The sequence below is a fragment of the Ovis aries genome, chromosome 8, assembly GCF_016772045.2.
Source record: "Ovis aries strain OAR_USU_Benz2616 breed Rambouillet chromosome 8, ARS-UI_Ramb_v3.0, whole genome shotgun sequence".
NCBI classification, from domain to species: domain Eukaryota; kingdom Metazoa; phylum Chordata; class Mammalia; order Artiodactyla; family Bovidae; genus Ovis; species Ovis aries.
In genome coordinates, this window is record NC_056061.1 from 11,513,500 (window position 1) to 11,585,588 (window position 72,089).

General features: G+C 39.0%; 1 protein-coding gene across 1 annotated transcript; it reads left to right on the top strand.

Annotated features, from left to right (window-relative positions):
• Positions 1-1,786: 1,786 nt before the first annotated feature.
• On the top strand, positions 1,787-58,198 carry LOC114116232 (lysosomal-associated transmembrane protein 4B-like). Its single transcript, XM_060419365.1, has 2 exons — positions 1,787-2,302; positions 58,025-58,198. The coding sequence occupies exons 1-2, from the start codon at positions 1,787-1,789 to the stop codon at positions 58,196-58,198; spliced, it is 690 nt and encodes a 229-aa protein (XP_060275348.1).
• The last annotated feature ends 13,891 nt before the right edge of the window (positions 58,199-72,089 follow it).

The following is a 72,089-nucleotide window of genomic DNA, read 5'->3' on the forward strand; positions in this document are numbered from 1 at the left end:
TCAAGCCAGCTTTTTCACTGTCCTCTTTCACCCACACCAAGATGCTCTTTAGTTCCTCTTCACTTTATGCTATTGAGAGTGGTATCATTTGCATATTTGAGGTTGTTGATATTTCTCCTGGCAATCTTAATTTCAGCCTGTGATTCATCCAACTGGCATATTTCTCATGATGAATTCTGCATATAAGTTAGATAAGCAGAGTGACAATATACAGGCTTGATGTACTCTTTTCACAATTTGGAACTGGTCTGCTATTCCATGTCCAGTTCTAACTGTTGCTTCTTGACCCGCATACAGGTTTCTCAGGAGATAGATAAAGTGTCTGGTATTCCCATCTTTTTAAGAATTTTCCACAGTTTGTTGTTATCCACACAGTCAAAGGTTTTGGCTTAGTCAATGAAGCAGAAGTAGATGTTTTTCTGGAATTCCCTTGCTTTCTCTATGATCTAGCAAATGTTGGCAATTTGATTTCTGATTCCTCTGCCTTTTCTAAATCCAAGTTTTACATCTGGAAGTTCTTGGTTAACATACTGCTGAAACCTATCTTGAATGATTTCGAGCATAATCTTACTAGCATGTGAAATGAACACAATATGTCCTTAATTGTTGCTTAAATATTTTCATAAAGTTAGTTTTATGAAATTGCATTGATATAAAAAGTCATGGTTTATGTGGAAGTTTACCTGTCATGGGCCATGATTATTTTTCCTTACTAAGTGTGACCAGCACTTTGTGTCTTAAGGCAGAGTTAGATTTTATGTCATGGCAAAAGGCAGAAGTTATATGTTGATAATATTACTTTGACAATTTACTTAAACCAAGCTGTCTTAGATTAGATTGATATTATCAAGGTTGAGTAATAGTTGAACTGGTTGTAAGTTGGACCCATTTGAAGTTCCCGCTTTTTACTTTATTCACACATTATCATCTCACCTCAGATAGTCAACTAATTCTTCTTTGTAAATGGACTGCTATATGTATAAAATCAAAGTCATGTATAGAGGTTAAAAATTAAAAATGAACAAATTTATATCAAATAATGCAATAAAAATGATGCTCCAAATCTAAATATTGGTATCAGATGCTGCTGCTGCTGCTGCTAAGTAGCTTCAGTCGTGTCCTACTCTGTGTGACCCCATAGATGGCAGCCCACCAGGCTCCCCCATCCCTGGGATTCATCAGGTAAGAACACTGGAGTGGGTTGCCATTTCCTTCTCCAATGCATGAAAGTGAAAAGTGAAAGTGAAGTCACTCAGTCCTGTCCAGCTCTTAGCAACCCCATGGACTGCAGCCTACCAGGCTCCTCCATCCATGGGATTTTTTAGGCATGAGTACTGGAGTGGGTTGCCATTTCCTTCTCCAGAGGTATCAGATGAGAAAGAGTTTAAAGAAAAAGAAAAGCATTAAAATGAATAAAGTGGTTATTTTTTAGTAGGTGAAAGATGCCAAAATACAATGAAATTCTAACAAAATGAAACTTTTACAAAGCTAGTAGAATATCAAAATCCATGAAAGAAAATACATTGTAAATCAAAGAAAAATTTAAAAAACCCCACAACTGTTGAAGAAGACGTCAATACAATATAATACGACTCAATACAATACAATAGTCTCTAATTATTTGAAAACAAATAGGCTAAGTTAGTCAGACAAAGGAAGACAAATATATGATATCAGTTATATGTGAAACTAAAAAAAGAGAACAGATAAATTTATCTACAAAAAGGAAATACAATTACAGATGTAGAAAACACACAGAGGGGGAAGGATAAATTGGGACACTGGGATGGACACATACAGACTACTATGCACCATCCTGCTCGGTGTCTGGTACCTGATCCTTAATGCTGCGGTACTGCTGATTCTGTTGAGCACCCTGGCTGATCCAGATTATCACCGCTTTTCAAGTTCTGACCTCGGGGGTGACTTTGAGTTCATGGATGATGCCAACATGTGCATTGCCATCGTGATTTCTGTTCTCATGATCCTTATCTGTGCCATGGTTACGTACAGAGCATACAAGCAATACACAGCCTGGATCATCCCATTCTTCTGCTATCAGATCTTTGATTTTTCCCTGGACACCTTGGTTGTGGTCACCATACCTGTTTATCCAAACTCCATCCAGGAATACATACAACAGCGGCCTCCTGATTTTCCTTACAAAGATGATATCATGTCAGTGAATCCTACCTGTTCGGTCCTCGTTATTCTTCTGTTTACCAGCATTATCTTGGCTTTTAAGGGTTACTTGATTAGCTGTGTTTGGAACTGCTACCGAAATATCAATAACCTCAGATATGCAGATGACGCCACCCTTATGGCAGAAAGTGAAGAGGAACTAAAAAGCCTCTTGATGAAAGTGAAAGAAGAGAGTGAAAAAGTTGGCTTAAAGCTCAACATTCAGAAAACAAAGATCATGGCATTTGGTCCCATCACTTCATGGGAAATAGATAGGGAAACAGAAAGTGTCAGACTTTATTTTTTTCGGCTCCCAAATCACTGCAGATGGTGATTGCAGCCATGAAGTTAAAAGACGCTTACTCCTTGGAAGAAAAGTTATGACCAACCTAGATGGCATATTGAAAAGCAGAGACATTACTTTGCCAACAAAGGTCTGTCTAGTCAAGGCTATGGTTTTTCCAGTGTTCATGTATGGATGTGAGAGTTGGACTGTGAAGAAAGCTGAGCACTGAAGAATTGATACTTTTGAACTGTGGTGTTGGAGAAGACTCTTGAGAGTCCCTTGGACTGCAAGAAGATCCAACCAGTCCATTCCGAAGATCAGCCCTGGGATTTCTTTGGAGGGAAAGATGCTGAAGCTGAAACTCCAGTACTTTGGCCACCTCATGTGAAGAGTTGACTCATTGGAAAAGTCTCTCATGCTGGGAGGGGTTGGGGGCAGGAGGAGAAGGGGACGACAGAGGATGAGATGGCTGGATGGCATCACTGACTCGATGGATGTGAGTCTGAGTGAACTCCGGGAGTTGGTATGGACAGGGAGGCCTGGCATGGTGCTGTTCTTGGAGTCAAAGTGTCGGACATGACTGAATGACTGAACTGACCTGAACTGAACCGAACCGATATATCGATGGCAGGAACTCCTCTGATGGTCCTGGTTTATGTTACCAGCAACAACACTACATCTTGATTCCAGCTTGTGCTTCATTCCCCTGGGCATTTCATTTGACATGCTCTGCATATCAGAGAAGGCAATGGCACCCCACTCCAGTACTCTTGCCTGGAAAATCCCATGGACAGAGGAGCCTGGTAGGCTGCAGTTCATGGAGTCGCTGAGTTGGATATGACTAAGCAACTTCACTTTCATTTTTTACTTTCATGCATTGGAGAAGGAAATGGCAACCCACTCCAGTGTTCTTGCCTGGAGAATCCCAGGGACAGGGAGCCTGGTGGGCTGCTGTCTATGGGGTTACACAGAGTTGGACACGACTGAAGCGACTTAGCAGCAGCATATGTAGAATTATTTATTTTAAAAATTAGTATTTAATTTTATTTACCTTTTTTTTTTCTTTTGATGGTGTAGCATGCAGGATCTTAGTTCTTGGAGCATGGATCAAATCCGTGCCTCCTGCAATGGAAGCCTAATGTCCTAAGCACTCGACAGCCAGGGAATTCCCAAGTCTAGCTATTTAAAGCAAAAGACATTTGACTCAGATAATTCAGTTCACACAAAATGGCTGGAAAGAGAAGGGAACTGGGCTATGATTCCCAGAATCACACTGCCCAATGGGCCTGCAGGGCTGCTGCTACCTTTGCCATGATCAGAGAAGTGGGTAATCACGCAAACTCCGCCTGAACTGTCAAGGTCAAGAGCACAACCCTGGAGCTGTGATCCAGCATCTGGAGACTGCTGCTCGTGCCTCCATTGCAAGTGCTTGTAAGCTTAGTGACCTGGCACTGAGGCAATACCATCTTTGTCCTTACTTGCTAGCTGCAAGAGACAAACTAAGAAGTCCCCTGCTTCACCCACACCTTCCCAATCTTGAGGTTTGGATCAAGGATCTTACATTTTCAGTGTGATCTATTTCACATCTACATTTGAAATTGCCAGTTAACCTTGGAAATACAGATTTTAGCTTTCCAGACTTTGTAGTTCTAAAAAACTCTTTAAAAAATAGAGAGAATGGCTACTTTGTGCCAGATTGATCATGTCTACCATGTCTGTGAGACTAAAACAAAACTTTAAAAATATTGAGGGTGTATTTGAATCAAAATATATATTTTTAATGCTAATAAATGGAATTATGCAAATCAGTCTCAGACCATGAATTAATAAAAATGGTAATCTATAAAACAGATGTAAGCCAAATAATTGATGCCTTTAAATTGTGGTGTTGGAGAAGACTCTTGGGAGTTCCTTGGACTGCAAGGAGATCAAACCAGTCAACTCTAAAGGAAAGCAACCCTGAATACTTATTGGAAGGACTGATGTTGAAGCTGAAGCTCCAATCTTTTGGCCACCTGATGCAAAGAGCTGGCTCCTTGGACAAGACCCTGATGTTGAGAAAGAATGAAGGTAGGAGAAGGGGGCAGCAGAGGATAAGATGGTTAGATAGCATCACTAACTCAATGGATATGAATGTGAGCAAATTCAGGGAGATAGTGAAGGACAGGAAAGCCTGGCATGCTGCTGTTCATGGGATTGCAGAGTTGAACATGACTTAGGGACTGAACAACAACAAAGCAAATAAAAACAGCCTCAAAGATTGGAATTAGAAATTGTCCTATGAAATTTTGGGATCAAGTATGAAATTGAATCTATAGGACCCTTATAAAATAATGATGATGAAAGGTCACATCGTAGCATTTTTTCAGAATGAGATGAAAGATATAGAGTCAAATATATAGCATTAAATGCTTCCATTCTCAAAAGATCTGAATTCCTGGTCTTCTCTTTGACATCAGCTACTCAAAATAACTTTGCCTTCAAATTAAAATAAGAAATGAGATAGTCTTTATATACCAAGTTTTCAATTTTTGAAACTGTAATTTTCAGAGTCATCAGGGGGAGAGTGACAATGATATATTGCATACTCAGAAAAATTATAAATTCATACAAAAACTTTGAAGGGTAATTTGGCAATGTGTATCAAAAGCCTTAAAATGAGTAAGCTTTGATTCAGTGTTACCATTTTGGAAACATTATCCCAGGAAGGTGGTCAGAAATATACACAAAGAGCTAAGAATAGGTTAGCTAGTAAAGCACTATTTAGCAAAATTGTTCAATATTAGTGAAAGGTTAGATAAATTATGGTATGGTGTTAGTTCAGTGCTCTGTAACTTGAAAATATTGTTTTGGAAAATATATTTAATAACTTGGAAAATATTCATTATATATTATATAGATGTTCATTTATTATATATGTAGAGAATAGTTTACAAAATAACATGGAAAACATGATTATACACACACACACACATATATATATACACACATATATATAATCTAAAATAATGCTGGAAAGCTAATGGAAGTGTATTAACAGGTTTGTAACTGTGGTTGATATATCAGTCAAGATAGGTTACATTATAGTTTGGAAACAAGAAAAACTGAAACCCCAGTGGCTTAATATACAACGGTTTATTTATTTGCTCTCTCTTAAGGTCTGCTGAGGGTACAGGCAGCTTTCCAGGGCAGCTGTCTTCCATGTGGGAGCATAGAACCATCCTCCCGGTTGGGAGCACAAACTAACTTGATCATGTGGCACTTCCGTAACAATTCTTCCCACAATTGTTGTGGCAGTGGAAGAGAGAGTCTGCTCAGAGTTACAGGTACTTTTCTCCCTTGAATTTATATTTCACCCTTAAGCAAGTATAAATGATGAAAAGCCTAAGTACCTCAAACTAGAATTCAAAACTTTACTCACCCCGAATGGCTGAGTATCTCAAGTTATTCTAGTGCCTGAAAATTAGCTCCCAATGCTTTTCCTTCCTTGACAATAATGTGCTGACTTATCTGAATGCATCATTTATTCTACCAGAGTCTCAATCACACTAGCTGAAATGAGGAAGAAATAGTTACATCAAAGCCTTGATGAAAATTCTAGAATATTTCATCAATAAATAACAGTGAACTGAGATGTGCTTATATTTGTCTCTTAGACTTCTTTGAACACAGTCTGTTTTCTCCTTTAGATAATGCTCATAAATGTTAAATGCAGTGGACTCGGGTGATTTTATAGATGGAAATCATGTTGTTTATTCCAAGCAACCTGCCTTTATTTTCCCCAGTGCCATTATTTTGTTTTTTGTTGTTCTCTTAAGTTTTGCCAGGGATTTTTATGGGCTCTAGCTTTTAAGCAGTTTGTAGTGCTCGCCATCAGTAGTGGGGCACAGTAATATTTTAGTCATGTTTCTCATCTTGTGTATAACCTTGTTTTAGCCCTTCTGAGTTCTGGTGTGAAATAAAATTGATTTCTTTTCTTAAAGAAGGAAATTTACTTTTATATAAGTGAACTTCAAGGATGGAATCATGCCCTTTTGTTAGAACTGTATTAACAGCCACTGGGTACCATAGTTAGAAGACCACTGTAGTTGGTATATAAACATAATAAATCATAGAAAATAGGCTGACATTGAGCAAAACCTCAAATTACTGGATCTGCAAAAGATTTAGATTTCTTCCATTAGGGTTATTCTATCTCCAAGGTGAGAATGATGTGGTGCAGCAAGGATTTTAAAAATGTGTTATACAACTCTAATTAAACTACTCATGTATTGATGAGTGACTTATTTGGAAGAGGCGAGATGGGATAAATGATGGGAAAAGAAAGACGAATTCTTTAAAAGGAAAATTATCTATAGTATTAAATATATAAATTATATATGATTCCTTGATTTCTTCTGCATGTGGTTATAATCAAATCCAACTTTTCCTATTTCACATACAAAGTGAAGCTAAGAATTGGGCTAGGAGGGAATTTCAATTGGCTTTGACAGATTGGAGTAATTTTCAGCATGGCTTTGAGATAGTGGGTTTACTTGGCTAATACATATTTTTCAGTATTGTCAGTTGAGACAGAAACCCCAAACATTAGGAAAGTGTTTGAATACGGGGTATTTTGTGCCAGGAAGGCACATTGACTTTGGTGTACAATGTTAAGATCATGAATTTTGCTAAATACAATTGCAAACATATGTTCAATTGTAAAGCAGGGAATGAAAAGCAAATTAAAAAATAAACAATACAAATGTGTTTCACTAAGAAGCAGTGAATAACACCAAGGGTGTTTTTAAAAATTTTAACATTGTGCAACTACTATAACTACTTTTTGCATTGCTAATATATTAATGAGCCATATTATTCATGCTATTTCTTTCTACTTTTAAAATAATTGACTTAAGGATATTAAATTATGAAAGATTGTGTTTTCCAGATTCAGTCTTTTTTATTACTGAAGGCGTTTTAAATAAAAGAAAGAACTTTGAGGATGATCGAAATTTTAATTTAATCATTAAAATAGTCTGTTCTGAAAATTTAACTTGGTTGGATCAGAATAGTATGGATTTTGAATGAACACTGGTTCAAACTAGTTCAGACTTGGCAAAACCAGTTCAAACCGGCTCAGTTCAGTCACTCAGTCATGTCCCACTCTTTGCGACCCCATGAACCGCAGCACGCCAGGCCTCCCTGTCCATCACCAACTCCCGGAGTTCACCCAAATTCATGTCCATCGTGTCAGTGATGCCATCCAGCCATCTCATCCTCTGTCGTCCCCTTCTCTTCCTGCCCTCAATCTTTCCCAACATCAGGGTCTTTTCAAATGAGTCAGCTCTTCACATCCGGTGGCCAAAGTATCGGAGTTTCAGTTTCAACATTAGTCCTTCCAGTGAACACCCACAAAACGGCTCAGATCATTTCAGACCAGTTCAGACTGATTCAAATTGGTTTAGACTGATTCAAACTGGCTCAAACTAGCTCAGACCAGTTCAAACAGGTTCAGACCAGTTTAAACTGGCTCAGACCAATTTAGACTGGTTCAAACTGGTTTGGACTAGCTCGGACCAATTCAAACTGGTTTGGCCTAGTTCAAACAGATTCAGGCCAGTTCAAACCGTTTTTGAAGGGTTGGTTCAATCTGTTTCAGACTGGTTCCAACTGGCTCAGGTCGGTTTAAACTGGATCAGATTGGTTTTTTATCAGAATAGACCGGTTTAGATTGGAATAGATCATGCTGGTTTAGACAAGTTTAGAGTGGAGTAGATCGGAATAGACTGAAATAGACTGGTATAGACTGGAATAAACCAGAATAGACCAGGAATGATAGACTTATATAGACCAGTATTTTCAGATCGTTTTCTGCCATTACTGCAAAAGTATATCCTCAAAGTTATTCCTGTGACAACTGGTGGTTAAACTCCAAATCTGAGGATGTATCATTCTCCTTTTTCTCAAACTTATAAACAAAAGGAAGGATTCAGTTTATTTATTCTTTTATTCACTTAATGTATGTCTTTCTCTAAGATGTATATACTTGTCTATTTTTCTCTTACATTTGTCTTGGTAATGGAGCCTGTCTTAAATCCCAAGTTTCTGTAGGATAGGGACCATGCCTATTTAATTTGCTTTTAACACATCTAAACCAATGCAATAAAAATATATGAACTTAACATATGAATCTTGATGCTGATGATGATTATAATAATTTGTTGTTTCTCTTTTGCTAATCCATTCTTGCTGACAGCAAAGTTTTGTGTATTTTTGCATACATTTTCATATTTCACAAAAATGTAAAGACATAATGCATAAAATTTGACTTCAATATTCCTTTAATTTTATCCCAATTCTCTATTTCTTTTTTATTTATCTGCTGGAATTACAGATGAGGTCAAATCTTTAAATTAATTGCAAATTTCTCTTTGGATTTACAACACAAGTCTGTTGATTATATCATATCTGTCACTATTAATATAAGGTGAACATTAAATAAATGGGAAAGGAATAGTTAAAAGAAAAATGCTACAGAACAATGTATGGTATTTCTCTCCCTACAGTCTAATGTAATCAATCATGACCCAGACTGTAAAAATCTGCTGGGTTCCCAGAGAATTATGAGCATTCTTTCCTTCTCTGAGATTTTCTATGTTCTATACATTTAAGAAACTCCATACTGTCTCTTTTCTTTTTTTTTTTAACTTCAGAGAGGATCTACTGTACATGCAAAAGTAACTTACAGAGAGTCACATTTCAATATGAATATGTAACTTAATAATAATATCACTAACATTAAGTCACTAACATTGTCTTCTCATTGGATATCATATTATCAGAGTTATTAATTGATATCTGTAGGCTCTCTTACATTGCTTCACATGCTATACCTAAAAAGACTTGGATTTTCAAAAGCAGATTTCATGTTACATACATCATCTATATACTCATATCTCCACCTTGTATAGTTCAGCAAACAATGGATTCTAATAATAAAAATATTTAAGTACATCTTAAATATAGTTGCTATTTTTAGTTAGTATGGTATTCTTATGCATTAGCATATGGAGTTAAACCATGAGTCTCAAACAAAAGTTAAATTATAAATTCCTAAAGAGAAAACCCTTTAGGTAATGGATCTTTATTTATTTGCATGTTTTATACATCAATATGGCTCTCAGTGAATTCACTCTCTTATCTTCTCCTATCTCCATGCCATTTTGTTTATTCTCCCACTATTGAAATTTGGTAGCAGCTCACTTTGGGTAGATCTGAGGTCTAATACTCTAGGTTGTGTGAAACAAAGGAGAGAAATTTGTTGAAAGACTATAAGTCGCTGAAATGTTTTTGACAACATCCAAAATTTCAATCCTAAAAGAGCGCTACCTTCACTCAGATCTCACTTAATCATTATTTACACAATATTACAAAATTATATGTGCAACATATATAGGAAGTATACGTGCTCTAAAAACAAAATTCAGTCCTGTCAGCTTTGTATCAAAAGAAGAGACAAAATGAATCTATAGAAAACAGACAAAACTTGAACAGCAGTGTGTATTTTGTTTAATTTGTATATATAAAATAACCTGCACCTATCAGTAGTTCCCAAGGTAACACTGGTACATCATAGTTAAAATAATCGGAATTTGCAATAATTGCTTTGAGTCTTCTAGAATAAGTTAAATAATTTTAATTTCTGTTTCTTTAATGACATTTTGGAGAACCAACCAAACAAACAAACAACAACAAACAAACCAAAACTTTTTCAGGCAAATATTATCTTCTTTGAGGTCAAAAAATTCATGAAATTTGACACAAAAAACTTTCAAACAAATACAAGTGATACCATAACAACTGAAGAAATCTGTGTCCCATAATAAGAAAAGGTTTACTGAAAGATGGTCTATCAACTCAATAGAATATTATTGAGTCATTTAAACTCTAATAATGAGAACTATATCAAAATATGGAATGTTACTAGTGTTAAGTGAAGAAGTGATCATAGAATTAAACAGACATCAGATTGATCACTGCTATTTAAAAGAAGCTTAGACTCAAATTGAAGAAAGTAGGGAAAATCACTAGACCATTCAGGTATGACCTAAATCAAATCCCTTATGATTATACAGTGGAAGTGAGAAATAGATTTAAGGGCCTAGATCTGATAGATAGAGTGCCTGATGAACTATGGAATGAGGTTCGTGACATTGTACAGGAGACAGGGATCAAGACCATCCCCATGGAAAAGAAATGCAAAAAAGCAAAATGGCTGTCTGAGGAGGCCTTACAAATAGCTGTGAAAACAAGAGAGGTGAAAAGCAAAGGAGAAAAGGAAAGATATAAGCATCTGAATGCAGAGTTCCAAAGAATAGCAAGAAGAGATAAGAAAGCCTTGTTCAGGGATCAATGCAAAGAAATAGAGGAAAACAATAGAATGGGCGAGACTAGAGATCTCTGCAAGAAAATTTGAGATACCAAGGGAACATTTCATGCAAAGATGGGCTCAATAAAGGACAGAAATGGTATGGACCTAACAGAAGCAGAAGATATTAAGAAGAGGAGGCAAGACTACATGGAAGAACTGTACAAAAAAGATCTTCACCACCCAGATAGTCATGATGATGTGATCACTAATCTAGAGCCAGACATCTTGGAAATTAAAGTCAAGTGGGCCTTAGAAAGCATCACTACAAACAAAGCTAGTGGAAGTGATGGAATTCCAGTTGAGCTATTTCAAATCCTGAAAGATCATGCTGTGAAAGTGCTGCACTCAATATGCCAGCAAATTTGGAAAACTCAGCAGGGGCCACAGGACTGGAAAAAGTCAGTTTTCATTCCAATCCCAAAGAAAGGCAATGCCAAAGAATGCTCAAACTACCGCACAATTGCACTCATCTCACATGCTAGTAAAGTAATGCTCAAAATTCTCCAAGCCAGACTTCAGCAATACTTGAACCGTGAACTCCCTGTTGTTCAAGCTGGTTTTAGAAAAGGCAGAGGAACCAGAGATCAAATTGACAACATCTGCTGGCTCATGGAAAAAGCAAGAGAGTTCCAGAAAGACATCTATTTCTGCTTTATTGACTATGTCAAAGCCTTTGACTGTGTGAATCACAAGAAACTGTGGAAAAGTCTGAAAGAGATGGGCATACAGACCACCTGACCTGCCTCTTGAGAAACCAAATGCAGGTCAGGAAGCAACAGTTAGAACTGGACATGGAACAACAGACTGGTTCCAAATAGGAAAAGGAGTACGTCAAGGCTGTATATTGTCACCCTGCTTATTTAACTTCTATGCAGAGTACATCATGAGAAACGCTGGGCTGGAATAAGCACAAGCTGGAATGAAGATTGCCGGGAGAAATCTCAATAACCTCAGATATGCAGACAACACCACCCTGATGTCAGAAAGTGAAGAAGAGCTCAAAAGCCTCTTGATGAAAGTGAAAGAGGAGAGTGAAAAAGTTGGCTTAAAGCTCAACATTCAGAAAACGAAGATCATGGCATCTGGTCCCACCACTTCATGGGAAATAGATGGGAAACAGTGGAAACAGTGTCAGACTTTATTTTTGGGGCTCCAAAATCACTGCAGATGGTGACTGCAGCCATGAAATTGAAAGACCCTTACTCCTTGGAAGAAAAGTTATGACCAACCTAGATAGTATATTCAAAAGCAGAGACATTACTTTGCTGACTAAGGTCTGTCTAGTCAAGGCTATGGTTTTTCCTGTGGTCATGTATGGATGTGAAAGTTGGACTGTGAAGAAGGCTGAGCGCTGAAGAATTGATGCTTTTGAACTGTGGTGTTGGAGAAGAGTCTTGAGAGTCCCTTGGACTGCAAGAAGATCCAACCAGTCCATTCTGAAGGAGATCAACCCTGGGATTTCTTTGGAAGGAATGATGCTAAAGCTGAAGCTCCAGTACTTTGGCCACCTCATGCGAAGAGTTGACTCATTGGAAAAGACTCTGATGCTGGGAGGGATTGGGGGCAGGAGGAGAAGGGACAACCGAGGATGAGATGGCTGGATGGCATCACAAACTCGATGGACGTGAGTCTGAGTGAACTCTGGGAGATGGTGATGGACAGGGAGGCCTGGCATGCTGCGATTCATCGGGTCGTAAAGAGTCAGACACGACTGAGCGACTGAACTGAACTATTTGTCAATAAATATTGGAATGAAATAAAAGAAATGGAAACCCAGAACATAGAGGCCATGAAGCCATGTTCACAAACTTGGAAACAGGTTTCCTGAGTTTGGGTTCCAGATTTGTTGCTTTTTAGTTTCCCTCCTTTGAGCAAATTATGAAACTAAACCCAAGTGTCTTAGTTTATTCATCTGATAAACAAGGATAGATTATCTTCTCTATGTGCTGTTATAAGGATTAAACTTATTATATGTGAAAAACATTAAGAATAATGCCTGGAACATAATATTACTATATATGTCAATAAAACTTTTAAAAATAATTATATCATATTGCTGAAATTAAAAGGGCTTCCCAGGTGGTGCAATGGTAAAGAATCTGCCTGCAATGCAGAAGAAGTGAGTTTAATCCCTGGGCCAGGAAGATTCTTTGGAGAAGGAAATGGTGACTCTCTCCAGTATTCTTGCCTGGAAAATCCCATGGACAAAGGAGCCTGGTGGGCTAGATGAGATTAAAGGGGAATTTTGTGTTAGGTAAATTTTGAATTAGGTAAAGTGAGTTAGGTAATTTCGAATTAGGTAAAGTGAATTAAAATAAAAGATTGGATCATGTGAATTAATATTACTTAAAAAGTCAAGAAATTGCATAAGTGGTTTAGAGAAAATAATGATTAAAGTGAAATATTTTTGGATTTTGAAAGAAATTCACTTAGCTACCTGGAAAGTTCAATTAATAGTTAATTTCCTGAAACACCTAGATTAGTCCAGACATTACTATCTCTAGTTATTTGTCTTTTGTTTTACAAATTGCCACCATATTGTTCTCTACATTTATCCTTGGTTATGTCATGTGTGTTTGGCTTTTGCAGTTATACATTTAGTTTGTATTCACTAATACTATTTAATTTTCTCTTCACATAAATAATGACAAGTAACTAAATCCTACTGGGCTTTGGCATTTTCTTTCCACAGAAAGGTTTTTAAAAGTGAAAACTCAACTTCCCTTCCAAGTGTCCACACTCTAATTTGTGACTCATTTTGCTGTGATTTTCATGTAGTTTCTTCAGGCCCCTGATCTTTTCCTTTTGAGCCTCTTAGAAGGGACTTTCTGGGATCCAGAAATGCTTATGTTTAGTTCAATTCAGTCACTCAGTTGTGTCTGACTCTTTGCGACCCCATGAATCACAGCACACCAGGCCTCCCTGTCCATCACCAACTCCCGGAGTTCACTCAGACTCACGTCCATCGTGTCTGTGATGCCATCCAGGCATCTCATCCTCTGTTGTCCCCTTCTCCTCCTGCCCCCAATCTCTCCCAGCATCAGAGTCTTTTCCAATGAGTCAACTCTTCACATGAGGTGGCCAAAGTACTGGAGTTTCAGCTTTAGCATCAGTCTTTCCAATGAACACCCAGGACTGATCTCCTTTAGGATGGATTGGTTGGAGCTCATTGCAGTCCAAGGGACTCTCAAGAGTCTTCTCCAACACCATAGTTCAAAAGCATCAATTCTTCAGTGCTCAGCTTTCTTCACAGTCCAACTCTCACATCCATACATGAGCACTGGAAAAACCATAGCCTTGACTAGATGGACCTTAGTCGTCAAAGTAATGTCTCTGCTTTTGAATATGCTATCTAGGTTGGTCATAACTTTCCTTCCAAGGAGTAAGCGTCTTTTAATTTCATGGCTTCAATCAGCATCTGCAGTGATTTTGGAGCCCCAAAATGGCAAACCACTTCAGTACTCTTGCTTTGAGAACCCCATGAACAGTATGAAAAGGCAAAATGATAGGATATTGAAATAGGAACTCCCCAGGTCAGTAAGTGCCCAATACGCTACTGGAGATCAGTGGAGAAATAACTCCAGAAAGAATGAAGGGATGGAGCCAAAACAAAAACAATACCATACATCAACATGATGTATGTTGATGTATGGCAAAACCAATACAATATTGTAAAATAATTAGCCTCCAATTAAAATAAATAAATTTATATTAAAAAGAAAACAAACAATACCCAGTTGTGGATGTGACTGGTGATAGAAGCAAGATCCGATGCTATAAAGAGCAATATTGCATAGGAACCTGGAATGTTAGGTCCATGAATCAAGGCAAATTGGAAGTGATCAAACAGGAGATGGCAAGAGTGAACGTCGCCATTCTAGGAATCAGTGAACTACAATGGACTGCAATGTGTGAATTTAACTCAGATGACCATTATATCTACTCCTGTGGGCAGGAATCCCTTATAAGAAATGGAGTAGCCATCATGGTCAACAAAAGAGTCTGAAATGCAGTACTTGGATGCAATCTCAAAAATGACAGAATGATCTCCATTCATTTCCAAGGCAAAACATTCAATATTGTGGTAATCCAAGCCTATGCCCCAACCAGTAATGCTGAAGAAGCTGAAGTTGAACGGTTCTATGAAGACCTACAAGACCTTTTAGAACTAACACCCCTCAAAAGATGTCCTTTTCATTATAGGGGACTGGAATGCAAAAGTAGGAAATCAAGAAACACCTGGAGTAACAGGCAAATTTTGCCTAAGAGTACAGAATGAAGCAGGGCAAAGGCTAATAGAGTTCTTCCAAAAGAACACACTGGTCATAGCAAATGCCCTCTTCCAACAATGCAAGAGAAGAGTCTACACATGGACATCACCAGATGGTCAACACCAAAATCAGATTGATTACATTCTTTGCAGCCAAAAATGGAAAAGCTCTGTACAGTCAGCAAAAACAAGACCAGGAGCTGACAGTGGCTCAGATCATGAACTCTTTATTGCCAAATTCAGACTGAAATGGAAGAAAGTAGGGAAAACCACTAGACTATTCAGGTATGACCTAAATCAAATCCCTTATGACTTAGCAACTGATCGGCAATTGACATGTAGCTCTATGTAGTTCAGCCTAACCCACAAACTAAGTTAAATTCCATGTGGATATTTGAGCCAACGGGAACAGCTGATACTGAGTCACTCCTTTAGCTAGTGTTCTTATGTTTATGTTTTCACACTAGAAGTGTGCCAAACCTGAAGCCAAACTGAAGCTCCAGGACAAGTAAAGGGGTCTCTTTCACAGAAAGACTATGGGTAGTGACTCAGTCGCTGTCTGCACAGGGCCCTCGTTGTGGCATCCTGCCAAGAACCATCTTTCTGATTATCATAGTCCTGTGGGATTTAACAATGCAAGTTTACCTGGCTGTAAGAGCTAGGCAATCAAGGGGGTTGGGTTATAGCTGCAAAAATTGGGGTGAAAACCAGCTCCTTTTTAGTAGACACTGGTGGTCTGGGCATGGCAGAGGGAGAATATGAAGATAGCACCTATCCTCTGTGATCCCTGGAAAGGAAGGCTGTCAGCTCCTAATTAAGGACTGCTTAACTAGAAACCTGACCTTCAGACTGCAACCCTGATGATGAACTAATAGGTCTCTTTCACAGAAAGGCTGAGATCCTAGGCCTGTTGCCTCATGTGCCCTGGGGGTGGTATTTGTTTAAGAATTCTTTCTTCATGGTTTACAGTCTCATGAGAACCACAAGTGTAGATTCTACTGGTCACCAGAGCCACAAAAATCAGGGTGCCAGATAGAGACATGAAGTCCTTTGTGGGACCCCAATTATTATGGTCCCATGGGACCAAAAACACAAGCTTCCCTGGCCCTTAGAGTCAGGCATCCAGGAAATGTCCCCTGGGTAGCAGCTGCAGAGATCAAGGCACCAGACACATAAAAAGATTTCCCTTCTCAAAGATACTGGTACTCTAAAGCATGACAAAAGGAGAGAGAAAAGATAGTACCTTGCAGACTCTGTCCCTGGAGAGTGTTCCAGGAGGCTTCTAGAATATGTTAAATTAGATGCTTGCCCATCAGGGAAATTCTTATCATAAACAAATTATCCTTCTGTACTCTAAGTATGGGAGAAATTTGCTGCGTCTGAGCTGGATTCAGAAGTGGGTAAGTCTGAGCTTGGGTCCTTTAAGAGTTGTCTTTCATTTTGCTGAAATTTTATGGATCTCAGAACACAAGCCTTGTTAATTTTTATAGTTGGATGTTTTGGGATCTTTTCTCTTTGGTACAAATTCTAAAAGTTGAAGTGCCTGTTGTGGGGTTTAAGCTATTTGCTCCTTAGGGAGAAGCTCTGGCTTTTGAGTTTTCTCCTGGGTGTAGGCATGGGTTTTATGGTGAGACTGTGTTCCAGCCTCTTCTACGTACTTCAGTGTGGTTTTGTTCTTGTTTTCCCAATATGAAGTCATCGCTCAGCCAGGCTTTAGGTTTCCTTTAAGAAGAAACTGTTCCATATGTAGCTGTAGACTCAGTGTATCCATGGGAGAAGGTAATTTCAGGATATTCCCATGTCACTATCTTGAACTGGAAGCAAAGAGGAGTCACAGAGCTGAAGAATACAATAGCTAAGAGAGAAACGCACTAGAGGGGTTCACAGTAGAAAGAAATAGAGCGTAGGAAAGGATTGAGTCAACTTGAAGAAAAGGCAGTGCAATTCTTTCAATCAGAGCAGCCGAAAGAGAAAAGAATGGAAAAAGGTGAAGATAGCTTAAGGGCTTGTGGACATCAAGCTAAGTAACATTCACATGATTGGGGTCCCAAAAGAATAAGAGAGAAAGGGGCAGAAATCTTGTTTGAAGAAATAATGGCTTAAACCTTTATCAACCTGGATAAGGAAATAGACATCCAGATCTGTTAAACCCAGACAATTCCAAATAAGATGACTCCAAAGAGACCATCAAGACACATTATACTTAAAATATCAAAGTTAAAGACAAGAACAGAATATTAAAAGCAGCAAGAGAAAAGCAACTTTTTATGTACAAACGAACCCCCATAAGACTATTAATAAATTTTTTCAGCAGAAGCATTGCAGGCCAAAAGAGAGTGGCACAAACGAAAAGGAAAAACTTCCAACCAAGAATGCACTACCCAGTAAAGTTAGCATTCAGAATTGAAGGAGAGATAAAGAGGTTTCCAGGCAAGCAAAAACTAAAGGAGATCATTACCACTAAAGCAGCCTTATGAGAAACGATAAAGGGGCTTCCTTAGGTTGAAAAGAAAGGGCACTAATTAGTAACAAGAAAACAAAGAAAGAGTAAATCTCACTGAGAAGGTAAATTTAAAGGTAAATTTGGTGGTTAATCACTCATAAAGCTAGTAAAAAGTTAAAAGACAAAAGTAGTAATAACAACTATGGTTACATTAATTATTTAAGGAATATATAAGATAAAAAGATGTAAAATGTGCCATTAAAATGTAAAATATTAGGGGAGGGCAGTAAAAATGTTGAACTTTAAATTTAAATGGTATTAAACTTACATTGTTATCAACTTAAACTATTATAGACACAAGTTGTTATATGTAACTCTTATCATAACCACAAAGCAAAATCTTATAGTAAATACACACAAAAAATAGAGAAAGGAGTATAAGTGTATCACTAAAGAAAGTCTTTAAATCACAAAGGAAAAGAGCAAGAGAAGAAAGGAACAGAAAAGAACTACAAAAACAACCATAACAACTGAACAAAATAGCAGTAAGTATTAACCTAGCTATCATTGCTTTAAATAAAAATTAACTAAATTCACTGATTCAAAGACATTACAGTGGTAGAATGGACCCATCAGTATGTTATCTACAAAGAACTTTTCATGTAAAGACAGACACAGACTGAAAGTAAAGGGATAGAAAAAGATATTCCATGAAAATGGAAACCAAAAGAAAATTGAAGTAACTCTACATATATCAGAAAAAATAGACTTTAAAACAAAAACTGTAATAAGAAACACAGATAGGCATTACATAACAATGAAGAGGTCAATAATAAGAGTATAAAACATTCGTAAATCTTTATGCATCCAACACAGGAGTACCTCAGTATATAAAGGAATATAAAAAGACCTAAAAGGATGTGCTCTCTTCTCACTTTTAATCAACATAGTTTTGGAAGTCCTAGCCAGAGCAATTAGGCAGGAGAAAGAAATTAACAACATTCAAGTTGGAAAGGAAGAAATAGAACTGTTTCTATTTGCAGATAACATGATACTCATGTGGAAAAATCTTGAAGATTTCATTAAGAAACTTAGAAATAATAAACAAATTCAGTAAAGTTGAAGGATGCAGAATCAATATACAAAAATCTGTTGCATTTCTATATACTAATAATAAACTACCAGAAAGAGAAAAGAAGTGATCATGCTTACAACTGCATCAAGAAAAGAAAATATCTAGGAAAAAAAATTTAACTGAGGAAATAAAAGTCCTATACATGGAAACCATGACATTAATGAACAAAACTGAAGATGACACAAATAAATGGAAAGATAGCACATGCTCATGGATTGGAAGAACAAGATGTTAAGATGTCCATACTACTCAAAGCAATCTATAGATTCAGTGCAATCCCTATCAAAATTCCAATGGCATTTCCCCCCAAAATAGGACAAATAACCCCCAAGTTTGTGTGGGGCTACAAAAGATCCTGAACAGCCAAGATAATCTTGAGAAAGAAGAACAAAACTGGAGGTTATCATGTTCCCTGATTACAAACTACATTACAAAGCTATAGTAATCAAAAGAGTATGCTATTGGCATAAAAGCAGACACAGATCAACGAAACAGAATAGAGAGCCCAGAAATAAACACATGCATATATGTTCAATTAATTTATAGCAAACCAGTCTAGCATATACAATGGGAAAAGACAGTGTTTTCAATAAATGTATTGGGGAAACAATACCTAGATGCAAAAAAGAAACGAAAAAAAAAAAAAAAACCACACACACACAAAGAAAATCTACTGCTATCTTATACCACATACAAAAATAACTCAAAATGGATGTAAGACTTGAAACCATAGAACTCCTAGAAGAAAACATAATTGGTGAGCTTCTTGACATAGATCTTGGTGGTGATTTTTTTGAAGCTGACACCAAAAGTAAAAGAAATAAAAGCAAAAATAAATAAATTTAGCATCATTATACCAAAAAGCTTCTGTATGACAAAGGAAAGTATTAACAAAATGAAAAAGGAACTTTTGTATGAGAGAAAATGTTTGTAAATCATCTGATAAGGAGCTAATAAACAAAATATATAAAGAACTCCTGCAACTCAATGGAAAACAAGCCAATTAAAGGATGGGCTGAAGATCTGAAGAGACATTTTTTCATAGAAGACATACAGATAGCCAACGGGTACATGAAAAGATATTCAGTATCATTAATCATTAGAGAAATGCAAATCAAAATCACAATAAAGCTTCACCTCACATGTTTTAGAATGGCTACGAGGAAGGAAAGAGATAACAACTGTTAGCTAGGATGTTGTGAAAAGGAAAACCCTGTGCACTATTGGTGGGAATATAAATTGGTTCAGCCCCTATGGAAAATGGTATGGAGGCTCTTCAAAAAACTAGAAATAGAACTACCATAATATTTAGCAATTCCACTCTGGATATTTATCTAAAGAAATGACTACGCCAATTCAAAAAGATATAGGCACACCCATATTCATTGTAGCATTATTTATAATAGCCAAGATATAGAAATAGTTTAAGTGTGATTCACAAATGAATGGATAAAGAAATTGTGATACACATACACACACACATACACGCATATTACTATATATGTCATTCAGCCATAAAAAATGAAATCTTGCCATTTGTGACAACATGTATAGAGCTTGGGGACATTATACTAAGTGAAGTAAGTCAGAGAATGATAAATACTGTATAATCTATCTTATATGTGAAATCTAAAAAAAAAAGCAAACCAAAAAAACAAGTTCAGATATATAGAGAACAAATTGGTGATTGCCAGAGATGAGGGGTTGTAAGAGAAATAAGTGAAGGGGGTCAAAAGGTAGAAGAAAAAAAGGCAAATACTGTAGACATCTAGTAAGTGTTAATTCAGCTGCATTGTCTGTATATGTTTTATGATAAGTGCTAGAAAGATTGTCTCATCTACTCTGTACTACATTGAGTGTAGCAAGATATATATAGATAATTTATAAACTTGATTGTCATGTTGTCTTGAGAAAGGGAAAAAATTAAAACATTTTTATCTCTGACATGAATCATATAATTTCTATCTTTGATTAAGACTTTTTTTTCCAAAAATTTCTTCAATAAGTTTGTGTTTTTCAGTTGCTCCTTTCTCTGTTATTGAAATTTCCTGCATCAAGAAAGCATAGCACTGTCATTTTCAGTATCTTCAACATTAAGCACCATGGCAATGGACAATGTACTAATTTAGAAATAGAGATTTTTAGGAATGTAGTAATTCAGCTTTATGGAAAACAGGCAAATGACTCAATAAAACCATCTGGTTACTAAAAACAAAAACGAAAAACCTGTATGCCACACTTATGGGTCCCTGCTGTGTGAGTGGCCTAGCATGGTATGGGGCCTGCTTAAACTCACCACTAACAGCTGGTTACCATTCAGTTGCTAGTTTTGGTGCCCGGTTATTTTCAGTTTGGCTTGGCACTGGCAGTGGCTAACATCTGCGAAGTGATGGCTCAATTTGTGGGCCCAGGTTTTTAGGGCTTAAATGCCCTGAATTCACTGTAAGGCATAATCCAGGCCTGTGTGGGCGCTTCTTCAAAGTTGACCTGAAGGCTTTCAAGAAGTCGGAAAGCATCATGATTCCTTGGCTTTGACACAGCCTGGACCTTCCTTATGGGATAGTTGCTGTCTGTGGAGGTGTCTTAGGACTTGGCTGCCCCTTTCTCTAAGTAGCAACAGGACGTTATTGTTAATAGCTTGGGGACAATGAGATAACTGCTTTCAAGAGTTTCTAGATTTTTTGCCACACGAAGCTGTCTTTGGTGAGAATTATGTTGACACACACACGTGTGCATCCTGGGCTGTGGATCACACAGACATCTGCTGTGCGTGTACCTTATGGATCTACTAGGAATCAGCTAGACATTGGAGGTTGGCTTTGGGGATTTGTTATATCTGCTGCCAGGTCACAAGGTTGTGTTGGTCAGTTCAGGAGTTAAAAGGCCCAAATGGTAGTGAAAGTAAAGAAAATCTACTCAGGTTGAGGAACTAACTAACCAATCTCAAGAAATTATAGCTTCTTTTTTGTTCATATTTATTTTTTCCCTATTTACAGTTCCTAGAAGTCAGAAAATGCTTGGATCCCAACTATCCCCTTTTTCAAAAAATCTTTTAAGACAAAGAAGTTATTTATTTCTGCAACCTAATGGCCTTTAATATCATTTTTATGTATGTTTGAGTATATTTTAGAGCTGGAAGAGTAAATGAAATGCAGTATTTACATTTTGCTAATTTTCTTCTCTTGTCAGAAAGCTGCTATTTTGCAGAAAGAGAAATATGTTAAAAATGTAAGTATTTTAACTATAAAAATCAATTGTCATAAATTGTATATATAGCAAATCACATGGGAAGTCTTTATTTCCTAATTTAAAAAATCTGCCTCAAAGAAATATTTCAGCACACAGAGGCACATGGGCCACTTGGCAGATGGCCTAATTGAAACCAAGGGCCCAGGAGAAGAGCTGAACTCTGCATCTGCCATCCAGAACTGGCTGCGCTACACTTTGAACCAGTGCTGATGGCTTTGTACACAAAGATCAAAATGAGTTTGTTTTATTCAGCTGGGTTGTGGAGGTGCACATATTTTGGCTTCTGGATGCAATAAAGCATTGAGCTCTCAGATAAACAAACTATAAATCTAATCAAGCCTGGGCACAATGATAAGTGGATTACTTGAGAGAGGGAGAGACAGACACAGAGAGACAGAGAAAGACTCACGAGATAAAATGGCCCGATTCCACTTTATGCAGTGGAGTACTGAATGTGAATCTTGGCACACTGCCAGTGTTAGCAACTATTTCTTCTTCTTCCTTTTCCTCTTCCTTCTTCTCCTCCTCCTCTCATCTGCGTTCTTGTCATGCTGCAGTGCGACTGAAGATATATTCTCCCTTAAAGAATTGTCCAGGGAGCGACATTAGACTCCTGGAATGGAAGCAGGTGAATTAATATGAAATGTTTCTTCTTAAAGCTGTGTTTGAGGACTTTGAAATATTTCCCTCTCTTTTCTCAAAGCAGTTCAGGCAAATAATGTACAGGCAGTGTATTCCTGTGCTATTTGTACCCATCGGTAGTGTTATCATGTAACCTTTATTTGTCCCCAGTTACGTGCCTGGAAGTAACACAAAAGAACAATGAATGCTCCATCTTAAACATGTTTAGATGTAAGCACTCCAAAGCACAGCTGAATGTTTGAGCCATGATGAAAAAGGTGTCATTGATTTATTCATATGCTTTGGATGCGCTGACCCACCACACAACTTCAAATATTGTTGGAATCAATCCATCTCCTTACTTTACTAAGTAGCTGCCAGATAAATCTCCAGATATAATAAAATATGTGTCCATTAGGAATGACTGAATTCCACAACTAGATTCCACCTGAAATCTGAATGATGAAGTTTTTATTTAATGTGAATACATAAGTTGACAGGTTTAAAAACTGCCCAAGAAATAAATAACTGTGATTTAAAAATTTCCTCCAGTAATACAGGAATCCTGGCTGTGCAGTAAATAATGAACTTCTAAAAAAAGACATCTATAATTTAAATCACTAATCAGATATTTAAGGCATGGTTAGCTGCTCTAAATTTTTTTTTATTGAGATATAATTCACTTACCACAAAAATTTATACTTTTAAAGTGTATAACTTAAGTACTTTTTAATATATTCATAAAACATGCAGCCATCATTTCTATCTAATCCCAGAACATTTCATCACCTCAAAAACAAATTCTGTACCCATTAGCAGCTTTTTGTGGGATTTATTGATAGAAATTTCAGAGAACTGGTACCTTCTTTCTAACTTCCAATTTGAATAAAGTTTCATTTGTACTTCTGAAAAATTAACTTTTATTTTTATTTTTTCATCTCCAATTTCCATGCTATTAAGATTCTTTTCTGTAGATAACCAAAATATTTTAAGTATGTAGTAAAATATAGCAGAGTTTAGAGAGTTCAGCTCTGAACTGTACAGCTTATTGTGTCAACTACTAAAGTTCCTTAAGACTCAGAATTTTAGTCTTGTTGTGTATGAGCCTATCAGTCTAAAGAATTGATCTGGGTGCTTCTTTGTCCAGAGTGTTATAGAGGAGTCTTGTTTCTTGTTTAAAACATATATAGAAAGGTCAATAATAGTTATTATAATATTAATAATAATTAGGAAGGATAGGAAGAATAAAACAAACATGAAGAAAAACATAACTAATATAATTTATTGATCACCCTCCTATGCTAAGAGTTTGTTCAGTATATTTTTCATTTAACAATGCATTTATTCTCAGTATAACTTATGAATGTAAGTAACATAATATAATATTAAATGCAACTTGGTTCTAAGCAGCAGAAATCAATCCTGTTTACCTGCAGAAAACAGGGTATTTATTGGGAGTATCTAGAGGTTCCAGACTTAGGATTATTGACTAGAAGACTGGACTGCAGAAACAGTGGTAGTCATGCTGCTACAATCTGATGACATGTTATTGCTGTTACTGCTGCTGTAACGAATATGACCACCTGCTTTTCCGATACCACTGTGTTAATTGCTTAAGACTCAACAACTGTGAAAAGAGCATCTGATGTACTGAACTTACATTAGGTGCCCACAGTGTGGAGAGGCAAGGGAGGAACAAGTCTGTTTGGCTTAGGTGATGGTTAATTTTATGTGTCAACTTGGCCGGGACACAGTGCTCAGATATTTGGACAAATATTCTGTATGTTTTTATGAAGGCCTTTTTTTTTTTTTTTCTTTTTCTTTTTGGGTAAGATGAACATTTACATCAGTGAACTTTTGAGTATCACAGATTACCCTCCATAGTCTTATGCAATTAACTGAAGACCTTTCTAGAACAAAGACTGATCTCCTCCCAGTAGAAATGAATTCTGCCAGCAGACAGCTTTTGGACTGGAACTGAACTTTTTCCTGTGTCTCCAGGCTACCAGCTTACTCCTTTAGATTTTGGATGCATCAAACCACAGGATAATGAGAGCCAATTCCTGAAAATAAATCTCCCTCTCTCTCACTCTCTCACACACATGTCCTGTTGGTTCTACTTCTCTGGAGTAGAACTAGCACAGCTTATTTTGAAGGAGGTGGATAAAATCTCCATAGATTTCTACAAAAAGTAATTATTCAAATAAATTTGGGTTACCAATAAGAAGGGAAGTGCTCAATAATGAACAGCCAAAAAGCAAGAAATGTTCATTATACATAATATATGAAGATGGTGTCTAAGTTCTCAGGGACAGGAACTCAGAGATATGGAGTTAATCTGGAAAGGAATCATGAGAGAGTGTTTTCTAAAGGAAGCAAGAGACATGAATGGGAGGAGCAGAAGAAGGAAAGTATTCTAAGTCAGGAGGATAAAAATGAGCACATGATCTCCCACTGAGGTGGTAATACAGTGGTTTATGGAGGCTTTGAATAGCCTGCAAGCCTCTGAAAAGCCAGCTGCCTTGTCAAAACTGCATCTACCCAGAAACCACCATGCTCTAAGAAGTCAAATCCACATGGAGAGGCTCTGAGAGGAGGAGAGAGAAACATAACACACACAAGGAGCACATTGGTGCAAAATGTCAGCGAAGAAACCTTTGAGGACTGTATATTCTCCAGCTACCCTAGCTATCAAACTGATATCATGAATATAAAAATGGAACATCAAGTTGAGTCCTTCTTAGGCACCTTATCCTCAAATCACAAGTTAAACAAAATGGCTGTTGGATGCCATTGCGTAGTTTTGGCATAGGTAGACAATGCCGTGGTACAGTCCTGTCACAGAGGCCATCCACTTGGCGTGATACTCTAAAAGTTTGGAGATGTAGAACCAAATCAGGTGAACAAATGCGGTTCCTGAGGGTGAAGTTTAGAGAAGACAAAAGGCAAGGACTGAGGTTGAGCGATACCAGTATTAATCGTCAATGGAAAAATACTCCAGTGTTAGTGAAGGAAACAGAATGATTGGAGAGAGCAGAATTAAATTACCAGACACTGCTACTATAGACAGTGAGGAACAGTATATGTGGCCAGAGAACGTGGGCTCGATGAAGACAACTCATTTTATTAAGGGCATCATTGATCTTCTATACAGCAGTTTTACTAGAGTGAATAATGAAACTGAAATGGATATGGAATGAGATTTGGTTTTGGCAAATGATTAATAGTATTATGCTACTCAAGATTATTAACAGCTACAAGAAAGCCCTTTAGAAAGGGAAATAAATAAAAGCCTAATATGTGTTTATTAGTATAAATATATTTCATAAATGATAACATTTGTAAATAAGGGATACATTTATGTCTATAAATTTATTTTACAAATTTGAATTTCTAGAACTCACACAGAAAATACACAAGAAGAATAAGGCTACCTTAAAGATAAAAAAGCCAGGCTTCAGCAATACGTGAACTGTGAACTTCCAGATGTTCAAGCTGGTTTTACACAAGGCAGAGGAACCAGAGATCAAGTTGCCAACATCTGCTGGATCATGGAAAAGCAAGAGAGTTCCAGATAAACATCAATTTCTGCTTTATTGACTATACCAAAGCCTTTGACTGTGTGGATCACAATAAACTGTGGAAAATTCTGAAAGAGATGGGCATACAGACCACCTGACCTGCCTCTTGATAAACCTATGTGCAGGTCAGGAAGCAACAGTTAGAACTGGACATGGAACAACAGATTGGTTCCAAATAGGAAAAGGAGTACATCAAGGCTGTATATTGTCACCCTGTTTATTTAACTTATATGCAGAGTACATCATGAGAAATGCTGGGCTGGAGGAAGCACAAGCTGGAATCAAGACTGCTGGGAAAAATCTCAATAACCTCAGATATGCAGATGCCACCACCCTTATGGCAGAAAGTGAAGAAGAACTAAAGAGCCTCTTGAAAGTGAAAGAGGAGAGTGGAAAAGTTGGCTTAAAGCTCAACATTCAGAAAACGAAGATCATGGCATCTGGTCCCACCACTTCATGGGAAATAGATGGGAAACAGTGGAAACAATGTCAGACTTTATTTTTCTGGGCTCCAAAATCACTGCAGATGGTGATTGCAGCCATGAAATTAAAAGACACTTACTCCTTGGAAGGAAAGTTATGACAAACCTAGATAGCATATTGAAAAGCAGAGACATTACTTTGGCAACAAAGATCTGTCTAGTCAAGGCTATGGTTTTTCCAGTTGTCATGTATGGATGTGAGAGCTGGACTGTGAAGAAGGCTGAGCACTGAAGAACTGATGCTTTTGACTGTGGTGTTGGAGAAGACTCTTGAGAGTCCCTTGGACTGCAAGGAGATCCAACCAGTCCATTCTGAAGGAGATCAGCCCTGGGATTTCTTTGGAAGGAATGATGCTAAAGCTGAAACTCCAGTACTTTGGCCACCTCATGCGAAGAGTTGACTCTTTGGAAAAGACTCTGATGCTGGGAGGGATTGGGGGCAGGAGGAAAAGGGGACAACAGAGGATGAGATGGCTGGATGGGATCACCGACTCGATGGACATGAGTTTGAGTGAACTCCAGGAGATGGTGATGAACGGGGAGGCCAGGCATGCTGCGATTCATGGGGTTGCAGAGTCAGACATGACTGAGTGACTGAACTGAACTGAACTGAAAGATAAAAAAAATTTGAAATTTGAACTTGTGGTCCAAATTAATGGCCACTGTTTTGTTTCAAGTTGACAACCTATTTATTTGAACACCATTTTGATTTTGCACAATATGGAGATTCTCCATGGTACTCCCTTCACTTGTGCAATACTACAGAAGTGGACAAGCAGAGGCCTGGCACTTAAAACACCAGTAGAAAATTAAAACTTCCTCATGAATTTCACATTTGTAAGAAGGTTAAATATGTATAGAGATGGCAACGCAGGCTTTATTTCCAAAATTTGCATAAAAGCAATTTAACCTAGAAGTCAAGATGAGTGCCACAGATTCTCATTCTCTATTAAAATATGATATATACTGTTTTATGCATTTTCTACTCTTCAGATTAGTAAAATTATTTAGAAATTATATTCTATCAAACATTTGTGTGACTCTTGAAGCTTCTCCATAGACTTCTATGGAAAACTACTGGTTTAGATTAAACCAAGGGGATTCTTCAATGCAGTCTGCTTTTAACAGAACTGCTTTGGACAGAAAATAATTTCATTTGAATATAAAAATTATATTCTCCATGCTCTAGTCTGTGTTTATTTTATCTTTAATTACTTGTGGTTTTACCAAATTTCAAATAAATGTGTTTTTTATTTTTTTTCATAAAACTTCTCATGGATGTTGTATAATTTCTTTTTGTATTATCTGCTCTCTAGAACATTCCCCCCTCTTTTGGAAAAAAGGCTTTCATGGCCAGCTGTATGGCTCACTAAATTCTGCTCAATACCATGCAAGGACAATGGGATAGTCTTTCAGTTTGCTTGTATTATTAGCTATTATGTCAGTATTAAAGATATCAAAAGGCATTTTAGCCTCATAGATGAAGCAGACAGTCACTGAATAAGCACTGTGACACCTGTTAGCCTCAATCAAGACTTTAGGTATCATTAGCAAAGAAGCATGTTGGGGCTGGAGGGGAGGCTTGGTCATCTCTACTTCAAGGTTAGAATTGCCCTAACTCCACTAATAGCTGTGTAATATGGACACCTCTGTTTTGGATACAAGAGGAAGGAAACTGTTCTGATGCTACAGTTTGTGAAATGTAACACCATTGTCTAATTCTGATATTAAGTGCAGTTGTTCACACCTAACCACTTATTTATCATCTTGCATTGTTATCTTAAGATATTTATTCTCCAATGGGACTCTGAATAGCTTTGTGTAGGAGGTCTTGTCTTTCCTATTTAGCTGTAAGCCATTCAAAGACAATGGGCAATATCTCATAATTTTAGTTGCCAGTGTGTACAGGGTAGTTTCAGGCACAGACTAGGAATGCAACAGAAGTTGCTGCTGCCGCTAAATCGCTTCAGTCATGTCTAACACTGTGCGACCCCATAGATGGCAGCCCACCAAGCTCCCCTGTCCCTGGGATTCTCCAGGCAAGAACACTGGAGTGGGTTGCCATTTCCTTCTCCAATGCATGAAAGTGAAAAGTGAAAGGGAAGTCATTCAGTTGTGTCTGACTCTTAGTGACCCCATGGACTGCAGCCTACCAGGCTCCTCTGTCCATGGGATTTTCCAGGCAAGAGTACTGGAGTAGGTTGCCATTGCCTTCTCCGCCCCCAAAAGATATCCTCACATTATAGGATACTGGAATGCAAAAGTAGGAAGTCAGGAAACACCGGGAGTAACAGGCAAATTTGGTCTCGGAGTATGGAATGAAGGAGGGCAAAGGCTAATAGAGTTTTGCCAAGAGAATGCATTGGTCATGTCAAAGACCCTCTTCCAACAACACAAGAGAAGACTCACCAGATGGTCAACACTGAAATCAGATTAATTATATTCAGTGCAGCCAAAGATGGAGAAGCTCCATAAAGTCAGCAAAAACAAAACAGGGAGCTGACTGTGGCTCAGATCATGAACTCCTTATTGCCAAATTCAGACTTAAATTGAAGAAAGTAGGAAAAACCACTAGATCATTCAGGTATGACCTAAATCAAATCCCTTATGATTATACAGTGGAAGTGAGAAATAGGTTTAAGGGTCTAGATCTGATAGACAGAGTGCTTGATGAACTATGGACGGAAGTTCGTGACATTGTAAGGAGACAGGGATCAAGACCATCCCCATGCAAAAGAAATGCAAAAAAGCACAAAATGGCTGTCTGAGGAGGCCTTACAAATAGCTGTGAAAAGAAGAGAAGTGAAAAGCAAAGGAGAAAAGGAAAGATATTCCCATTTGAATGCAGAGTTACAAAGAATAGCAAGGAGAGATAAGAAAGCCTTCCTCAGCAATCAATGCAAAGAAATAGAGGAAAACAATAGAACGGGAAAGACTAGAGATCTCTTCAAGAAAATTAGAGATACCAAGGGAACATTTCATGCAAAGATGGGTAGAATAAAGGGCAGAAATCGTATGGACCTAACAGAAGCAGAAAATATTAAGAAGAGGTGGCAAGAATACACAGAAGAACTGTACAAAAAAGATCTTCATGACCAAGATAATCACGATGGTGTGATCACTCACCTAGAGGCAGACATCCCGGAATGTGAAGTCAAGTGGGCCTTAGAAAGCATCACTACAAGCAAAGCTAGTGGAGGTGATGGAATTCCAGTGGAGCTCTTTCAAATCCTGAAAGATGATGCTGTGAAAGTGCTGCACTCAATATGCCAGCAAATTTGGAAAACTCAGCAGTGGCCACAGGACTGGAAAAGGTCAGTTTTCATTCCAATCCCAAAGAAAGGCAATGCCAAAGAATGCTCAGAATACCACATAATTGCACTCATCTCACACGCTAGTAAAGTAATGCTCAAAATTCTCTAAGCCAGGCTTCAGCAATATGTGAACCATGAACTTCCAGCTGTTCAAGCTGGATTTAGAAAAGGCAGAGGAATCAGAGATCAAATTGCCAACATCCGATGAATCATGGAAAAAGCAAATGAGTTCCAGAAAAACATCTATTTCTGCTTTATTGACTATACCAAAGCCTTTGACTGTGTGGATCACAATAAACTGGAAAATTCTGAAAGAGATGGGCATACAGACCACCTGACCTGCCTCTTGAGAAACCAAATGCAGGTCAGGAAGCAACAGTTAGAACTGGACATGGAAGAACAGACTGGTTCCAAATAGGAAAAGGAGTACGTCAAGGCTGTATATTGTTACCCTGCTTATTTAACTTCTATGCAGACTCCATCATGAGAAACGCTGGGCTGGAATAAGCACAAGCTGGAATCAAGATTGCCGGGAGGAATATCAATAACCTCCAATATGCAGACAACGCCACCCTTATGGCAGAAAGTGAAGAAGAACTCAAAAGCCTCTTGACGAAAGTGAAAGAGGAGAGTGAAAAAGTTGGCTTAAAGCTTAACATTCAGAAAACGAAGATCATGGCATCTGGTCCCATCATTTCATGGGAAATAGATAGGGAAACAGTGGAAACAGTGTCAGACTTTATTTCTTGGGGCTCCAGGAAAGAGGAAGTATCACTCAATCACTAGAGAAGGTACTTTGTTACACTTACAACTTATGTACTTTTTTCTCCAATTTTTGGTTGTTTGATCAAATTAATTTGTTGGATTTGCCTTTTAAGCTCACTAAGATTTGTTTTCTATAAAATATTATTTTTTCCAGCTTTACTGAAGTATAATTGATGAAAATTTTATATATTTGAAGTATACAATGTAATGTGTTAATTGAAGTAGAGTTCAAACAATGTGAACTTTGTGTGTGTGCCTGTCTTTTAAAAAAATTTATTTATTTTCTATTGAAGGATTATTGCTTTACAGAATTTTGTTGTTTTCTGTCAAACCTCAACATGAATCAACTATAGGTATACATATATCCCCCCCCCTTTTGAACCTTCTGCCCATCTCCCTCCCCATCCCACCCTTCTAGGTTAATAACAGAGCCCCTGTTTGAATTTCCTGAGCCACACAGCAAATTCCCATTGGCTCTCTATTTTACATATGGTAAAGTAAAGTTTCCATGTTACTCTTTCCATACATCTCACCCTCTCCTCCCCTTTCCCCATGTCCATAAGTCTATTCTCTATGTCTGTTTCTCCATTGTTGCCCAGTAAATAAAGTTCTCATTACTGTTATTCTAATTCTGTATGTATATGTTAGATTATGGTATTTGTCTTTCTCTTTATGACTCACTTCACTCTGTATATTAGGTTCTAGGTTCATCCACCTCATCAGAACTGACCCAAATGTCTTCTTTTTTCATGGCTGAGTAATATTCCATTGTGCCCATGTACCACAACTTCTTTATTCACTCATCTGTCGATGGAAATCTAGGTTCCTTCCATGTTCTAGCTATTGTAAATAGTGCTTCAATGAAAAAATGGATACATGTGTCTCTTTCAATTTTGGTTTCCTCAAGGCAGATGCCTAGGAGTGGGATTGCTGGGTCATACCAAATTCAGACTTAATTGGAGAAAGTAGGGAAAACTGCTAGACCATTCAGGTATGACCTAAATCAAATCCCTTATGATTATATACTGGAAGTGAGAAATAGATTTAAGGGCCTAGATCTGATAGAGTGCCTGATGAACTATGGATGGAGGTTCGTGACATTGTACAGGAGACAGGTATCAAAACCATCCCCATGGAAAAGAAATGCAAAAAAGCAAAATGGCTGTCTGAGGAGGGCTTACAAATAGCTGTGAAAAGCAGAGAGGCAAAAAGCAAAGGAGAAAAGGAAAGATATAAGCACCTGAATGCAGAGTTCCAAAGAAGACCAAGAAGAGATAAGAAACCCTTCTTCAGCGATCAGTGCAAAGAAATAGAGGACAAGAACAGAATGGAAAAGACTAGAGATCTCTTCAAGAAAATTAGAGATACCAAGGGAACAGTTCATGCAAAGATGGGTAGAATAAAGGACAGAAATGGTATGGACCTAAGAAAAGTAGAAGATATTAAGAAGAGGTGGCAAGAATACACAGAACTGTACAAAAAAGATCTTCACGACCCAGGTAATCACGATGGTGTGATCACTCACCCAGAGCCAGACATCCTGGAATGTGAAGTTGAGTGGGCCTTAGAAAGCATCACTACAAGCAAAGCTAGTGGAGGTGATGGAATTCCAGTTGAGCTCTTTCAAATCCTGAAAGATGATGCTGTGAAAGTGCTGCACTCAACATGCCAGCAAATTTGGAAAACTCAGCAGTGGCCACAGGACTGGAAAAGGTCAGTTTTCATTCCAATCCCAAAGAAAGTCAATGCCAAAGAATGCTCAAACTACTGCACAACTGCACTCATCTCACATGCTAGTAAAGTGATGCTCAAAATTCTCCAAGCCAGGCTTCAGCAATACGTGAACCATGAACTCCCTGATGTTCAAGCTGGTTTTAGAAAAGGCAGAGGAACCAGAGATCAAATTGGCAACATCCTCTGGATCATGGAAAAAGCAAATGAGTTCCAGAAAAACATCTATTTCTGCTTTATTGACTATACCAAAGTCTTTGACTGTGTGGATCACAATAAACTGGAAAATTCTGAAAGAGATGGGAATACCAGACCACTTGACCTGCCTCTTGAGAAATCTGTATGCAGGTCAAGAAGCAACAGTTAGAACTGGACATGGAATAACAGACTGGTTCCAAATAGGAAAAGGAGTACGTTGAGGCTGTATATTGTCACCCTGCTTACTTAACTTATATGCAGACTCCATCATGAGAAACACTGGGCTGGAAGAAACACAAGCTGGAATCAAGATTGCTGGGAGAAATATCAATAACCTCAGATATGAAGATGACACCACTCTTATGACAGAAAGTGAAGAACTCAAAAGCCTCTTGATGAAAGTGAAAGAGGAGAGTGAAAAAGTTGGCTTAAAGCTCAACATTCAGAAAACGAAGATCATGGCATCTGGTCCTATCACTTCATGGGAAATAGATGGGGAAACAGTGGAAACAATGTCAGACTTTATTTTTTGGGCTCCAAAATCACTGCAGATGGTGACTGCAGCCATGAAATCAAAAGATGCTTACTCCTTGGAAGAAAAGTTATGACCAACCTAGATAGCATATTCAAAAGGAGAGACATTACTTTGCTGACTAAGGCCCGTCTAGTTAAGGCTATGGTTTTTCCAGTCATCATGTATGGATGTGAGAGTTGGACTGTGAAGAAGGTTGAACGCTGAAGACTTGATGCTTTTGAACTGTGGTGTTGAAGACTCTTGAGAGTCCCTTGGACTGCAAGGAGATCCAACCAGTCTATTCTGAAGGAGATCAACCCTGGGATTTCCTTGGAAGGAATGATGCTAAAGCTGAAACTCCAGTACTTTGGCCACCTCATGCAAAGAGTTGACTCATTGGAGAAGACTCTGATGCTGGGGGGGATTGGGGGTAGGAGGAGAAGGGGACGACAGAGGATGATATGACTGGATGGCATCACTGACTCGATGGACGTGAGTCTGAGTGAACTCTGGGAGTTGGTGATGGACAGGGAGGCCTGGCATGCTGCGATTCATGGGGTCGCAAAGAGTCGGACACAACTGAGTGACTGAACTGAACTGATGGTGCTTTTATTCCTAGTTTTTAAAGGAATCTCCATACCGTCTTCCATAGTGGCTGTATTAATTTACATTCCCACCAACAGTGCAAGAGCCGTCCCTTTTCTCCACACCCTGAGCAGCATTTATTGTTTGTAGACTTTTTGATGATGGCCAGTCTGACTGGTGTGAGGTGCTATCTCATTGTAGTTTTGATCTGCTTTTCTCTAATAATGAGTAATGCTGAGCATCTTTACATGTGTTTGTTAACCATCTCTATGCCTTCTTTGGAGAAATGTCTGTTTAGGTCTTTTTCCCACTTTTTGATTGGGTTGTTTTTTTTGTGTGTTATTAAGTTGTATGAGCTGCTTGTATATTTTGGAAATTAATCCTTTGTCAGCTGTTTCATTTGCTATTATTATCTCCCATTCTGAATGGTTCTCTTTTCACCTTGCTTATAGTTTCCTTTGCTGTACAAAAGCTTTTACATTTAATCAGGTCCCACTTGTTTACTTTTGTTCTTATTTCCATTACTCTAGGAGGTGGGTCATAGAAGATCTTGCTTTGATTTATGTCATCGAGTGTTTTATGTCTTCCTCTAAGAGTTTTATAGTTTCTTGTCTTACATTTACATCTTTAATCCATTTTGAGTTTATCTTTGTGTATGGTGTTCAATTCAGTTCAGTTGAGTTTAGTCGCTCAGTCATGTCCAACTCTTTGCGACACCAGGCCTCCCTGTCTATCACCAACTCCCAGAGTTCACCCAAACTCATGTCCATCGAGTTGGTGATGCCATGCAGCCATCTCATCCTCTGTTGTTCCCTTCTCCTCCTGCCCCCAATCCTTCCCAGAATCAGATTCTTTTCCAGTGAGTCAACTCTCACATGAGGTGGCCAAAGTAATAGAGTTTCAGCTTTAGCATCATTCCTTCCAATGAACACCCAGGACTTATCTCCTTTCGATGGACTGGTTGGATCTCCTTGCAGTCCAAGGGACTCTCAAGAGTCTTCTCCAACATCACAGTTCAAAAGCATCAATTCTTCGGCACTCAGCTTTCTTCACAGTCCAACTCTCACATCCATACATGACCACTGGAAAAACCATAGCCTTGACTAGACGGACCTTTGTTGGCAAAGCAATGTCTCTGCTTTTGAATATGCTATCTAGGTTGGTCATAACTTTCCTTCCAACGAGTAAGCGTTTTTTAATTTCATGGCTGCAATCACCATCTGCAGTGATTTGGGGGCCCCCCCCCCCCCCCCCGCCAAAATAAAGTCTGACATGTTTCCACTGTTTACCTATCTATTTCCCATGAAGTGATGGGACCAGTTGCCATGATCTTCGTTTTCTGAATGTTGAGCTTTAAGCCAACTTTTTCACCCTCCTCTTTCACTTTCATCAGGAGGGTTTTGAGTTCCTCTTCACTTTCTGCCATAAGGATGGTGTCATCTGCATATCTGAGGTTATTGATATTTCTCCCGGCAATCTTGATTCCAGCTTGTGTTTCTTCCAGCCCAGCGTTTCTCATGATGGAGTCTGCATAGAAGTTAATAAGCATGGTGACAATATACAGCCTCAACGTACTCCTTTTCCTATTTGGAACCAGTCTGTTGTTCCATGTGTATGTTGTTAGGAAGTAATGTAATTTCATTCTTTTACAAGTAGCTGTCCTGTTTTCCTAGTATCATTTATTGAAGAGGCAGTCTTTTCCAATTGTATATTCTTGCCTACTTTTAAAAAAATAAGGTACCCATAGATGCATAGGTTTATTTCTGGGCTTTCTATCTTGCTCCATTGCTCTATATTTCTGTTTTTGTGCCAGTACCATAATGTCTTGATGACTGTAGCTTTCTTTGTAGTATAATCTGAAGTCAAGAAGGTCGAATCCTCCAGCTCCATTCTTCTTTCTCAAGACTGCTTTGGCTATTCGAGGTCTTTTGTGTTCCCATAAGAACTGTGAATTGTTTTTGTTCCAGTTCTGTGAAAAATGCCGTTGGTAATTTGATAGCGATCACATTGAATCTGTAGATTGTGTTTGGTAGTATAGTCATTTTTACAATATTGATTCTTCCTACTCGGGAACATGGAATATCTCGCCATATGTTTATGTCATCTTTGATTTCTTTCTTCAGTGTCTTGCAATTTTCTGTGTTTCTGCAATTTTCTGTGTAATTTTCAGTTCTTTTGTCCTCTTAGGTAAGTTTATTCCTAGATATTTAATTATTTTTGTTGCAGTGGTGAATGGATTTGATTCCTTAATTTCTCTTTCTGATTTTTCATTGCTCTTTAGTGTTCTTTAGCATCTTGTAATTTTCTTTAGTGTGTTGTAATTTTCTTTAGTGTCTTTTTGTTGCAATGGTGAATGGGTTTGATTCCTGAATTTCTCTTTCTGATTTTTCATTGTTAGTATATAGAAATGCAAATGATTTCTATTTCCTAATTTCTGTGATTTTGTATCCTGCAACTTTGCTAAATTCATTGATTAGCTCTAGTAATTTTCTGATACTATCTTTAGGGTTTTCTTTGTACAGTATCACATCATCTGCAAACAGAGAGAGCTTTACTTCTTTTCTGACCTGGATTCGTTTTATTCTTTTTCTTCTCTGATTGCTGTAGCCATGACTTCCAGAACTATGTTGAATAATAATGACTAAAGTAGATACACTTTTCTTGTTCCAGATCTTATGGGAAATGCTTTCAGTTTTCACCATTGAGAATAATGTTTGCTGTAGGCTTCTCATACATGGCCTTTACTATGTTGAGATAGGTTCCTTCTATGCCCATTTTTTTGAAGAATTTTAATCATGAATGGGTACGGAATTTTGTCAAAGGCTTTTCTGCATCTATTGAGATGGTCATTTGGTTTTTATCTTTCAATTTGTTAATATTGTGTATCACATTGATTGATTTCTGTATATTGAAGAATCCTTGTGTCCCTGGAATAAACCCATCTTGATCATGGTGTATGAGCTTTTTGATGTGTTGCTGAATTCTGTTTGCTAAAATTTTGTTGAGGAGTTTTGCATCTATGTTCATCAGTGATATTGGCCTATAGTTTTCTTTTTTCATGTTTTCTTTGTTTGGTTTTGGTGTCAGGGTGATGGTGGCCTTGTAGGATGAGTTTGGAAGTGTTCTTTCCTCTGTAATTTTTGGAAAGAATTTTAGAAGAATGGGCATTAGCTTTTCTCTAAACGTTTGATAGAATTCTCCTGTGAAGCCTTCTGGTCCTGGGATTTTGTGTTTTGGGAGATTTTTTTTTTTTAAATCACAACTTTTGTTCAGTGCTTGTAATTGGGTTGTTCATAATTTATATTTCTTCCTGGTTCAGTCTTGGAAGATTGAACTTTTCCAAGAATCTGTCCATTTCTTCCAGGTTATCTATTTTATTGCCATATAGTTGTTCATAATAGTCTCTTATAATCTTTTGTATTCCTGCATTGTCTGTTGAAACCTCTTCTTTTTCATTTCTAATTTTGTTGATTTGATTCTTCTTTTTTTCTTGATGAGTCTGGCTAAAGTTTGGTCAATTTTATTTATCTTCTCAGAGAACTAGCTTTTCTTTTTATTAATCTTTACTATTGATTCTTTCATTTCTTTCTCATTTATTTCTCCTTGGATCTTTATGATTTCTTTCCTTCTACTAATGTTGGGTATTTTTTCTTCTTCTTTTCACAGTTGTTTTAGGTGTAAAGTTAGGTTGTGTATTCGATGTTTTTCTTGTTTCTTGAGGTAGGATTGTGTTGCTATAAACTTCCCTCTCAGGACTGCTTTTGCTGCATCCCATAAGCTTTGAGTTGTGTTTTCATTATCATTTGTTTCTAGAATTTTTTAAATTTCCCTTTCAATTTCTTCAGTAATCTGTTGGTTATTTAGAAATATGCTGTTTAATCTCCATGTGTTTTTGTTTCTTACACTTTTTTTTCTTGTAATTGATATCTAGTCTCATAGTGTTGTGGTCACAGAAGATGCTTGATATGATTTCAATTTTCTTAAATTTACTGAGGTTTGATTTGTGACCCAAGATATGGCCTATCCTGGAGAATATTCCATGCAGTTGAGAATAAGGTGTATTTTTCTGCATTTGGATGGAATGTCCTGAAGATATCAATGAGATCCATCTCATCTAATGTATCACTTAAGACTTGTGTTTCCTTATTAGTTTTCTGTTTTGATGATCTGTCCATTGGTGTGAGTGAGGTGTTAAAGTCTCCTACTATTATTGTGTTACCGTCAATTTCTCCTTAGTGTTTGTCTTATGTATTAAGGTGCTCGTATGTTGGGTGCATAGATATTTATAATTGCTATGTCTTTCTCTTGGATTGATCCCTTGATCATTATGTAGTGTCCTTCCTTATCTCTTGTAATCTTCTTTATTTTAAGGTCTATTTTTTCTGATATGGGGATTGTCACTCCAGCTTTCTTTTGCTTCTCATTTGCGTGGAATATATTTTTCCATCCTGTCACTTTCAGTCTATGTGTGTCTTGAGGTCTGAAGTGGGTTTCTAATAGACAGCATATATATGGGTCTTGTTTTTATATGCATTCAGCCAGTTTGTGTGTTTTGGTTGGAACATTTAATCCATTTAAATTAATTATTGATATATATGTTCCTGTTGCCCTTTTCTTAATTGTTAGGGGTTGATTTTGTAGATCTTTTTTCTTCTGTTGTATTTTTTGACTATATAAGTCCCTTTAACATTTGTGGTAAACCTGGTTTGGTGGTACTGAATTCTCTTAACTTTTGGTTATCTGAAAGGCATTTTATTTCTCCATCAGTTTTGAATGAGATCCTTGCTGGCTACACTAATCTTGCTTGTAGATTTTTCCCTTTCAGTACTTTAAATATATCCTGCCATTCCCTCCTGGCCTGTAGAGTTTCTGCTGAAAGATCAGCTGTTCAGCGTATGGCATTCCCCTTGTATATTACTTGTTGCTTCTCCCTTGCTGCTTTTAATATTCTTTCTTTGTATTTAATCTGTGTTAATTTGATTAGCATGTGTCTTGGCGTGTTCCTCCTTGGGTTTATCCTGCATGGGACTCTTGGTGCCTCTTGGACTTGACTGACAATTTACTTTTCCATGTTGGGGAAATTTTCAACTATAATCTCTTCAAAAATTTTCTCATACCCTTTCTTTTTCTCTTCTTCTTCCAAGACCCCTATAATTTGAATGTTGGTGCTTTTGATATGGCCCCAGAAGTCTCTGAGACTATCCTCAGCTCTTTTCATTCTTTTTATTTTATTCTGCTCTTCAGAAGTCATTTCCAACATTTTATCTTCCAGCTCACTGATTTGTTCTTCTGTTTCAGATATTCTGCTATTGATTCCTTCTAGAATATTTTTAATTTCAGTAATTGTTTGTCTCTGTGTGTTTATTCTTTAATCTTATAAGTCTTTGTTAATTGATTCTTGCATTTTCTCCATTTTGTTTTCAGGGTTTTTGATCATCTTTGCTATCATCATTCTGAATTCTTTTTCAGGTAGTTTGCCTATTTCCTCTTCTTTTATTTGGATTTCTGTGTTTCTAGTTTGTTCCTTCATGTGTGCAGTATTTCTCTGCCTTTTCATTATTATTTTTTTAAGTTATTGCGTTTGAGGGCTCCTTTTCTCAGGCTTCAAGGGAAGTTGAATCTTTCCTTGAGGAAGGTTGAATTCTTTCTTCCTTTTGATTTCTGCTCTCATAAGTTTCATCCAGTGGTTTGTGTGAGCTTGTATAGGGTGAGATATGTGCTGAGTTTTTGTTTGTTTGTCTTTCCTCTGACGGGCAAGGCTGAGTGAGGTGGTGATCCTGTCTGCAGTTGATTGGGTTTATGTTTTTGTTTTGTTTGCTGTTTAGATGAAGCATCCTGCACAGGGTGCTACTGGTGGTTGGGTGATGCCAGGTCTTGTATTCAAGTGCTTTCCTTTGTGTGAGTTCTCACTATTTGATACTCTCTAGGGTTTGTTCTCTGGTACTCTACCATCTTGGAGTCTGTGCTCCCACTCCAAAAGCTCAGGGTTTGATTTCTGGTCAGGAATGAAATTTCCACAAGTGGTTTGTTGTGGCATTAAGAGAGATTAAAAAAAAATCCAAAAATAAGAAACCAAAGAAGAACCTCAGACAAATGGCAGTTACAAAGGCAAGCAAACAGTAATTAAAATTAATTGAATATATACCCATGAGCAAAGTGAAAACAGTCTAACACAAGTAAAGTACAGTAGATTGATCTGGCGAACAAAGGAAATCAAAATTATATTTACCAGTTAACAAAACTAACTTAAGCATAAACTGGAAAACAAAATTAAGCAAGGCCAAATGGGGAATAAAGCAAGGAAAACAAAGCTAACAAATATGTTGAGAGAAAAGGAAGGAAAAAAAAAAAGAAAGAATAGATATGAAAAGTTAAATAGAGGTAGATAAGAAGATTTATATACATTAAAGATTAACCGCAAGGGGAAAAGAACAGTAGGTTTAAAAATTAAAAATTAAAATTATAAAAAAGAGAAAAGAAAAAAAAGGAAGAAGAAAAGAAAGAAAAAAGGGGGGTGGGGAGAGGAAAACTCCCTTAGGAGTTTTTCACAGAACTGCAAAAACCCAATGTAGAGGCAGAGGTTTATGACAACAATAGAAAATGTGCCTGAGGAAAAGAAAAAGCTCAAAGCTTTCCTGGATTTCTCAGTGCCAATAAAATCGACATCTACAACAGAGGGGGGAGAAAAGGAAAAAAAAGAAAAAATCCAAAAGAATCTACAGAACAAGTAAAAAAAATAAGAATAATAAATGTTTTCCTTGAGTCACTGCTGTCAGTCCTTTCCCTCGCTGGGGGTCACAGTCCACCTCACCTCCCTAGGATGCCCTCTAACACTGTGCTGATCTCTGGACCTCCTCTGAGGGCAGCTCAGATTCTAATCTGGTCCTACTCCTCTGTATTCTTGCCTCCAATGTGCACAGTTGTCAGAACTAGTGTGTTTTCTTTTGTGGGAGCTCTCAATGGCCTTTTATATACAAAACTAAAGCACAAACTGGAAAACAAAACTAAAGCAAGGTGTCAGTTGGGGAATAAAGCAATGAAAATGAAACTAACAAATATGTTAAGAGGAAAGGAAAGAAAGAAAAGAAAGAAAGAATAGATATGCAAAGTTAAATAGAGGTAGGGACTTTCCCCATGGCCTCTACGTTTCCACAGCAGAGGGCCCAGGTTCATTCCCTGGCTAGGAAATGAAAGTCCCACATAATGCTGGATGCAGCCAAAAAAAAAAAAAAAAAAATAGAGGTAGATAAAGAAGACTTATACACATTGAAGATTAACCGCAAGGGGAAAAGAACAGTAGGAAAAGCAAACAAAGGGATAGAGACACAGAGTCTGCCTGGTTGAGCGTGTGGATTTCATCTGCAGCTTGTACATCTGGTGGGAAGGTTTTGGGTCTTCTTCCTTAGCCACACTGCCCCTGGGTTTCAATTGTGGTTTTATTTCCACCTCTACATGTTGGTCGCCCCCTGGGGTTTAGCTCCTGAGGCTGCCCTTGAGGGCCAGGTGTGGAGGTGGTTCAGCTGCTTGGGTTGCAGGGGTTCTGGCTGCACCAGGTCCTCAGGGGCGTTGGCAGCTAGGGCAGCAGGAAATATAGTGCTCTGGAAGGGTATGGCAACCAGTATTGGCCAATATGCTCCAGAATTCTTGGCTGGAGGACCCCCTCCCTGACAAAGAAGCCTGGCAGACCACAGTCTACAGGGTCACAAAGAGTCAGACACGACTGAAGTGACCCTGCATGCATAGATGGAAGACTTTTTTTGCTTGTGGAAGTTCCCCAGTGAGAGTTGAGCGTGAAGGTGGCACAGGTGCTTGGCTTGTGGGGACCCTGGCGGCACCAAGTGCGCAGGGACATGGACTGCTTCTGCTGCAGGAATTATGGCCTATCAGAGTCTTTTCTCAAGCCTCTTGTAGCTGGCGACCAGAAGGCCTTTTTGGCCAGTCTTTCTCCGTAACTCTGCCCTTTCAGGCACTTACAGGTGCCCTTGCTTGGGGTCTTTCTCTGTTGTTCCGTTGGCAGGCACATAGAGGGAGACCCCCCTGGCTGGGGTCCTACTCTGTAGATTGGCACATCAGGCACTTAAAGGGACACACCGGGTAGGGTCCTACTCTGTAGTTCAGTTCCTCAGGAGTTTAATGGACCAGCCTCCATCGTTCAGCTGCCAGTGCTGGTGTGTGGGGAGAGAGAGAAGCTATAGTGATGGCTCCAGCCCCAACGTGTGACTCAGCAGTATCGCCTCACTTCCATGGCCGCTTGGCTTTCTTCCACTGGCATTTCCCACCACAGTCTCCTCCCTCACATCCCCTCAATCCATCTCTCTGCAGTCAGCAGCAGCCTTCACCCTTGGATTGCTCCACAATCCCTAAACTCCAGCTCCCAGCTGCTGTGCCTTCTAGGAGACCAGCGTTCCTGCCCAGGGTGTGTATGGCTGCGGCAAGGACTGTCTGATTCTCACTCCATGTAGGCTGCAACAGATCAGCTCTTTCACTCTCAGCCTTTAATGTTTCTCCTCTGACTCAGAAAATTGCCCTGCTCTGGGGATTGGACCACTGCTTCAGTTCCCCCACCTGCTGAGGGCAGGTCCAGTCCTACAAACACTCTTGTTTTCCCCCCTAGTTCCTTCATCCTCCCGAGTTTTGCATTGTTCTATATATTCTTTTCCACTGGTCAGGTACTCCTGTCTGCTCTCAGCTGGTGTTCTGCGTGCACTTCTGTGTCTGAAGGTGTATCCCTGATGTATCCGTGGAGAAAGATGTACTCCACATCCACCTACTCCTCTGCCATCTTGTTCTTCCGACGTGATGCAATTTTTCAAGGAAGATGTTCTTCTGTAGCATGAATTCTTCAATAAAAACTCTATTTGTGGTAATTCATTATGATTGAGGTATGCGTCTGAGGTGGGCAGAGTCGAAGTGAGGGCAGAGGCTGCTCCATGGGAGGTCACCATATTTGGGCAAAGAGCTAGAGACCACAGTGTACAAGGTCACTTCTCTCAGTCTCCTTAATAAGACTCTCATCCTAATGGGAAATGTGCTGCTTTTAAGATACTGGCAAATCTTAGAATCATTTTGAAAACTTAACTTCTCTGTGTGTGTGTTAGTTGCTCAGTCATGCCCGACTCTTTGCGACCCCATGGACTGCAATCCACCAGGTTCCTCTGTCCATGAGATTTTCCAGGCAAGGATACTGGAGTGGGTTGCCATTTCCTTCTCCAGGGGATCTTCCCAACCCAGGGATCGAACCCGGGTCTCCTGCACTGCAGGCAGATTCCTTACTGACTGAGCTACAAGGGAAGCCTTCTCTAAGCCTCATTTAAAAAATTCCATGAATGGGGATAGTAAAACTATCTGTCTCATAAGATCTTTGGGTGTATTAATGCAAGTAACCTCCTTAGCACAGTACCTTACATGAAGCACTAAGTATCTGTTAATTTTTCTATTATTATCAATTTGTTAAAGATTAAAGTTGCCTCAACAGAAAAGTGAAATCAGCAGGCCTGGATGATTTTCTTGCAGTTTAATAAAACAACTAGGTCAAATCAGTCCAAAGACACCAGTTATTATAAAACCACATAAAAGATCAGAATGTTCCTAAAAAGGAAGAAAATTTAGGCTAATACAATAACGCTTCCCAGGTGGCACTAGTGGTAAGAACCCACCTGCCCATGCAGGAGATGAAAGAGAGGTGGATTCCACCCTGGCTTGGGAAGATCCCCTAGAAGAGGAAATGGCAACTCCCTCCAGTATTCTTTTCTGGAGAATATCATGGACAGAGGAACCTGGCAGGCTATAGTCCATAGGGTTGCAAAGAGTCAGACACGAATGAAGTGACTTAGCACTAATGTAATATAATATAAATTCACACATATATATGAATGATATTGAAAATTGTAGGGACTAAAAGACAAAGATTTATACTAAAGTCAATTTCACAGACTCCTTGAAAAGAAAGAGATTTTATATTTATAAAGAGTAAATCCTCTCACATTACTCTCATTCAGGTTACTGAAACCCTGAAAACTGATAGATTCACAGTAGAGTTAAAAACAGACATCTACATCATGATTCTAGAAAAATCTAAAAAAAATTTTCAGCTTAATAAATTCCAGAATCTTTATGCTTTTACTCTATCTAGGCCAGGTATACCTAACATCTTTAACATTTTTATTGCATTCAATATTCACAAAACCTCTATATTAGTATATATTATTAGCTCCACTCTGTGGATAAGAAAACTAACCAAGTGAAAATAATATACTTTTGTTAATGTAGATTTTAAATCTTTTCTTCTTTGATAAGTCCATTTTGAATCTGTATAGTAAAGCTTTCTTGATTTCCATCAAAATAAAATAAAATTTAAAAGTACTACTGAAACTCTTTGCCTCTCTTTAACTATATATTACTTCTTACCATTTTCATTAAAAAGAGAGTTCAGTTCAGTTCAGTTGCTCAGTCATGTCCAACTCTTTGCGACCCCATGATTCGCAGGACGCCAGGCCTCCTTGTCCATCACCAACTCCTGAAGTTTACCCAAACTCATGTCCATCGAGTTGGTGATGCCATCCAACCATCTCATCCTCTGTCGTCTCCTTCTCCTCCTGCCCCCAATCCCTCCCAGCATCAGGGTCTTTTCCAATGAGTCGGCTCTTTGCATCAGGTGGCCAAAGTATTGGAGTCTCAGCTTCAACATCAGTCCTTCCAATGAACACCCAGGACTGACCTCCTTTAGGATGAGCTGGTTGGATCTTCTTGCAGTCCAAGGGACTCTCAAGAGTCTTTCCCAACACCACAGTTCAAAAGCATCAATTCTTCAGTGCTCAGCTTTCTTCACAGTCCAACTCTCACATCCATACATGACTACTGGAAAAACCATAGCCTTGACTAGATGGACCTTTGTTGGCAAAGTAATGTCTGCTTTTTAATATGCTGTCAAGGCTGGTCATAACTTTCCTTCCAGGGAGTAAGCGTCTTTTAATGTCATGGCTGCAATTACATCTGCAGTGATTTTGGAGCCCAAGAAAATAAAGTCTGACATTGTTTCCACTGTTTCCCCATCTATTTCCCATGAAGTGATGGGACTAGATGCCATCATCTTCGTTTTCTGAATGTTGAGCTTTAAACCAACTTTTTCACTCTCCTCTTTCACTTTCATCAAGAGGCTTTTGAGTTCCTCTTCACTTTCTGCCATAAGGGTGGTGTTGTCTGCATATCTGAGGTTATTGATATTTCTCCCAGCAATCTTGATTCCAGCTTGTGCTTATTCCAGCCCAGCGTTTTTCATGATGTACTCTGCAAAGAAGTTAAGTAAGCAAGGTGACAATATACAGCCTTGATGTACTCCTTTGCCTATTGGGAACCAGTCTGTTGTTCCATGTCCAGTTCTAACTGTTGCTTCCTGACCTGCATATAGGTTTCTCAAGAGGCAGACCAGGTGGTCTGGTATTCCCATCTCTTTCAGAATTTTCCACAGTTTCTTGTGATCCACACAGTCAAAGGCTTTGGCATAGTCAATAAAACAGAAGTAGATGTTTTTCTGGAACTCTCTTGCTTTTTCCATGAACCAGCAGATGTTGGAAATTTGATCTCTGGTTCCTCTGCCTTTTCTAAAACCAGCTTGAACATCAGGAAATTCACGGTTCACGTATTGCTGAAGCCTGGCTTGGAGAATTTTGAGCATTACTTTACTAGCGTGTGAGATGAGGGCAATTGTGTGGTAGTTTGAGCATTCTTTGGCACTGTCTTTCTTTGGGATTGGAATGAAAACTGACCTTTTCCAGTCCTGTGGCCACTGCTGAGTTTTCCAAATTTGCTGGCATACTGAGTGCAGCATTTTCAGCGTGATCTTTCAGCATGATCTTTCAGGATTTGAAATAGCTCAACTGGAATTCCATCACCTCCACTGGCTTTGTTTGTAGTGATGTTTTTCTAAGGCCCATTTGACTTCACATTCCAGGATGTCTGGCTCTGGGTGAGTGATCACACCTTCATGATTATCTGGGTTGTGAAATCTTTTTTGTACAATAAGAGTGGATTTTGTCTAGGCAAAACAATCAGAGGAGATACTAGATTTTATGTGCATTTTCAAAGTAGATAATCAAAGATGTGTTATTTCATTTTTGAACAGCTCATATATTAAGAATAGAAGGTTATCCATGGTTAGAAATAGGAGAATGTTTTCTGAGACATATATTTGAAGAGAACATTTTGTGCACTGTGAGCCTATCTCGTCCTTTCCCTCGCCCAGAGGAATGAAGGTGCAACTTCACTGTAATTAATTAATTAATTTTGAGGGGAGTATAGTTGCCTTATAATGTTGTGTTTGATTTAGGTCATACCTGAATGGTCTAGTGGTTTTCCCTACTTTCTTCAATTTAAGTCTGAATTTGGCAATAAGAAGTTCATGATCTGAGCCACTGTCAGCTCCTGGTCTTGTTTTTGCTGACTGTATAGAGTTTCTCCATCTTTGGCTGCAAAGAATATAATCAGTCTGATTTCAGTGTTGACCATCTGGTGATGTCCATGTGTAGAGTCTTCTCTTGTGTTGTTGGAAGAGGGTGTTTGCTATGACCAGTGTGTTCTCTTGTAAGAACTCTATTAGCCTTTGCCCTGCTTCATTCCGTACTCCAAGGACAAATTTGCCTGTTACTCCAGGTGTTTCTTGACTTCTTTCTTTTGCATTGCAGTCCCCTGTAATCAAAAGGACATCTTTTTTGGGTGTTAGTTCTAGAAGGTCTTGGAGATCTTCATAGAACTGTTCAACTTCAGCTTCTTCAGTGTTACTGGTTGGGGCATAGACTTGGATTACCGTGATATTGAATGGTTTGCCTTGGAAACAGAGATCATTCTGTCATTTTTGAGATTGCATCCAAGTATTGCATTTCAGACTCTTTTGTTGCCTATGATGGCTACTCCATTTCTTCTAAGGGATTCCTGCCCACAGTAGTAGATATAATGGACATCAGAGTTAAATTCACCCATTCCCATCCTTGCAAATAGCTGTGAAAAGAAGGGAAGCAAAAAACAAAGGGGAAAAGGAAAGATATACCCATTTGAATGCAGAGTTCCAAAGAATAGCAAGGAGAGATAAGAAAGACTTCCTTAGTGATCAATGCAAAGAAGTAGAGGAAAACAATACAATGGGAATGACTAGAGACCTCTTCAAGAGAATTAGAGATACCAAGGGAACATTTCATGCAAAGATGGGCTCAATAAGGACAGAAACGGTAGGGACCTAAGAGAAGCAGAAGATATTAAGAAGAGGTGGCAAGAATACAGAGAAGAACTGTACAAAAAGGATCTTCACGACCCAGATAGTCACGATGGTGTGATCACTCACCTAGAGCCAGACATCCTGATGTGAAGTCAAGTGGGCCTTAGGAAGCATCAATATAAACAAACCAGTGGAGGTGATGGAATTCCAGTGGCGCTCTTTCAAATCCTGAAAGATGATGCTGTGAAAGTGCTGCACTCAATATGCCAGCAAATTTGGAAGACTCAGCAGTGGTCACAGGACTGGAAAAGGTCAGTTTTCATTCCAATCCCAAAAAAGGCAATGCCAAAGAATGCTCAGACTTCCACACAATTGCACTCATCTCACATGCTAGTAAAGTAATGCTCAAAATTCTCCAAGCCAGGCTTCAGCAATACGTGAATTGTGAACTTCCAGATGTTCAAGTTGGTTTTAGAAAAGGCAGAGGAACCAGAGATGAAATTGCAAACATCTGTTGGATCATTGAAAAGCAAGAGAGTTCCAGAAAAGACATCTATTTCTGCTTTATTGACTATGCCAAAGCCTTTGTGTGGATCACCACAGTTCAGTTCAGTTCAGTCACTCAGTCGTGTCCGACTCTTTGTGACCCCATGAATCACAGCCTCCCTATCTATCACCATCTCCTGGAGTTCACTCAGACTCACGTCCATCGAGTCCGTGATGCCATCCAGCCATCTCATCCTCAGTCGTCCCTTCTCCTCCTGCCCCAATCCCTCCCAGCATCAGAGTCTTTTCCAATGAGTCAACACTTCGCATGAGGTGGCCAAAGTACTGGAGCTTCAGCTTTAGCATCATTCCTTCCAAAGAAATCCCAGGGTTGATCTCCTTTATAATGGACTGGTTGGATCTCCTTGCAGTCCAGGGGACTCCCAAGAGTCTTCTCCAACACCTCAGTTCAAAAGCATCAATTCTTCAGCGCTCAGCCTTCTTCACAGTCCAACTCTCACATCCATACATGACCACAGGAAAAACCGTAGCCTTGACTAGATAGTCTGCAAAGTAATGTTTTTGCTTTTGAATATGCTATCTAGGTTGGTCATAACTTTTCTTCCAAGGAGTAAGCGTCTTTTAATTTCATGGCTGCAATCACCATCTGCAGTGATTTGGGAGCCCCCCAAAATAAAGTCTGACACTGTTTCCACTGTTTTCCCACCTATTTCCCATGAAGTGATGGGACCAGATGCCATGATCTTCGTTTTCTGAATGTTGAGCTGTAAGCCAACTTTTTCACTCTCCTCTTTCACTTTCATCAAGAGGCTTTTTAGCTCCTCTTCACTTTCTGCCATAAGGATGGTGTCATCTGCATATCTGAGGTGATTGATATTTCTCCTGGCAATCTTGATTCCAGCTTGTGTTTCTTCCAGTCCAGCATTTCTCATGATGTACTCTGCATAGAAGTTAAATAAGCATGGTGACAATATACAGACTTGACGTCCCCCTTTTCCTATTTGGAACCAGTCTGTTATTCCATGTCCATTTCTAACTGTTGCTTCCTGACATGCATACAGATCCACAGACTGTGGAAAATTCTTAAAGAGACAGGAATAGCAGACTACCTGACCTGCCTCCTGAGTAATCTGTGTGCAGGTTAGGAAGCAATAGTTAGAACTGGACATGGAAGAACAGACTAGTTCCAAATAGGAAAAGGAGTACATTGAGGCTGTATATTGTCACCCTGCTTATTTAACTTATATGCAGAGTACATCAAGAGAAACGCTGGGCTGGAAGAAACAAGCTAGAATCAAGATTGCTAGGAGAAATGTCAATAACCTCCAATATGAAGATGACACCACCCTTATGGCAGAAAGTGAAGAAGAACTAAAGAGCCTCTTGATGAAAGTGAAAGAGGAGAGTGAAAAAGTTGGCTTAAAGCTCAACATTCAGAAAACTAAGATCATGGCATCTGATCCCATCACTTCATGGCAAATAGATGGGGAAACAGTGGAAACAACAACTGACTTTATTTTTCTGGCCTCCCAAATCACTGCAGATGGTGACTGCAGCCATGACATACAGACACTTACTCCTTGGAAGGAAAGTTATGACCAACCTAGACAGCATTTTAAACAGCAGAGATATTGCTTTCCAACAAAGGTCTGTCTAGTGAAGGCTATGATTTTTCCAGTGGTCATGTATGGATGTGAGAGTTGGACTATAAGGAGGGCTGAGTGCAGAAGAAGTGATGCTTTTGAACTGTGGTGTTGGGGAAGATTCTTGAGAGTCCCTTGGACTGCAAGGAGATCCAACCAGTCCGTCCTAAAGAAGGTCAGTCCTGGGTGTTCATTGGAAGGACTGATGTTGGAGCTGAGACTCCAATACTTTGTGGCCACCTGATGCGAAGAGCTGACTCACTGGAAAAGACCCTGATGCTGGGAGGGATTGAAAGCAGGAGGAGAAGGGGACGATAGAGGATGAGATGGTTGGATGGCATTACCAACTCAATGGACATGAATTCGGGTGGACTCCGGGAGTTGGTGATGGACAGGGAGGCCTGGCGTGCTGTGGTTTATGGGGTCGCAAAGAGTCATACATGACTTAGAGACTGAACTGAACTGAACTGAACTGAATGTGTGGTATTTTCTACTGTACAGTAAAACAAATCAGCTCTACCTGTATATATATCCCTCTTTTTGGATTTCTTTTCCAGTTAGGTCACCACAGAGCATTTGCGTAGAGTTCCCTGAGCTATATAGTAGGTTTTCATTAGTTGCCTATTTTATAAAAAGCATCAATACTGTATGTATTTCAATCCCAATCTCTTGATTCATTCCAACCCCTTTCCCCACCTTGGTGTCCATACGTTTGTTCTCTATGTCGGTGTCTCTATTTCTGTTTTGCAAAAATGTTCATCTATACCACTTTTCTAGACTTCACTTATATGTGTTAATATAGAACCTTGTTTTTCTCTTTCTGACTGACTTCGCTTAGTATGACAGTTTCTAGGTTCATCCACGTCTCTACAAAGCCACTTCTTAACTTTATATCTTTTGAAAGTGGCTTAAGGGGACCACTGAAGGAATATTATATATATGTATATAGATATGCATATATATAGGCTTGTGTATATATATGTGGGCTCCTCAGGTGCCTCAGTGGTAAATAATCTGCCTACCAAAGCAGGAGAGGCAAGAGCCCAGGGTCCCATCCCTGGGTTGGGAAGATCTCCTGAAGTAGACATTGGCATCCCACTCCAGTGTTCTTGCCTGGAAAATTCCATAGACAGAGGAGCCTGGCAGGCTACAGTCCATGGGTTCTTGAAGACTCAGAAATGACTGATCAACTGAGTACATATGTGTATATATGTATGAATGATTCATAATATGCATGCATATATAATATAAAAGTGTATTTGTAAGTGCATATTAGTTATTTTCTAAAGTTGGGGGAAATTATGAGCTTGTGATGGATTCAGACCTGAGAAAGTGTGACCTGCTAGTGGTGTTGTCCAGCAGAAAGAGGCTGAGAGTTGTGTTACTGGAGACAGGTAGTGGGGGATTTGCAATAAGCAGCCAAAAAGGAAGCACTGCCGGAGTCAAGGGAGTTGTCAGAGGGTCCACCCAGGAGTCTCTCCAAGATGCCCAGGGAAAGAGTCAATGTTAACTGAATACAGAGCCATACAGGGTGTAGCAGTACCAGTGAAGACCTGCTCTCAAGACTTTAGGGAAAAAAAAAAAAAAAACAAACTGCTGTTAAGTGGAAAGAAGAGAAGACAACCACTTCTATCTTGGCCTGGTCCCTTGAAGAAAGTCCTGTTGAAAGCTTACGTTCTGAGACTGTATAGCAAAATGTCATGTTGATATGGCAAGGTCAAGGGGAAAAGGAAATGAGTCAGGCAGGGAAAAAGCGAGTCCTTTAGCAGGTGGCACATCACTGAGCATGCTAATAGCTTCACCAGGACTCAGAGCTAATTGCTTGTTCCTAGGGCACCTCTTGGGCTTCTCAGTGGCTCAGCGGTAAAGAATCTGCCTGCAATGCAGGAGACACAGGAGATGCTGATTTGATCCCTGGGTCAAGAAAATCCCCTGGAAGAGGGCATGGCAACCACTCCAGTATTCTTGCTTGGAAAATCCCATGGAGCGAAGAAGCCTGGTGGGCTACAGTGCATGGGGTCGCAAAGACTTAGCAACTGAGCACCAGCACCAGCATGGAAGGATTATCCTCACTGAAGATGTTTAAAGAGATAATGAAATTAATTTCATGAATGTATGTTAAGATTTCTGCACTTTCAAGTCACTAATTATACTCTGAACTCTTAAAATGCACTTTATTCCACCATTTTTTACTTCTTCACTTCCCATTAATTCCTCACACACCACCATTAGTCTTTACCACTAATGTGACAACTGTGCAAACTAATAAGGCTCTCGTAAGTTTCCATATCACTTTTTTTCTCTGCAGTGTTTGTGCTCACCACTATTTATTTTTAACACTTTCCTGCCTCAGATTCTATGACACCAAACTTCTTGGTTCTCTTTCCACTTCCTGAATCAGTCCTTGGAATCTTTGATACCCATTCCTTCTTCTATACCCAGCTTCTAAAAATAAAAAAAAAATTAATGACCTTCGGTGTTTAATCCTCAGTCCATGCTTTCTTGACTCTATGTCTTTCCCCAGGGTAAGTTTTCTTTCCTCTGCCAACTCTCAGCAATTATGAACTCAAATCCCAGAGAACTCCTTACCTACAGGACATTCTTCATCTCAAATTCAACATGTCCCAAAGCTGAACTCTTCATCTTTTACTTCCAAACTGGCTACTTCTTCTGGCATTTACTATCTTGATTTATTGTACCATTATTCACCACACCCCACCCTCTGCCGAGTCAGGTAACCTGGGAATGATCCCAGACTCCTCATGGACCTTCATTTCCACATCAAAGCAGTCACCAAGCCCTGGAGATAAAACCTTTGGAAGAGCTCATGAATCTATCTGCTCCATGTCATCCTCACTGCTACTGCCTTAGATTAGGTCTTCCCTGGGTCTGAACTGGGTGTTACTTTAGCCTCTGACAGCCTCTGACTAACATTTCTATTACTTTAAATTCAGATCCACGCTATCACAAGAATCATCTCTATCATTTTTTTCTATACAATAAAATAAGAAAAACTCTTCCAATTCTCTTTGAGTCTGTAAAGAAATGACAAATTTTGTGTTAACAGCGGTACAGTCAAAGCCCTCCTGATCTGACTGCTGTTGACCTACTAGCTTTGGAATAAGAGAAATATGATAAACACAGAGCATGTCCTTTGCCATCAAGCCAGTCCCAAGTTCTCATCCTGGCTCTGCCCCTCACTGTCTGTCTGACTGTGGGCAAAGTAATAAGGCTTCTGGACTTTGGGTGTTTCATGGGTAAAATATTGGTCAGTGTATAACCATGGTGAAGATTAAATGGAACCATGTATGTGATGCATTCAGCACCTAAACAGCGCTCAACACATTTCCTCCTTCACTCATGCATTCCCTTTACCTTATGTGTCAGCTTGCTGGTATGCATGAAATACCTCAAATCTGTTTTTTGATCCCATCCATTTTTGTCATAGAATATTCTCTCTAAGAGTAACTTTCTCTTTCCTGCTGGAGAGTTGCTCCTCATTCTAGAAGATGAAACTGCAGGGCACTTCTGCAAAGCACCCCCTGACACCCAAGGCAAAGGTAAACACTCTATTCTCTTTTTAAAATCTCTTTCAATGTCTTGCTTAATTGCCAAAGCAGTCCTTATGTCACTGTGCCATAAGAATGAGGCACTTGGGCTTGGAGGATACACAGTCAGTCACATTATGTTCTTAAAAGCTGACATGACATCAATACAAATAAAGAAAATGCATAAAAGGACCTCTGAAATGATCTCATTACTGTGTAATCATGCACTGACCAACCTTGTGTCTAATTGTCTTCACTGTTAAAAACGAGTTTGGCAGATTTGTATGGGATGGACTGAAAATTATGATGCTTTATAAAACAAGACCTGTGAGGAAAGTCTAATTGCACTGATATTAGTCAATCTAGAGAGGAAGTTGATCACTCAATAACAATTCTCAGTCTCAGTGTGGACACAACTGAGCATTTTCTGGAGTCAGTGAGCCCTAGATGAGTGGGGATAGTGTAAATTCCCATAGGAAATGTAGATACGATAATAGAAACATTTCTTGAGGGTAAAAGATACTAAATAATAAAATGTTTCATCCAAGTGGCTGTGACGATTCCTCAATACTGTCTTTCCAAATTTGTTTAACAACTATTTCTCTTGAATGCCGGAAAATGGACCAGTTGGCTCATCAAGGTCCTCTCCGCCCACAGGATCCCATGAATGCCATCCGGGAATGAAGACTTAACTCTCGTGCAAATGTAAGCACCATAAATTCTTCTTAAAGCTATTAAACCCTTTTTATTGTAAGCAGTACTTGCACCAGGGGAGACTAAGGTTCACAGATGGATAGCATAAACCCATATAATTATGCTACATATCTGCAAATAATTAATTTGGCTTTGTGCATGTAATTTGTGTGTCATTGCCCAAACATCCTCTTACAAAAATACAGCTCAAAATGTGCTGAACGGGGCAACAAGCTTTTTAGCCTTCAGAGTGACATATTTCCAGAATAAATACAGCAGACATGAAAGGAGACAGTTGGCCTGTCTTGCACGGGGCCTAAAAGTAGTTACTAGGTGACTGAGGAGTGACTGTAAAGGCAGAAGGGGTTCCAGACAGAGGATTTTCATGTCATGAGCCAGTAGCGTGTGGGAAGCTGGCAACCAGTCAGACGGAGACTAAACCAGGCTTTACTACCGCTCTTTACTTCCAGTGAACTGGAGACATGCATTTCCTAATGTGTTTTCTCTTTTCTTTCCTTCCTACTCACGATGATGACTCAGGATGGCGACTGACCAACTTTTTACTTCCATGCGTTCTGATCTGCCCCCCCAGCACTCCTCGCACACTTGATCTAATACAGTTTTGCCCTAGAGCAGTGGCTTAGTACAAATCTGCCTATGGCAGCATGTGATCTGCTCCTAACATTCTTGGACTAGGATCAAAATGATGTAACCCTGCAGGGAAAGTCCAGGACTCATTTTTGCATCTATATAGCAGTTGCTTGCAGACTGCAGAACATTGCAAACATGCACTCAGTGATTCTTAACTAGGGGCAGTATCACCCCTAGTGGGGTTTGTATTTGTGTGGGGGCCTTGTGGCACCATTGATATTTGGTGGGTGGCAGCCAGAGATGCAAATGTCTGGTAATATTTGAGATAGTTAGCATCATAAAGATTTGTTTCACCCCCCAAAGCCAAACCTGAAAAGCAGGTTAGATTTAGAACTGCCCCAATGTTTGCCTCAATAGCCAGGAAGCAATGTGAAGGCACTTTGCCTTTTTGCCCAAAGAGATTGTATGTAAAAGAAAATATGACTCTTTATTATTTGCCTGAGACACCAGGCCCTCATTATAAAAGGGGACAATTAATCTTATTGAGGAACTTAAGATCTTAATAGGAAATCTAGACCCAGAATCTGTTAAAGGCTTCGAGCATTTCTTACAATTCCAGTCCAATGAGGGGAGAGAGAATGCATTTGAGAGGTAAGTACAATTTAGTGGTACTTAGCCATGAGATTGGACTTCCCTAGTGGCTCAGACAGTAAGGCGTCTGCCTACAATTCGGGAGACCTGGGTTCTATCCTTGGTTCGGAAAGATTCCCTGGAGAAGGAAATGGCAACCCACTCCAGTACTCTTGCTTGGAAAAATCCCATGGATGGAGGAGCCCAGTAGGCTACAGTCCATGGGGTTGCAAAGAGCTGGACATGACTGAGAAATTTCACTTTCACTTTCTTTCAGTCATGAAATTAGAAGATGATTACTTCTTGGCCGGAAAGCTATGACAAACCTAGACAGTGTCTTAAAAAGCAACGACCTCACTTTGCTGACAAAGGTCCATATATTTAAGGCAATGGTCTTTCCAGTAGTCATGTATGGCTGTGAGAGCTGGACCATAAAGAAGGCAGAACACTAAAGAATTGATGCTTTCAAACTGTGGTGCTGGAGAAGACTCTTGAGAGCCCCTTGGACAGCAAAGAAAAAGAGATCAAACCAATCAATCCTAAAGTAAGTCAACTTGGAAGGACCATTGCTGAAACTGAATACTTTGGCCACCTGATGCAGAGTTGACTCTGGAAAAGACCCTGATGCTGGAAAAACCGAAGGCAGAAGAAGAGGGTGACAAAGGGTGAAATGGTTGGATGGCATCATTAATTCAATGGATATACACTTGGGCAAACTCCCAGAGATGATGAGGGAGGGAAGCTTGGCGTGCTGCAGTCCATGGGGTTGTGAAGAGTCGGACACAACTTGGAGACTGAGCACTACCACCACCAACAACCGTTGAGTGGAAATCCCCCATATCATAAAAGACTTAGAAAGCCCTATCTTTGAATTCCTCTTCAGCACTTATTGTCTGTATACCCTTAGCCAATGTGCTTACTACTGAACCTAGAGATTCCTATCTGCAGAAGAAGTGTTACTGTATCACATAGGTTGCTGAAAAATTAGTTTAATGCATAAGTCTTACCACAGTATCTTGGTGTGTGAAAAATGGTAGCTAAATGATAATAATAAATAATTATTAATGTTAGTAGTAGTGCAATTATTCAGAATAAGGAAAAAGGAACTCAATTATCTGTGTTCAATTGATATTCTATTCAATGTCTTTTATAAAACAGACATTATAAAAGGGGAAAATAATTCTTGTCTTGATGAGATGGTAAACAAGTAATAAATGTACAAAATATGTAGGGGAGGAAATGTGGTAAAGAGGAAATTATTTTGGTTCCTAGTATTATTTTTTTCTCTGTATTAATTATATGGCTCCCTCCCATGCCAGGCCTGGTTGCCTTTAACTTTAAAAGCTAAGGACCTCTTCAGGGGCTAAAGATTCAATTATTCAATACTATCCATCAAAACCCCCCACTGTGAGTTTTGTTGCTGTGAGCTTTCATTTAGAACTATTGTGTAATTAGCAGCATCTTGGTATAATTCAGTTTTGGAGGGTGAGAACATTGAAACCATGGGCCTTGCTCTATTCATCCATCATGTACATCTGTGTACAAGAAAGACTATACTATGTTGAAGAACAAATATTCTTAGAAAAAAAAAATACAGTGCTCAACAGGCTGACTTTTTGAGTTCACAGAAGACAAATAATTGTCCTATCAATTCCAGATGCAGGCAAAGATTTACCAGACTTTTCAGTAGTTGCTTTGTTGCTCATGTCTCCAGTGAATCTATAAGAAGATCTGCTGTTCTCTTAAAACAATACTCTTTTGCTTATTCTCCCCTATCTGGCTGAAATTTTCAGGTACAATGATTGTTGGAGGGGTGGAAGGGTGCTGTCCTAGTTCCATTAAATAGTAATATAATTTTAAGTTCTCTAACAGAAACTTAGCAAATGAAGATCTAATTTGCAGTTACACATAAAGGGATTTGCAAGAACTTCTTTGAGTAAAATAGGAGGATGCGTAAGAAAGGGCAGTTTTCAAGTCACGTGCACATCTGAGACTCTTCTCACTGAGGCCCTGGACTTAAGACTTTGCCCCTTTCCATGGCTGTCTCATTCATAGTTTGTGTTCTTGACTCATAGGAAGAGAATATAAGCTCTTTCTCCAAAAATATCAAGTGTAGGGGCCCAGCTGGTTTAATAAACAATTTATAAAGCATCAAATGCTGAAAAATTGGAAAAAAAATCTTTGGGGGAATATTGGTTAAGCAACTATTCCAAAAGAATAGCCTAGGAAAACATAAAGTTCAGTTATATATGTTATTAGTATTTTTAAGTGATTATGCATAACATTAACTTTATTATTATAATGTATTATAATTTCATATTTGGATTTAATGAATAATTAATTGAGCATGAGTAATCATTTTACATAAAGGGAAAGAGTTATCAGTTAATGAATTTGGGTGATTAGAACCTAAAACTTTATTGTCTACCAGAACATGATTCCTACGGAGGTAGAGACAATATTCTCAATACACTGTACATCTGTCCCCAGGTTATATTTGCATTCTGAAACACTGGAGCAGGTGGAGCTCAGATATTGCAAAGGAGGATTCATCAGCCTGGTTCTTAGTGCTTGTCTATTTATGCAACCCTGAACCCACTGTCCCATCTGGCCCTTGGATGAACTATCTTCGCTTCTGTTGGCAGGGTGCCTTCAGATTCTGGCACAACTGAGATTTGAACAGGACTGGTTAAAATGCTAGAACTCTAAACCAGTTCATTTCAAGTGACTGTGATCATTATGATATGATGCCACTTTTGACATTAAAGGTGACTAAAGAAATTGTGACTGCAAGCAAGAATGAAAGGGCCTGGTAATATTAGGTGCCAAGTGTAAGATTCTACCTAAGAAAACTCAGAACCATTTGGGAAGAATTTTTTGAAGGCTAGATCAGGCAGAAGGAGAGCCAGATCAAACTGATGATTACTGTTGTTATTACCTTATCTCACTCAGAGGCTAGTGTAGTCTGTGAAATGTAAGTTTCATTCATCTTTCTAAATCCCATGGACAGAGGAGCCTGGCAGACAACAGGCCATAGGGTTGCAGAGCTGGACAAGACTGAAGCGACTTAGCACACACACACATCTTTCTAAAAATTCATAAGGTAATAAAAGTGATACATATATAATCGATAAGGAGAGATTTTCATCAAACTTTCAGATATTAACTGAATTCCTTTTTAAAAAAGTAACTCATGTAATTCCAAGATCCAGCTCTTCAGAAATTCATAAAGATGTAAAGTGCTTCAAACGAGATGGAGAATGTTTGGAACATGAGCAGGGAAATTATCACTTGATAGGTGGCAAGCACTGTGAGAACAAATTTGCCTTTTTTCATTCCCTTCCTGGTTTTTTTTCCCGTCACATAAAGGGAAAATGAAACACCAGGAAAAGTCAGGTTATCGTCATCTACACCGGTTCCTGTCACTGCTTAAACAGCATATACTTCTTAAGAGAAGCCGATGCCTGACCCACCATTCCCGGTGCATACGTTTTGAGCTGTTTCCCATGCATGCCGCAATGCAGGAGGAGCTCATTGGTCACTGTGGGGCCTGCTCCCCGAAGCAGGAGTTTTCAATCTTCATTGTTCTGGTTGCAGAACCCTTTGTTTAAACGCCTAAGATGTAAACCAGATGAAAACAGAGCCGCTCTGTTTGAAGAAGGCGCTTGAGGGGGCTCATCCACTTCTCCGAGGGCTCTGAAGCCCTTTGCTCTGTATCAATTCAGACTTTCTTATTAAAATAAAATTCCGGAACACTGTGGGTTTTCCCTGGAAGGGGAATCTCCAAATGAAGAAGCACAGCTTATTGAGTTTCTCTGTCTCTGCTTCCTTCAGTTTCACACTCAATTTAGTCCCATTCCAGCTTCATGTGTGTGTGTGCGCATGTTCAGTCGTGTCTGACTCTTTCACGACCCTATGGACCCTAGCCCGCCAGGCTCCTCTGTCAGTGGGATTATCTTGGAAAGGATACTGGAGTGGGTTGCCATTTCCTTCTCCAGGGGCTCTTCCCCATCCAGGGATCAAACCTACGTCTCGGGGGAGCCCTCCCACCTTCATGATGTGCTCCTGTTAAGCCACTGGCCCTGGGCTTCTCTTCACAGACATAAGGCTGGGATTTTCTGCTACTGAGCACCAAGAAGCTACATTCACAGACTGTGAGTGCAAGAAGGATAGAGACTGGGTCTGTTTTGTTAAGGGTTGCATTGTGGGGACCTATGCTGTGCCTGGCATATATTGGGCATTCAATCAATATTTGTGGACTGAATAATAGGGTAAAGGAATAGCCAAATGCAGGAAAGCATAGATAGTTCAGGAGATATAAAAAGAGTACAATAAAAGAAGTAAATATTTTCTAGAGTTGTGTTGGCAGTCCTGCCACTGAGCTCATAGACTTGACTCATCTCATTCTCCAGTTTGAGTCAGATGGCCCCAAGGGGCCCTCACAACTTTGCCTGGGCCCTTATGACTTACTTCTTAGATGGTTTTGCTTAGTACCATCTTAAAACTACCCTAGGGAATGGCTTAAATACTCTATGGTGACCTAATATGCCCATGATTGAGGCAAAGGTACTCTGATGTTTTTCCTCAGTTACTGGAAGACTGTGCTTTGGTTTCTGAGTTTCTGAGTTTTTCTTTTTTAAAAAATTTGCATGTTTGTTTTGTTTAAGTAGTACTAGAAATGACTTCATCTATCTGATTAGCCCCTTCTCCATACATAGTGGATGAGTTTGGCTCTTACACCTGGGTATATAAACATGTTTAAATACAATTCATTATAATAAGAATGGTATTTACAGAATGCTTGTGTGCTCAATCATTCAGTCATGCCCAACTCTTTGCAATATCATGGACCGTAGCCTACCAGGCTCCTTTGTCCATGGAATTTTCCAGGCAAGAATACTGGAGTGTGTTGCCATTTCCTTCTCCATTTATTGAGTAATAGTAGCAAAATGATCCCCTGATATATTTATATAAAGCACCCAGAATTGGGGGGGGGTCATTGGAGGGTGGGGTAAGGTGAGTAATGCCCCCCAAAGATATCAGTTCCTGGTCCCTGAAACTTGTAAGTGTTGCCTTATAAAGGGAAAGAAAAGATCTATGTACAGTAGATGTGATTCAGTTGAGAATTTTGAGTTAGGGAGATTATCCTGAATAATCAGGATGGACCCTAAATGTAATATCTTATAAGAGAGAGGCAGAGCGGGGTTTGATGAAAGAAGATATACACATGGGAGATATACACACAGAAGAAGAAACACACCCAGCACCACCAGAAACTGGGAGAGGCCAGGGACCAATTCTCCCCTGGAGCCTTCAGAGGGAAGGCAGAGCTGATGAGCCTTTGATCTTGGCCCAGTGACACTGATGTTGGAGCTCTGGCTCCTAGAACTGTGACAGAATCTGCTTTCATTATTCGAAACCACCAAGTTTGTCATAGTTTGCTACAGGAGCCACAGGAAACAAAAAGGGAAATGTACCCTTTTAAGATTTGGTATTTTATGTTCTTAAAACTGCTCATTGCCAAGTGTTTCTGGGTTTGTATGTATACACACTATCAGGATTACCAGCTATTTCCTGTGGTTGAAATCTGCAAGGGTTTTATAAATCTTAAGGGATGAGAGGAATTTTTTAAATATAATTTTTTAAATTTCTTTTTGGCTGTGCTGGATCTCCATTGCTGTTTGGGCTTTTCCCTAGTTGGTGACTGGGGGGCTACATCCTAGTTGCGGTGCACAGGCTTCTCCTTGTGATGGTTTCTCTTGTGCACCATGGGCTCTAGGTACTTGGACGTCAGCAGTGGCGGCACGTGGGCTCAGCAGTTGTGACTCCTGGGCTCTAGAGTGCAGGCTCAATAGCTGTGGCTCACGGGCTTAGCTGCTCTGCTGCATGTGGGATCTTCCCGGATTAGGGATTGAACCCATGTCTCCTGCATTGGCAGGCAGATTCTTTACCACTAAGCCACCAGGGAAATCAGAGAGAAACTTTTGAAAGGCCAAATCACCATAAAGAACACCTCTAGCCTGTAAAATTTGAGAGATGAAAGGATGAGACTGAGTTTGAGCAGATCACTCTGAGGGCAAACAATGCAACTGAGGGCAAATAATTGGGATTATTCAGGGAACAGACTTAGTGTGGTTAGGCAATTGTGTACAACTGGGGTGATGGGAAGTGGACTAGGGAACTTACCTAAGTGAAATATGATAATTATCAATTAATGCTAATGTTGGTGTTAACTTCCTATGCAAGGCATCCAGTCTTTGCATGCAATAAGCTGTGCATGCCCTCACATAGGTAAACAACTGGTAAATACCCATGAGAACCAGGACCCCGTGTAGGAGGCACGTGTTAATAGCAAAAGACTCCCCTGGATGGAGAGCCTCTGTGTTGGCGAACCTTGAAGCATCAACCCTTGGAGACCTCACTTCAACTCAGGCCTGCCTTCTTCCTCTGACAGAAGCACAGAAATTTCTGCTGCTTGATAAATGTGTCCAGTTAGTTTATGAGCACCAGTAGAGAACCTCTCCCCACCAAATACATCCTTTTACTTGCCCACAGGCCTTTGTAATCTTTTTAACTTGAGCTATCCAGTGGTATGTTTGTGGATACCTCTACATTCTCATGAGTTTTTTCCATGACTCAGAACATTCTTTCCAAGAGGCCAGGCTGGAGTACCTGGCCTTAGCCTTAAAGCAAAACAAAGACATTGGACTTTCTTTAGAATCCTGTTCTAGCCAGGATTCCTGTATAAAGTATAGATGTGAGAGCTCTTCTAGAAGTTCCAGGTAGTAGAAAGTACATAATAGTTATCTTGACATTTTAAAGCCATCTGTGCATAAGCTTTGAATTCTCATTATGGCGTATAGAAAGTAGACTGTTCACACATAGGCACTTATGGTATCTAATTACTCCATAGTTCTGGAATTCTGAGAAAAGTTTTTGAGATGGAAACTCATCGTGTAATAGACTTGCTGAAGTCTTTACATTTGCGTATAATTTCTATAGGGCCTCTCTGCATTTGTGGTAAGATATGACCCTCCAACTTGCCATGTAACTTGCTAATTTTCTCTCTCAGTTGGTCATAAGTTTTTATACTTCTATATCCCAGAAAGACAATTGTGTCATCATCGCTGTGGTACTGATGAATAAGGCTTAGTCTTACTATGATCCTGTAAGATGTTTGGTTTCCTTTAGCTCTTTGAAGTTCATAAAATTAGTTTCCAGCAATGTTTTAATATTTCTCTAAAGAAACAGCAAAGACATAAAACTCGTTTGTTTGATTCTGTTCTGTGTTACAAGCTTTCAAAGTTGAGCATCTCCGGAACTCCAGAATTCCCCACGCTAGAATATGAATGGCTAATTGGATCTTAGTATGTAAGAAAACACTAGCAAAGTAGCAGTCCATACCAAATATTTCTTTTCATGATTCTAAAAGCAGTCAAAACATAGATGAGCTTCTAAAACAACAGTGAAGAATATGCATTAAATTAACAAACAGTCTTTCATTTGTTAGTAATTTTGTTATATGCTGCTTGGAAGAGATTAGTTAAAGCTATAATTCTGGAAAGGACAGTCAGACAGAGATAGTGTAGCACCCTAGTAAAACAGACTAATTTTTAAAATTCCATCATTCATTCATTAATAAGATATTTTTCTTAGTGGCTTTACCTTTATTATATGGTACCTTTTTGCAGAAGAATGCAGTGAAAACAGTGTGTCTATGTCAAACAAAGACAATACTTATTAACATGTATTAAGCTCTATGTGTCAGGCAGAAGATATTAACACTAAAATGTCTGTTCCTCATAATAATATCTAAGAGGGATAAAAGTTTCCTGGTTTTAGGAGTGAGATCTCTCGAGCCTAAGACTACATGGTTTAATAAATTGTGAAGCTGGGTTTAAAACTAGGTGCTTTTTCTCTAGCGCCTAGCCTATGCTACCACACTCTGATAGAATATTTCTTATCACAATTTATATTTTAAGTACAGTGAAAAGCATTGAATTAATTAAACTTCATTTTAAGAGAGAGATGTCATTTTAGATACACTCAGTCACCAAAAGTATTATAGAGGACAGCCTATAGATGGGATATGTTTGGGTCTGAGTATAAATGAGGGTAAAGGAGGTATTTATAGGTTAAAGGTATAAGAGGTGAGAAAAAATGAAAATGGTCAAGTAGGTCAAAATGTGTATATATATATATTTAAAGAAGTTATGGGAAACCAAGTCCCTCCCTACATCTGACATTTTATTATTAAAATTTCAAATGCACAGAATTTAAAAGAATTATATGGTGAACATTCATATACTGCTACCTAAATTATACACTCAACATTTGAGTATATTTGCTGTATCACATATCTGGCCATCTATATATCCATCCATCTGTAAGTCAATCCATCTTACTTATTAATTTATTTCAAAGTTAGTTGCAAACATCTGTACACTTCCCCACCAAATGCTTCATCATGTATATGAGTAAGTGGGTTCAATATTTGTACAAAGTTATTTTTTAAAGTAAAATGTACATACAGAAAAATATATCTTAAGTGTACTATTGAACAAATTTGACTACTCCATGTACATTTTTAAAACAAACTGCTTATCAAGATATAAAATATTACCATCATTTCAAACCATTATCTTGTTTCTGCTGTTGGTTAGCTTTCGTAGCTGCTGCCCCACTAGTCTGATATTACTTGACCATAGATTTGTTTTGCCTTTTTTTTCCACTCAGCATACTGTTTTTGGGATTCATTCATTTTATTGTATCAGTTGTTCATTCATTTTTACAACTGAGTAATATTTTCTTGTATGAAAATACTATAGGTTACCCTTTTGTCTACTGATGAATACCTTGACTGTTCTGAGTTTGGGGCTATTATGAATAAAAGGTGCTATTACTATTCCTACATATAGTTTTCTTTCCTTAGAAAAATACCTGAGTGGAATTTCCGTGTCATACAGTAGATGTGTATTTAGTTTTATGAGAAATTGCCATATCTCTTCTCAATTTCCATTAAAAATGTGTGAGTTCTGCTTGCTCCCTATTCTTGCTAGCATTTAGTGCAAAAGGCAGAAGCTAAGTGGTGAAAACTGAGTACTGATTAGGTTGTGAAGGAACCAGGTTTTGTGGCTAGAGGTTCCATCTTCAGTAGCTGGGAGTCACCTAGGGGTCTGGTCTAGCAGAGAGCCTAGGGAAGGTAGCGCTTGGTAAGATAAGCTGACAGTTGGGTACAGGATAGTTTTGAAAAGTAAGGAGTTATAGATAGAAGCTAAGAAAGTTGTTGTAAGAATTTAGGCATGATCTAATGATGACTTTAATTAAAACCTAGTCAGTGGATGTAGAAAATTTTAAAAATGAAAAACTCTATGAAGAATTAATTTAGAGTATTTGTTGCTAATAGATTGGTACGTGAAGAGACAAAAAAAAAAAGCTGAGGTGGGTGTAGGGAAAATGGTATTACTATTTATAATTATAAGCAAAGGGAGAATTGGTTTTGTGCTTATCTACATATTGGTTGTATGTACTCACGAACCAGTAAAATAGCCATCTTCTCTGTGAGTTTGAAGGAATAACATTGGAATTATGTACTATGAGCTCCACTGTCTACACACATTTGCTTAGAAGAAAACAAATTCTTGTCAATTATTATAGAAGCCAGGAAACAATACTTTACCTACAAAGGATGATCTAATATGATTTTCTTAATTTGCTCTATAGTATGAAATTTTACACATTGTCTCTTCTGTCTGAAATGCCTTTCCCTGACTGCTCTACTTCTAACTTTAAAGACACTGTTGAAACATTGCCTTATCTGTGGAGTCTCCCCCTGACTCCAGTGACATTTCACACTCCCCTCTATCACAGAATTTCCTGTTCCATCCTGGAATTATATGCATTTTATGCTTCTGTTCTTGCTCCCTTGACCATGTTAGAAACTTTGATGCAGAAAAATATTTGTTGAATGAAGGAGGTGCTTCAACCTCTACTCTCTAAACTTCAAAATATCTCTGTTTCTTCAGTTACTCACTCCTCTTTTCTTCATTTTTCCTTTCCTTCAAAATGAGTCTTTTCTCCCTACTACTCTCTGTCTCCCTGGAGAAGGAAACGGCAACCCACTCCAGTATGCTTGCCTGGGAAATCCCATGGACAGAGGAGCCTGGTGGGTTACAGTCTATGAGGTCACAAGAATCAGATACGACATAGCGACTAAACCACCACCACCACCGTGATGCTCTATCTACCTATCCTAAGTGCTTTGATTGTATACCCTCTATCTATCCTTTCTTTTGCATCTTTAATAATATTGAAAAATTCTACACTAGTATGCATGTTGAAATATTCTGCATCCTAAAAACAAGCTTTTCTTTTTTTTGCTACCCTTTTGAATTATTCTTCTAGGTCTCTCCTTCCTTTTCCAACTAAACTTCTAGAAAGAGTTGTTTCCACTGCATTTTCTAGTTCTTGTCTACATCTTAAAAACCATTCTTTTGTCTATTGCTCCAACTGCTCTGTAAAAATAGCTTTCTCAAAAGTCACATATAACCAACTGGTTGACAGATCCAATGGCTTTGACTCTTCCTCAGATTCTTCAACACCTCTGAGTATTTGATAGTGTTGAAAATATCATGTCATTGGAATTCTTTCCTTTGTGGGCTTCCTTAACATTCTGTCATCCTTAACATCTACTGTGTGACAGGTACGGAGCTACACGCATATCAAATCTTATGAAACTGACCAAAGTCGAATCTCCATTCTCTTCCTGAAAAATAGAATATTGTCCAAAGTCTTCAGTTTAATTCAAATGTTCTAACAGTTGTTTTTACAAAATTTTATCAATCCTTTCCCTCAGCTGTTCTTACAATCCCTCTAAGATGGACATCACAGTATCACTGTAACCTATACCCACTGAATATTTTCTTACTAATAATGGAAATAGTAGTGAGGCTAGGCCTATGCCATGCTCATGTAATATAGTGACTGTACGCATATTATATAATATAATTATAAGAACAAACTTGTGATATACAACTATCCCTACTTTGGTAATAAAGAAATGGAAGCTCACATAGGTTAAGTCGTAAAGATTACTGGTGTATAATGAACTGAGGAGCCACAGATGAATGAAGCACATTTGCTTAATTGTTGTGTTGAGAATGTTACCTCTGTCTTTACCCATTCTCTCTCTCTCTTTTTTTAAATACCAGAATGTCTTTATCCTATACAAGGATATTGTATTATCTAAATCTTAATAATCTGTCAATGTCTATTTGGAATATCATCTCTTCTGAGTAGTTTTACTTTCCCTGCTTTTTCTGACGGGAAACAATTTTTTTCCCCCTCTGAGCTCTGATAGCATTTTAAAACACTATTAACAGGATTTATTTTTTAGAGTAATTTCAGGTTTACAAAAAAGTTAAGCAGAAAAGACAGAGGTCACATGTACTCCCTTCTTGCTGATATATAGTCTTCCATAATATTAACATTTGGCATTAGAGTAGTAAATTTTTTAGAACTGATGAAATAATATTAAAACATTATAATTAACTGAATGCATAGTTTACATTATGGTTCATTCTTTGTGTGCTTCTTTGTATGGTTTTTGACAAATGCATAACATTATACATATACCATTACAGGATCAGACAGAATGTTTTCACTGCTCTAAAAATTCTCTATGCTCTACTGATTCATCCCTCCTTCTCTCCCATAGTTTTATCTTTTCCAGAATTTCATATATTAATAATTGGAATCATATAGTATGAAGTCCTTTTTAGATTGGTTTCTTTCACTTAGTAATGTGCATTTAAGGTTACTCAGTGTCTTTTCATGGCTTAATAATATTACATTGTCTGTATTACCATAATTTATTCATTCACCTACTGAGGAACACCTTGTTGCTTCCAAGTTTTGGCAATTGTGAATCAAGTTATTATAAACATCCATTTCCCAGAGTTTGTCCAAGTTCATGTCCATTGCATTGGTGATGTTATCCAACCATCTCATGTTCTGTTGCCCTCTTCTCCTGCCTTCAATCTTTCCCAGCATCAGGGTCTTTTCCAATGAGTCAGCTATTTGCATCAGGTGGCCAGAGGATTGGAGCTTCAGCATCAGTCCTTCCAATGAGTATTCAGGGTTGATTTCCTTGAAGACTGACTAATTTGATCTCCTGGCAGTCCAAGGGACTCTCAAGAGTCTCCTCCAGCACCACAGTTTGAAGGCATCAATTCTTTGGTGCTCTGCCTTCTTTATGATTCAGCTCTCACATCCATACATGACTATTGGAAAGACAATAGCCATGACTATATGGACCTTTGTCAGCAAAGTGATGTCTTCGCTTTTTAAGACACTGTCTAGGTTTGCCATAGCTTTCCTGCCAAGAAGCACTCATCTTCTAATTCCATGGCTACAGTCATTATCTTCAGTGATTTTAGAGCCCAAGAAGAGAGGAAATCTGGCACTACTTCTATCTTTTCCCCTTCTATTTGCCATGAAGTGATGAGACTGGATGCCATGATATTGGTTTTTTAATATCGAGCTTTAAACTGGCTTTTTCACTCTCCTCCTTCACCCTCATCAAGAGGTTCTTTAGTTCCTCTTTGCTTTCAGCCATTAGAGTGGTATCATCTGCATAACTTAGGTTGTTGATATTTCTCCCAGCAATCTTGATTCTAGCTTGTAACTCATCCAGCCTGGCATTCCTCATGATGTGTTTTGTGTATAAGTTAAATACACAGGGTGACAATAAACAGCCTTGTCATACTCCTTTCTCAATCCTGAACCAGTCAGTTGTTCCACACAAGGTTCTAACTCTTGCTTCTTAATCAGCATGCAGGTTTCTCAGGAGACAGGTAAGATGATCTGGTATTCCCATCTCTTTAAAGAGTTTTCCACAGTTCGTTATGATCCACACAGTCAAAGGCTTTAGCATAATCAATGAAACAGAAGACTTTCTGGAATTCTCTTGCTTTCTCTATGATCCAGCGAATGTTGGCAATTTGATCTCTGGTTCCTCTGCCTATTTTAACCTGAGCTTGGACATCTGGAAGTTCTTGGTTCACAAAATGCTGAAACCTAGCATGCAGGATTTTGAGCATAACCTTACTAGCATAGGAGATGAGTGCAATTGTCTAGTGGCTTGAACATTCTTTAATACTGCCCTTCTTGACAATGGGGATGAGGATTGACATTTTCTAGTCCTGTGGTCACTGCTTGGTTTTCCAAATTTTCTGACATATTGAGTCCAGCACTTTGGTAGCATCATTTTTTAGGATTTAAAATAGCTCAGCTAGAATTCCATCACCTCCATGAGCTTTATTGAAAGCAGTTCTTCCTAAGACCCACTTGACTTCACACTTCAGAATGTCTGGCTCTGGGTAAGTGACCACAGCATTGTGGTTATCTGGGTCATTAAGGTCTTTTCTGTACAGTTCTTCTGTGTATTCTTTCCGTATCTTTTGTGATCTCTTCTGCTTCTATTAGGTCTTTACCATGTCTGTCCTCTATTGTGCCCATCTTTGGATGAAATATTCCTTTGATATTTCCAGTTTTCTTGACGAGATCTCTAGTCTTTCCCTTTCAGTTGCTTTCCTTTTATTTCTTTGCATTCTTCATTGAAGAAGGACTTCTTGTCTCTCCTTGTTATTCTCTGAACTCTACATTTAATTGGGTGTATCTTTTCTTCTCTTCCCTGCTTTTCACTTCTCTTCTTTCTTCAGATATTTGTAAAGCCTCCTCAGGCAACCACCTTGCCTTCTGGCCTTTCTTTTTCTTTGGGATGGTTTTGTTGACTGTCTCCCATACAATATTACAGACCTCTGTCCATAGTTCTTCAGGCACTCTGTTTATTAGATCTAGTCCCTTGAATCTATACATCACCTCTAATATATATTCATAGGGGATTTGATTTAAGTCATACCTTGCTGGCCTAGTGGTTTTCCCCACTCTCTTTAGTTTAAGCCTGAATTTTGCTCTGAGAACTGATGATCTGAGTCACAATCAGCTCCAGGTCTTGTTTTTGCTGACTCTTTACAGTTTCCCCATCTTTGCCTATAAAGAATGTAATCAATCTGATTTCGGTATTGATCATTTGGTGATGTCCATGTATAAAGTCGTCTCTTGTGTTATTGAAAAATGGTGTTTGCTATGATCGGTGCATTCTCTTGGCAGAATTCTGTTAGCCTTTGCCCTGCTTCATTTTGTACTCCAAGGCCAAACTTGCCTATTACTCCATGTATCTCTTTTTTTAAATTTTTTTAATATTTTATTTAATTTTTAATTTTTTAAATTTTAAAATCTTTAATTCTCTTGACTTCCTACTTTTGCATTCCAGTACCCTATGATGTCAGAGAAGGCAATGGCACCCCACTCCAGTACTCTTTCCTGGAAAATCCCATGGATGGAGGAGCCTGGTAGGCTGCAGTCCATGGGGTCGCTAAGAGTTGGACATGACTGAGCGACTTCACTTTCACTTTTCACTTTCATGCATTGGAGAAGGACATGGCAACCCACTCCAATACTCTTGCCTGGAGAATCCCAGGGATGGGGGAGCCTGGTGGGCTGCTGTCTATGGGTTCACACAGAGTCGGACACGACTGAAGCGACTAGGCAGCAGCACCCTATGATGTAAAAGACATCATTTGTTTGTGGTGTTAGCTCAGTTCAGTTCAGTTGCTCAGTCATGTCCGACTCTTCGCGACCCCAAGAATTGCAGCATGCCAGGCCTCCCTGTCCATCACCAACTCCGGAGTTCACTCAGACTCATGTCCATTGAGTCAGTGATGCCATCCAGCCATCTCATCCTCTGTCGTCCCCTTCTGCTGCTGCCCCCCATCCCTCCCAGCATCAGAGTCTTTTCCAATGGGTCAACTCTTCACATGAGGTGGCCAAAGTACTGGAGTTTCAGCTTTAGCATCATTCCCTCCAAAGAAATCCCAGGGATGATCCCCTTCAGAACGGACAGGTTGGATCTCCTTGCAGTCCAAGGGACTCTCAAGAGTCTTCAACACTAGAGTTCAAAAGCATCGATTCTTCAGCGCTCAGCTTTCAACACAGTCCAACTCTCACATCCATACATGAACACTGGGAAAACCATAGCCTTGACTAGACTGACCTTTGTTGGCAAAGCAATGTCTCACTTTTCAATATGCTGTCTAGGTTGGTCATAACTTTCCTTCCAAGGAGTAAGCGTCTTTTACTTTCATGGCTGCAATCACCATCTGCAGTGATTTTGGAGCCCAAAAAAATAAAGTCTGACTTGTTCCACTGTTTCCCCATCTATTTCCCGTGAAGTGATGGGACCAGATGCCATGATCTTCGTTTTCTGAATGTTGAGCTTTAAACCAACTTTTCACCCTCCTCTTTCACTTTCATCAAGAGGCTTTTGAGTTCCTCTTCCCTTTCTGCCATAAGGGTGGTGTCATCTGTATATCTGAGGTGATTGATATTTCTCTCGGCAATCTTGATTCCAACTTGTGCTTCTTCCAGCCCAGGGTTTCTCAAGATGTACTCTGCATATGTTAAATAAGCAGGGTGACAATATACAGCCTTGACGTACTCCTTTGCCTATTTGGAACTAGTCTATTGTTCCATGTCCAGTTCTAACTGTTGCTTCCTGACCTGCAGGTTTCCCAAGAGGCAGGTCAGGTGGTCTGGTATTCCCATCTCTTTCAGAATTTTCCACAGTTCATTGTGATCCACACAGTCAAAGGCTTTGGCATAGACAATAAAGCAGAAATAGATGTTTTTCCAGAACTCTCTTGCTTTTTCCATGATCCAGTGGATGTTGGCAATTTGATCTCTGGTTCCTCTGCCTTGTCTAAAACCAACTTGAACATCTGGAAGTTCATGGTTCACATATTGCTGAAGTCTGGCTTGGAGAATTTTGAGCATTACTTTACTCGCGTGTGAGATGCGTGCAATTGTGCAGTATTTTGAGTATTTTTTGGCATTGCTTTTCTTTGGGATTGGAATGAAAACTGACTTTTTCCAGTCCTGTGGCCACTGCTGAGTTTTTCAAATTTGCTGGCATATTGAATGCAGCACTTTTACAGCATCATCTTTCAGGATTTGTAATAGCTCCAGTGGAATTCCATCACCTCCACTAGCTTTGTTCGTAGTGATGCTTTCTATGACCCACTTGACTTCACATTCCAGGATGTCTGGCTCTAGGTGAGTGATCATACCATCATGATTATCTGGGTTGTGAAGATCTTTTTTGTATTGTTCTTCTGTGTATTCTTGCCACCTCTTCTTAATATCTTCTGCTTCTGTTAGGTCCATACCATTTCTGTCCTTTATTGAGCCCATCTTTGCATGAAATGTTCCCTTAGTATCTCTAATTTTCTTGAAGAGATCTCTAGTCTTTCTCATTCTGTTGTTTTCCTCTATTTCTTTGCATTGATCACTGAGAAAGGCTTTCTTATCTCTTCTTGCAATTCTTTGGAACTCTGCATTCAGATGCTTATATCTTTCCTTTTTTCCTTTGCTTTTCACTTCTCTTCTTTTCACAGCTATTTGTAAGGCCTCCCCAGACAGCCATTTTGCTTTTTTGCATTTCTTTTCCACGGGGATGGTCTTGATCCCTGTCTCCTGTACAATGTCATGAACCTCCACCCATAGTTCATCAGGCACTCTATCTATCAGATCTAGGCCCTTAAATCTATTTCTCACTTCCACTGTATAATCATAAGGGATTTGATTTAGGTCATACCTGAATGGTCTAGTGATTTTCCCTACTTTCTTCAATTTAAGTCTGAATATGACAATAAGGAGTTCATGATCTGAGCCACAGTCAGCTCCTGGTCTTGTTTTTGTTGACTGTATAGAGCTTCTCCAGAGAAGGAAATAGCAACCCACTCCAGTACTCTTGCCTGGAAAATCCCATGGATGGAGGAGCTTGGTAGGCTACAGTCCATGGGGTCACGAAGAGTCAGACATGATTGAGTGACTTCACTTTCACTTTTCACTTTCATGCCTTGGAGAAGGCAATGGCAACCCACTCCAGTGTTCTTGCCTGGAGAATTCCAGGGATGGGGGAGCCTGGCGGGCTGCCGTCTATGGGGTCGCACAGAGTCGGTCATGGCTGAAGTGACTTAGCAGCAGCAAAGCTTTTCCATCTTTGGCTGCAAAGAATATAATCAATTTGATTTTGGTGTTGACCATCTGGTGATGTCCATGTGTAGAGTCTTCTGTCGTGTTGTAAGAGGGTGTTTGCTATGACCAGTGCATTTTCTTGGCACAACTCTATTAGTCTTGCCCTGCTTGATTCCATATTCCAAGGCCAAATTTGCCTATTACTCCAGGTGTTTCTTGACTTCCTACTTTTGCATTCCAGTCCCCTATAATGAAAAGGACATCTCTTTTTGGTGCTAGTTCTAAAAGGTCTTGTAGGTCTTCATAGAACCATTCAACTTCAACTTCTTCAGCGTTACTGGTTGGGGCATAGACTTGGATCACTGTGATATTGAATGGTTTGCCTTGGAAACGAACAGAGATCAT

Bases quoted from the DNA above. Each gene is read 5' to 3' on its own strand.
- LOC114116232 (XM_060419365.1), top strand. From the start codon at position 1,787: ATGGACACATACAGACTACTATGCACCATCCTGCTCGGTGTCTGGTAC. The intron at 2,303-58,024 runs GCAGATGACGCC...CTGCTTAAACAG, and splicing joins ATATCAATAACCTCAGATAT to CATATACTTCTTAAGAGAAG.